Source organism: Bos grunniens, chromosome 5 (genome assembly GCF_055505025.1).
Source record: "Bos grunniens cultivar Pamir isolate PY7600 chromosome 5, Bosgru_T2T1.0, whole genome shotgun sequence".
NCBI lineage: Eukaryota > Metazoa > Chordata > Mammalia > Artiodactyla > Bovidae > Bos > Bos grunniens.
The window spans coordinates 94,507,074-94,579,162 of NC_141169.1; the positions used below are offsets into that span (position 1 = coordinate 94,507,074).

The 72,089-nt window shown below is 40.3% G+C and overlaps 1 protein-coding gene across 1 annotated transcript; it reads right to left on the reverse strand.

The window, feature by feature from the left end:
* Positions 1-17,648: 17,648 nt before the first annotated feature.
* On the reverse strand, positions 17,649-41,050 carry MGST1 (microsomal glutathione S-transferase 1). Its single transcript, XM_086404075.1, has 4 exons — positions 40,953-41,050; positions 32,930-33,070; positions 30,023-30,117; positions 17,649-18,259 (listed from the first exon to the last, which is right to left on the reverse strand). Exons 2-4 carry the CDS (start codon positions 33,053-33,055, stop codon positions 18,013-18,015), a joined length of 468 nt encoding a protein of 155 aa, XP_086260201.1. The 5' UTR covers positions 33,056-33,070; positions 40,953-41,050; the 3' UTR covers positions 17,649-18,012.
* Positions 41,051-72,089: the final 31,039 nt, after the last annotated feature.

Consider the following 72,089-nt stretch of genomic DNA (forward strand, 5'->3'; position numbering starts at 1 on the left):
ATATACTTTTTAAACTTTATGCTTTGTCTTTGTCTTTTCGTTGGTTTATAATCACACACACTTTCTTATGTCCTGGAGATTATTCCATAGTAACACTAAATTTTTCTCATTCATTTTATGCCTGCATAATAATCCGTTGTGTGCATACATTATAGTTTATTCAACCATTCCTTATTGGTATTTGAATTATTTGCAGTACTTCGCCATTACAAATGGTGCTTCAGTGACTAGGTTTGTTCACAAGTACGCTTTTAAGTATTTTTTTGTTGTAAAAAAATGTTTATTATGCTTTTGCTATTTTGTTTATCTTTAATGAGAATACTAGATCTCGTAAATATTTAAACCTTATATTTTATTTGCAGATGATATTTAATTGAGTAGTTTTAATATTAGTTACAGTGCTGTGATATGGGTATGTGAAATCAGTTAATACCTCAATTTTTTAGAAATGAAAATGTTGATTCTAAACCCAATCAATTTGAATTATTTGCAGTACTTTGCTATTACAAATGGTACTTCAATGAACAGGCTTGTTCACAAGTACTTTTTAAAATATTTATTTACTGATAGATGATTTTTGGCTGCACTGGGCCTTCGTTTCTGTGCATGGGCTTTCTGTAGTTGTGGGGCTTGGGGTCGACGCTTTAGTTGTTGTGAGCGGGTTTCTCGTTGTGGGGGCTTCTCTTGCTGCGGAGCACAGGCTCTGGAGCGCACAGGCTTCCCCAGTGAGCGGGTTTCTCGTTGTGGGGGCTTCTCTTGCTGCGGAGCACAGGCTCTGGAGCGCACAGGCTTCCCCACTTATGGCTCATGGGCTCAGTGGTTGTGGTGCACGGGCTTATTTGTCCCTCGACATGTGGAATCTTCCCAGATCAGGGACTGAACCCATATGCCCTGCACTGACAGGCAGATTCTTAACCCCTGGACCCCAGAGAAGTCCCATAAGTACTTTTATATTTTTGATCTATGTATCTTTGGAATAGACTCCTAAAAATGGAAATCTGTGTAATTTTTCTCACTCATATTTTGAAACATACTTTAAAATGTTAACTCAGAATTCTAAACATAATGGTCGTTGGTTTTGATAAAGAGTTTGGGGTAATTTTTTAATTAGAAAATTTCACATTTGTGTGGCAGAGCAGACATGCTTTTCCTAGAGGAGCAGTATACTATTTCTCCATGAAATAGTGATAAATTTAAATCCATCAAAGATACTAGGAGCAATTCTAAAAGCAATAACTGTGACTATGTTATATGTATGCAATATAAAATCACTACCATGAGCATAAATGTCCCAGGAAAAAACAAAGATGTTAAATTAGACCTCATCAACTGTTTCTGAGTTTTCTGTTCAGTTTCATTTGGCCATAGCTTATTCTGCTCTGTTAGTGTAAATTCCTTGGCATTGGGTATGAAATGATGAAACATTAATGATTTTAACTACCATTTTTGAGAAGTGAGTGATGTAATGGAGTTACATTGGAAGCGTCATAATTTCTATATATCTGTGTGCATTATGCTAAGTCACTTCAGTCATGTCTGACTCTTTGCAGTCCTATAGACTGTAGCCCACCAGGCTCCTCTGTCCACAGGGATTCTCTAGGCCAGAATACTGGAATGGGTTGCCAGGCCCTCCTCTTCTATTTATCTATTCCAAGCAAAAGTAGACTCTTCCAGCCAAAGGGGCTTTAAAACTTCAATATCCATCAGAGTAACATCAAGAACACTGATCTCAGAAGACAAATACCATATGATATCACCTACATGTTATCACTCATTCCACTTATGTGACATCTAAATTACAACACAAAGGAATATATCTACTAAACAAAAACAGACTTACAGACATAGAGAACAAATTTGTGGTTGCCAAGGGGGAGGGGGGAAGGGAGGGAAGGACTGAGAGTGTGGGATTAACAGATACAAACTATTATGAAAAGGATGTAGAGACAACAAGGTCCTACTGTATAGCACAGGGAACTATATTCAGTATCCTGTGATAAACCATAATGGAAAAGACTATGAAAAGGAATATAAATAACTGAAGTCAACCCATTCCAGTATGCTTGTCTGGAAAATTCTATGGACAGAGGATCCTGGCAGGCTACAGTCCGTGAAGTTGCAAAAATTTGGACAAGACTGAGAGACAGAGCACAACATAACTGAGTCACTTTGCTGTACAGATGAAGTCAAGCACAACCTTGTCTATTACTTCAACAGAATTTTTTTAAAAAGGCTCTTACCTCAGAGAGAAAATTCCACTACCAAGGATAGCACATACAGACTCAAAACATGCTGGTAATAGCTGTTTTTTGGTTGTTGTTTTGTTTTTGGTGTTTAATTTTTATTTTATATTAGAGAATAGTTTATTTACAATGTTGTGTTAGTTTCAGGTGTACAGCAAAGTGATTCAGTTCTACATGTACATATATCCATTCTTCTTTAGATGGAAAAGAATTTATCCCTGGACATCACCAGATGGTCAACACCGAAATCAGATTGATTATATTCTTTGCAGCCAAAGATGGAGAAGCTCTATACAGTCAGCAAAAACAAGACTGGGAGCTGGCTGTGGCTCAGATCATGAACTCCTTATTGCCAAATTCAGACTGAAATTGAAGAAAGTAGGGAAAACCACTAGACCATTCAGTTCATTTCAGTCACTCAGTCATGTCCGATTCCTTGCACCCTATGAATTGCAGCACGCCAGGCCTCCCTGTCCATCACCAACTCCCAGAGTTCACTCAAGCTCATGTCCATCGAGTCAGTGATGCAATCCAGCCATCTCATCCTCTGTCGTCCCCTTCTCCTCTTGCCCCCAATCCCTCCCAGCATCAGTCTTTTCCAATGAGTCAACACTTCGAATGAGGTAGCCAAAGTATTGGAATTTCAACTTTAGCATCATTCCTTCCACAGAACACTCAGGACTGATCTCCTTTAGAATGGACTGCTTGGATCTCCTTACAGTCCAAGGGACTCTCAAGAGTCTTCTCCAACACCACAGTTCAAAAGCATCAATTCTTCGGCGCTCAGCTTTCTTCACAGTCCAACTCTCACATCCATACATGACCACTGGAAAAACCATAGCCTTGACTAGATGAACCTTTGTTGGCAAAGTAATATCTCTGCTTATTAATATGCTATCTAGGTTGGTCAAAACTTTCCTTCCAAGGAGTAAACGTCTTTTAATTTCATGGCTACAATCACTATTTGCAGTGATTTTGGAGCTCAGAAAAATAAAGTCTGACACTGTTTCCCCATCTATTTCCCATGAAGTGATGGGACCAGATGCCATGATCTTAGTTTTCTGAATGTTGAGCTTTAAGCCAACTTTTTTCACTCTCTTCTTTCACTTTCATCAAGAGGATTTTTAGTTCCTCTTCACTTTCTGCCATAAGGGTGGTGTCATCTGCATATCTGAGCTTATTGATATTTCTCCTGGAAATCTTGATTCCAGCTTGTACTTCTTCCAGAACAGTGTTTCTCATGATGTACTCTGCATAAAAGTTAGATAAGCAGGGTGACAATATACAGCCTTGACGTACTCCTTTTCCTATTTGGAACCAGTCTGTTGTTCCATGTCCAATTCTAACTGTTGATTCCTGACATGCATACAGGTTTCTCAAGGGGTAGGTCAGGTTGTCTGGTATTCCCATCTCTTTCAGAATTTTCCACAGTTTATTGTGATCCACACAGTCAAAGGCTTTGGCATAGTCAATACAGCAGAAATAGATGTTTTTCTGGAATTCTCTTCCTTTTTCCATGATGCAGCAGATGTTGGCAATTTGATCTCTGGTTCCTCTGCCTTTTCTAAAACCAGCTTGAACATCTGGAAGGTCACGGTTCACGTATTGCTGAAGCCTCGCTTGGAGAATTTTGAGCATTACTTTACTAGCGTGTGAGATGAGTGCAATTGTGCAGTAGTTTGAGCATTCTTTGGCATTGCCTTTCTTTGGGATTGGAATGAAAACTGACGTTTTCCAGTCTTGTGGCCACTGCTGAGTTTTCCAGATTTGCTGGCATATTGAATGCAGCACTTTCACAGCATCATCTTTCAGGATTTGAAATAGCTCAACTGGAATTCCATCACCTCCACTAGCTTTGTTCATAGTGATGCTTCCTAAGGCCCACTTGACTTCACATTCCAGGATGTCTGGCTCTAGGTGAGTGATCACACCATCATGATTATCTGGGTCATAAAGATCTTTTTTGTACAGTTCTTCTGTGTATTCTTGCCACCTCTTCTTAATATCTTCTGCTTCTCTTAGGTCCATACCATTTCTATCCTTTATTGAGCCCATCTTTGCATGACCATTCAGGTATGACCTAAATCAAATCCCTTATCACTATACAGTGGAAGTGACAAATAGATTTAAGGGACTAGATCTGATAGTGTGCCTGATTTACTATGGATGGAGGTTCGTGACATTGTACTGGAGACAGGAATCAAGACCATCCCCAAGAAAAAGAAATGCAAAATAGCAAAATGGCTGTCTGAGGAGGCCTTACAAATAGCTGTGAAAAGAATGGGAAGCTAAAAGCAAAGGAGAAAAGGAAAGATATTCCTATCTGAATGCAGAGTTCTGAAGAATAGCAAGGAGAGATAAGAAAGCCTTTGTCAGTGATCAATGCAAAAAAATAGAGGAAAGCAATAGAATGGGAAAGACTAGAGATCTCTTCAGGAAAATTAGAGATACCAAGGGAGCATTTCATGCAAAGATGGGCTCAATAAAGGAGAGAAATGGTAGGGACCTAACAGAAGCAGAAGCTATTAAGAAGAGGTGGCAAGAATACACAGAAGAGCTGTACAAAAAAGATCTTCACTACCCAGATAATCACAATGGTGTGATCACTCACCTAGAGCCAGACATCCTGGAATGTGAAGTCAAGTGGGCCTTAGGAAGCATCACTATGAACAAAGCTAGTGGAGGTGATGGAATTCCAGTTGAGCTATTTCAAATCCTGAAAGATGATGCTGTGAAAGTGCTGCACTCAATATGCCAGCAAATCTGGAAAACTCAGCAGTGGCCACAGGACTGGAAAAGGTCAGTTTTCATTCCAATCCCAAAGAAAGGCAATGCCAAAGAATGCTCAAACTACTGCACAATTGCACTCATCTCACATGCTAGTAAAGTAATGCTTAAAATTCTCCAAGTGAGGCTTCAGCAATATGTGAAGCATGACCTTCCAGATGGTCATGCTGGTTTTAGAAAAGGCAGAGGAACCAGCAATCAAATTACCAACATCTGCTGGATCATGGAAAAAGGAAGAGAGTTCTAGAAAAACATCTATTTCTGCTTTATTGACTATGCCAAAGCTTTTGACTGTGTGGATCACAATAAACTGTGGAAAATTCTGAAAGAGATGGGAATACCAGACCACCTGATCTGCCTCTTGAGAAATCTGTATGCAGGTCAGGAAGCAACAGTTAGAATTGGACATGGAACAACAGACTGGTTCCAAATAGGAAAAGGAGTACGTCAAGGCTGTATATTGTCACCTGCTTATTTAACTTATATGCAGAGTACATCATGAGAAACACTGGGCTGGAGGAAGCACAAGCTGGAATCAAGATTTCTGGGGGAAATATCAATAAGCTCAGATATGCAGATGACACCACCCTTATGGCAGAAAGTGAAGAACTAAAGAGCCGCTTGATGAAAGTGAAAGAGGAGAGTGAAAAAGTTGGCTTAAAGCTCAACATTCAGAAAATGAAGATCATGGCATCTGGTCCAATCACTTCATGGGAAATAGATGGGGAAACAGTGGAAACAGTGTCAGACTTTATTTTTCTGAGCTCCAAAATCACTGCAAATGATGATTGCAGCCATGAAATTAAAAGACTCCTGGGAAGGAAAGTTATGACCAACCTAGACAGCATATAAAAAAGCAGAGACATTACTTTACCAACAAAGGTCCGTCTAGTCAAGGCTATGGTTTTTCCAGTGATCATTTGTGGATGTGAGAGGTGGACTATAAAGAAACTGAGCACCAAAGAATTGATGCTTTTGAACTGTGGTGTTGGATAAGACTCTTGAGAGTCCCTTGGACTGCAAGGAGATCCAACCAGTCCATCCTAAAGGAGATCAGCCCTGGGTGTTCACTGGAAGGACTGATGTTGAAGCTGAAACTCCAGTATTTTGGCCACTGATACGAAGAGCTGACTCATTGGAAAAGACTCTGATGCTGGGAAAGATTGAGGGCAGGAGGAGAAGCGGACGACAGAGGATGAAATGGTTAAATAGCATCATCAACTCAATGGACGTGGGTTTGGGTGGACTCCGGGAGTTGATGGACAGAGAGGCCTGGTGTGCTGCATTTCATGGGGTCACAATTTATCCCTTCCCCTACCTTTCCCCTTTGGCAACCACAAGGTTGTTTTCAAAGTAGATGAATCTGTTTCTGTTTTATAAATAAGTTCATTTGTATCATTTTTTAGATACCACATGTAAGTGATATCAGATGATATCTGCTTTTTCTCTGATATACTTCACTTAGTATGATAATCTCTAGGTCTATCCATGTTGCTACAAATGGCATTATTTCATTCTTTTTTGTTACTGAGTAATATTCCTTTATATGTATGTATCACATCTTCCTTATTCATTTCTCTGTTGGTGGACATTTAGGTTGCTTCTATATCTTGGCTATTGTAAATAGTGCTGCAATGAAAACTGGAGTACATGTATCTTTTCAAATTGTGGTTTTCTTCAGATATATGCCCAGGAGTGAGATTGCTGGATCATATATTTTCAATTTTCTAAAGAACTGTTCTCCACAGTGACTGTACACTTTTCATTTCCACCAATGATGTGGGAGGTTTCTGTTTCCCCATACCTTCTGCAGCATTTATCATTTGTAGACTTTTTGGTGATGGCCATTCCAACTGGTGTGAGATGATACCTCATTGTAGTTTTGATTTGCATGTCTCTAATAATTAGCAATGTTGTGCATCTTTTCATGTGCTTTTTGGTAATCTATATGTCTTCTTTTCATACTATTCATGGGGTTCTCGGTCCCATCACTTCATGGGAAATAGATGGGGAAACAGTGGAAACAGGGTCAGACTTTATTTTTCTGGGCTCCAAAATCACTACAGATGGTGACTCCAGCCATGAAATTAAAAGACGCTTACTCCTGGGATGGAAAGTTATGACCAACCTAGATAGCATATTCAAAAGCAGAGACATTACTTTGCCAACAAAGGTTCATCTAGTCAAGGCTATGGTTTTTCCTGTGGTCATGTATGGATGTGAGAGTTGGACTGTGAAGAAGGCTGAGTGCTGAAGAATTGATGCTTTTGAACTGTGGTGTTGGAGAAGACTCTTGGGAGTCCCTTGGACTGCAAGGAGATCCAACCAGTCCATTCTGAAGGAGATCAGCCCTGGGATTTCTTTGGAAGGAATGATGCTAAAGCTGAAACTCTAGTACTTTGGCCACCTCATGTGAAGAGTTGACTCATTGGAAAAGACTCTGATGCTGGGAGGGATTGGGGGCAGGAGGAGAAGGGGACGACAGAGGATGAGATGGCTGGATGGCATCACTGACTCAATGGAGGTGAGTCTGAGTGAACTCCGGGAGTTGGTGATGGACAGGGAGGCCTGGCGTGCTGTGATTCATGGGGTTGCAAAGAGTTGGACACAACTGAATGACTGATCTGATCTGATCTGATGGGGTTTTCAAGGCAAGAATATAGGAGTGGTTTGCCATTCCCTATTCACTGGAAGGACTGATGCTGAAGCTGAAGCTCCAATACTTTGGTCACTTGATGCAAACAGCTGACTCACTGGAAATGACCCTGATGCTGGGAAAGATCGAGGGTGGAGGAGAAGGGGATGACAGAGGATGAGATGTGTGGATAGCATCCCTGATTCAGTGGACATGAGTTTGAACAAACTCCAGGAGATACTGAAGGACAGGGAAGACTGGTGTGCTGTAGTCCATGGGGTTGCAAAGAGTTAGATAACAACTTAGCGACTGAACAACAACAACAAATGTCTTCTTTGAAGAAATGTCTATTTAGATCTGCCCATCAGAGAAGGCAATGGCACCCCACTCCAGTACTCTTACCTGGAGAATCCCAGGGATAGGGGAGCCTGCCTGGCTTCCATCTATGGGATCGCACAGAGTCAGACATGACTGAAGCAACTTAGCAGCAGCATTTTTTGATTGGTTTGATTTTAGTATTGAGCTATATGAGATGTTCTTTTATTTTGGAGATTAATCCCTTGTCAGTCACTTCATTTATACATATTTTCTGCTGTTCTGTGGGTTGTCTTTTTGTTTGTTTGTTTTTTAATAGATTAAAGACCTAAATGTAAGACCAGATACTATAAAACTCTTAGAAGGAAATGTAGGCAGAACACTCTTTGACATAAATCACAGCAGTATCTTTTTGGATCCACCTCCTAGAGTAATGAAGATTAAAAGAAAAATAAACAAGTGGGACTGAAACTTAAAAGCTTTGGACAGCAAAGGAAACCATATACCAAATGAAAAGCTTTGTTTTCACAGAGGTCAATTAACAATATCTCAATCCTTTAACAAATGAGAAAACAATTGCTTATAAGATTACCAAATACTCCAGCATGTACCATACCATATAAGACATAATAATTTGAACAAAGATAGATAATAATTTAAATATAAAATAATGCTGAAATAAAGTTTTTAAGTTGTTTTGATTAAATTCAGTTATTTAGTGAAAGAGAACTAGAAAAATTCCTGTATCCATTCATATTCTTTGTATTCAATTGTATAGATCAGGCATTGAGAAACTTTTTCTGTAAAAGGCCAGATAGTAAATACTAGACTTTCTGAGCTAAAAGGCAAAATCAATCATGCTATGTAGGAACTTAGGAACTTATATAACAAATAAGAAAATAAATTTCCACATCTTTTATTCAAAAAATAAAAATGAAGTTAAAAAAATAATGATAAAGAACAACTTTGTTTTTGTAATTCAGATTTACTAGTGAGAAGGAAATTTTATTCAGAGGATAACATTTTGCCAAAGTGGAATTCAAGGTTAATGTTCCCTATCATCAGATTTATTGCAAATGTTCATTAGGAAAAAAAAAAAATTAGCTCAGAAGCCAAAAAAAACAAGTAGAAGACCAGATTGGGCCCACAGGCCCTAGTGGACTACCACTGGCATAGAAAATTCTTATGATAATATGGGTTCAATCAGTTCAACAAATCCTTTTGCTTTCTTTACAATCCCTAAATTAAAGACTTCCCACTAGAAGGCAAACTGTGTGTCTATTCACCGATGCATAGCAAATGCCTAGAACAGAACCTGGCACATAGGAGGCCCTCAGTATAGATTTCTTTCACAAAAAAAATTAAGTAATATACATAAAATATCTATTTTGCATATAAATATTTGGACTAAGTAGAAAGTAACTCTTAGAGTCAAGATTCTGGGAGCCTAGGGTGAAAAAGACCAAGGAACTCTACTTCACTTTCTTCTTGCATTCTATTTGTTTGTTCCACAGTCACTATTACTAGTGACTGACCTACTTAAGTGATAGCACATTCAATGTCTGAAGAAAACTTAATGGAAGGAAATCTTAAAGAAAGGATGTGTGTGTATGTGTGTTAGTCTCTCAGCATGTCCAACTCTTTGCGAGCCCAAAGACTGTAGCCCACCAGGCTCCTCTGTCCATGGGATTCTCAAGGCAAAAATATTGGAGTGGGTTGCCATTTCCTTCTCCAGGGGATCTTCCTGACCCAGAGATTGAAGCCAGGTCTCCCACATTGCAGTCAGATTCTTTACCATCTGAGCCAGCAGGGAAGCCCTAAAGTGGGGGTAACTCAGTGCATTTCTTTATTTCTGAAATTAACACACAACCCTTTGAATTTGGTAGCATCACAATCGTGATTCAGAGAAAATTAATTTAAAGATTATTATGCTAAGACACTAACCACAAAATGCTATTTAACACACAAATCTAGCTTTGACCCCATTAATAGAGGCTACAAGCTTCCTACCATAATTATTCCCACAACTTTCTATTCATATTTTATCAATGGAAAAGGAGGAGACCAACACATGCCTCGAGAACAAACAGAATTTCTAGGGTCAGAGACAGTTTTAATTATTTTTCTAACTTAATCCCTTGATTTTAAATGTGACAACATGGAGAGAGAAAGAGTAGGTGATTTGCCAGTGTCTCATGCAAATCAATGGGAAGCTATGATTAGAACCAGTTCTTGGTTCTCAACACTGTATTGTCATGAAAGATGAGTTATAAAGAAAAAGTAAATTACATTCCATCAGCTATCAAGTTATAGACATAGTTCAGACAAGGATTTAGTACAGCCCTTATTTTCATGATTAATTCAATCCATAGAAAGATAAAATACAATGATTCCAGTAAATACTAACACAAAAATTTGTGCCAGTAGTGTTGTCTGTGCTACACTCAATGCACTAATAATCAGAACTTGATTAATTTTGATGAAACACTTGGTTGGGAGCACGGTGCAGATGATAATTTCAAGAGAACAGACTGGGCAGCATTCGGGAACCAACTTGATTATAGAGGCGATAAGGCTATCCAAATATTTGTTCCTTGTCCCATATGTCCCCTCAAGGAGTACATTGCAAATGAGAGCAAGAAGGCCAAGTTCACATACCACATAGTTAGTTATAACTATTCCTATCACACCAAGTATATAACAGGTTATAACCACTAATATGATAAAATTAGGATGCATTAGAATGAATGCTGTTTAATCACATAGTTTTGTAGAGTTAATATGTTTTACATGTGTCTGACTTGAACCCCTCATAATAATATCCTAAAGTGGGCAGGTGTGGTAGATTGGTTGCATAAATAGACTAAATTCCTCATCTCTTCAGGCATCCAGGTCCCTGGGCCACACGATGTTGCTATTCTTCTAATAGACTGAGTCTGTGTCCTAGCACTTTAATTCTGCAGTCACACATATGACTTTCTTTGGCCAATAGCATTTTAGCTAATCTGATATTTGCAGAATCTTGAAAAGGTGTTTACACATTTCCATTTTATTTTTTACTCTGCCATGGCCATTATGGCACATCTAGGCTAGCCTACAAGAGCAAGAGTCAGCACACTTTTTCTGTAAAAGACCAGATAAGTAAATCTTTTTGGTTTTGTTGGCCACATGGCCTCTAGTGTCACTATTCAACTACTCAAAGCTGCCATTGTGGCCTAAAAGTAGCTACAAAAAAATATGGAAATGAATGAGCACAATTGCATTCCAATGAACACATTTATGGAAATATTTATAATAATGTTTGTTATTTATAGAAACAACCCATGGACTGGATTTGGCCAATGAGCCATAGTTTGCTGACCCCCACACTAGAAGATGAGATACATACAGTAGAGTTCAGTAACCCTAGTTGAGATCATTTAGAATCAGCCAAGCTCCAGCCAATACCTCTCTCCAGCCAGGTAAACGAGAGAGTCAGACACATGGCCAGGAAAACTACTCAGCCAACTTGTAGCTCACAGAAGACACATGAGCAAACTCGGCCAACGTCAGTCGAACCCTGCAAAATCATTTGCAAAGCCCCTGAGTCATGGATGATTTGCTTTGCAGAATTATTATGGCCAAAGATTATTAATACCATAGGTAAAGGCTTAATTATGCCATTTTAGAATTAAAGATGGGATTTAAGGAAGTTAAATACTTGGTCATTATCTCAGGCAGCCAGAAAGTGTCAGAGTCAAGATTCAAATATAAGTGCTTTCAAATCCAATGTTCTATTCACTATATAAAACTGCTTCAATTCTTTACTTTTCTCTTTATTTTAGATGGTTTTGTTTATATAGCGATGCAGATATAGATGGGCTTTCCCTGGTGTCTCAGTGGCAAAGAATCTGCCTGCCAATACAGGAGACGTAGGAGACACCGGTTTGATCCCTGGGTTGGGAAGATCCCCTGGAGGAGGAAATAGCAACCCACTCCAGTATTCTTGCCTGGAAAATTCCATAGACAAAGGAGCCTGGCAGGCTACAATCCATGGGGTTGCAAAAGAGTCAGACACAACTGAGTGACTAAACAAAAGCAACAAATAGATATAGATATGTAATGTGAGTGAAACTCGCTCAGCCGTGTCCGACACTTTGCGACCCCATGAATTGCAGCCCGCCACGCTCCTCTGTCCATGGAATTCTCCAGGCAAGAATATTGGAGTCGGTTGCCATTTCTTTCTCCACAGATATGTATAATTTAGGGTAAAAGATGAAGGATTTTAGACAGCTCTGACTCCACTAACTCCCCTTTTAGCTATAAAAAATCATGTCACCCAGGCTTAACATTTAGACAATTTTCTTTAAATTGCTAACGCAGATCTCTTCATGATGTACCCTAGTCTATTTCATCCTGGTTCTTATTTTCCGGAACTCCAGTAAGGAGGAAATAACTTAGATGGCTCCTCTTGCACGCAGCTCCTACCTCTCCATTTTACTGCTTCCGTTTTATGCAGGGCTGTCAGGGCTTTCTGAATTAAATGTGACTTAGGGCCTGCGCTTGCTGACTGAGGAGGCTCATAGGTCCTATAGCTCATCCACAATCTTGTACTTGAGCTGTCAAGCATGAGAGATTGGTGCCAAATTCAAGCCAACATAGCCCCTTCCCAGTAGTCTGCCTTTGACAACCCCTCCTTGTCAAATCCAACAGTTTACATAGGATGTATGGTGAATAAAGTGCTCTGAAAGATACGAATGTAGAGGTGGTGCTTCCACTGATCGCGGGAACACCTATCAGCTTCCCACAGGGCTGACATTTCAGGCTGGCAGGGGGGAGATGATCATAGGATTTTTGTGCTGCTGTTTCTAAATGGATTGTAGAGACTTTCAAGGCAAATTGCCTACTTCTCACCAACTGCCTCCAAGAAGACTCAGTGTGAAGCAACTTTGCAACTCAAAAAAAAAAAAAAATTGGGGGGCAGGGGCGGGGGTAGTTATAAAGGAGAAGCCTCAGGTGAATGGTTTCTAGAACTTAGGTTATCCTGGATTCCCTAGGCTTGACATGAAAGTTGAATGCTTTGGGCACCAGAATTGCTATTCCCTTCTTCTCAATGTCTAGAGAAATATCTGGCCTTGGAATCACTGAATGTTACACCGAGCTGTTAGCAGTGCTTAGGTGTTGCTTGCAGGAATGTGCCATCACTCAGTTGTGTCCAACTCTTTGTACAGCCCACCAGACTCCTCTGTCCATGGGATTTCTCAGGCAAGAATACTAGAGTGGACTGCCATTTCCTACTTCAAGGGTTCTTCCCAACCCAAAAACTGAACCCACATTTCCTTCACTGGCAGGCAGACTCTTTGCCACTGAACCACCTATGTGTTTCTTGAGGTTCCCCTAAAAAATAGGAATCAGAAGTTGTACATTTGACCTTTGATGATTAACCACTTAGGCCAGCACAGCATAGATAAGGGCAGTTGCTCACTTTCAGGTCAAGAAGACCCAAGAGGTAGACTCTGACTTTTAGTGTGGTGCAAAGAGAACTATTTCACTCGGAAGAAGGATTAGACAGCCAAGGAAACAGACAAAAAGAAGAATGCAAAGATAAGTGTTGACTGTACTTAAGTGCCCACAATGGTGAGGAATTTGTGTCTTTAGACTTGGTCTTTCAATCCCACTCACAAGACTGGCTCAGGTGTGGAGATGAATGTGTGGTACTGTAGCCAATGGACTGTGAATATTTTTAGTACCACTCATGACATCATCTTTATGAAATGGATCTATGTATGAGAAGATCCATTTGAAATGGATGTATCAGATTGCCTAATCTTATGCCATTGAATATTTGACTCATCCAACTTTGGTCTAAATCCATACTCACCAGACCACACAAACCTTTTTTTTTTTTTTTTTTGCCACATAAGCCTACTTACAATATGCAGAGCACTGGGTCATGGAGTAACTTTGGTACCTTTGGCAGTGCTCCCCCAGAAAAATTCAACAGGTTATTTCTGATCATAATTTAGTTTCCAAAGCAGCTTAACCACAATGCCAGAATGGACTAATCCCTGAGTTTCAGACCACTTGATCATGAGGAAGTTACAAGACTGAGTTTCTATGAATTCTTTGCTTTTATGACTTACACTCAAGTTTCATTTATGAGCCTACCTCTCAGGGCCTAGTCACATTGATACCCTGATAGAGTAATGAGTTTTCAAAACAGAGGGACTCACCCACTTGGCATTGATTAGATAAGGTTTGCTCAGTCTTTTGAAACCAGAGAGCCCTTTAATATGTATAAAATTCTGATGTCCCACAACCTGCTTTCAACACGTCCAAACCAAAGAAGAACGTCATAGAGGTAGATGTCCCCACCTGCTAAGAAGATTCTACTCTATATACTACATGAAATAACCATAGGGAATATGTCCTAAATAACATAGATTATATATATCTTGTGTGTGTAGATGCTAGCTGTAGAGATTCTGATAAAACCTGCCCCATCCTCCAGCCCCATTTGAGAGTCACTCACCCTCTCCCTTAAAACTCCCATCACTATAAGAATTACAGATAAATACCTTCTGATTTCTGCAGAAAGATCTTCACTTACTTATTGCAGAGTTTGTTTAGGGTCTGTAACAAGACACCAAGGTGTGAGTGAAGGGATTGGTGAAATTTGAAAAAGTAACTTGTTACCTAATTACTAAGTATATCCATAATGGTTAATTTAATACTGGTGATGGTGGTGGTATAATATTAACTGTGTGTGTCTGTGTGGAGTCCAAGAATGGGGTATGTGAATACAGATGTGTATGTCCATGTACATGAATCAAAATATATATACAAAGATAAAGAAACACAATTGTGGCTTTCAAAGAGTTCTAATTAAGTGGTAGAAATGTGAGCATGTTCATCACATCCCTCACAGGTTAACAGTGTTAATACAGCTGTGCAATCTCTTCTCCACCTCTGTCCCATCACAAGGCAAAGCCATTTATGGCACAGACTCCACCAACCCCCCCCCCCCCACAGAGCCCAGTGTGTTGTATGATCAGGTGGGGATTCTTTGGTGCAGGGATCACTGAACCAGTAAATATTCTTACCTTTCATCCACTCTCTCCCATTATAAGTTTCACTAATAAATTCTCCAACACCTACAGCTTCTCTTCTGAGTGAATATACAGTTAGAAACCACTTTAAATTCAGACTTGGTAATGGAAGTTAGTAATCTCTAGACATTTTCATTTCTTCTTAGGCATGTTCTGGACATATACATAGTTCTTATATCTCTCCGAATATGTAACTTAAATGTCCTTTCTTTTCCTGATAGTCATTAAGTAATGGCTATAAAGTATTAGCAGCTGAGTGCGTACCCATTATAATAACCACAGCGCATTTTGATGCTACTCTGAGAAGCAATACCAGGGAAGCAGAAAATTTATTAAAACAATTATAGAAGTGATGATGGTTAAACAAGTAACTCACATAGAACTCAGCTAACTGAATCTTTGTGCTTGATAGATTACCCAAAAATTTACATATGGAGGACACTTTATTGTTTAGAATATCCTTTCTTCATATTTTTCATGTACATAGATCATTTCATCTTAAAAACTCTCAAAAGTATAAGGGAACTATATATTGGACAGGGTAATAGGTTACCCAGATCCAGAGGGCTGGGTGTGTGCATGTGTGTGTGTTTATGCAGGTGGAGATAATCCTTAAATTTTGAACTTTTCACTTCTGAGTTCATGGTCTTTCCCATTATTTACAGCACAAAGCTTTCCTGATATGCAAAGCTGCTTTTAACATTAGGAAAAGAAGTAAAATGAAACTTGTACCGAACGCTCATGGTCAATTGTCCAAAGCATTTTATGAACTTAAGAGCTGCTCAAATTATGAAACTTATAATATAACACAGTAACTTTTCTTTTGTGTGGTAAACCTAAATGAACAATTATGAGAGCCACTATAAGCACTATTTAAGAAATATGTATTTAGAATTAAGGTCAATCAAGAGATATAAAAACTAATAATATAAATGTCAAGTATAATAAAAATATTTTAAATGCTCATCATTTATTAAAAAGGTTTAAGTACACATAATTCCATTTAAGATGAAAAAATCTAAATGTGTATAGATGTATACAGTGTTTTATAGGCTTGTAAACATTCATGTTTTATGATTATATATTTTTATACGGAAACAAAACTGAGCATTTTTGATGCTAAATCCATTGGGTAAAAGTTTATAGGAAGACAGGATTTGCACAGTCTCAATTTATCACCTAAATATGATTATAAAGTTAAAAAGATAGCTTTACAATGGATAAATCTGGTCAATACTACCTAACTAAATTGATCACCACTAATGGGACAAACTGACATATGTCTATTAATGTACTGTAATCTGAAGAACACATTACCAAAAATGTTTAATCTGAATCCAAGAATGAGAAAATAATAGACAAAATCAAATCAGATTAAGGATCACTCTGTAAAACCAGCCTCAAACTCATCAAAAATGCTAGTGTCATAAAAGACAAAAAAAAGAAAAAAAAAAAGAAAAAGAACTCATCCATTTTATTGAAAAGTAAATAGAAATGATAACAAAAAGCAGTGTAAGGTCCTTGTCTGATTCCTAGATCAAAAATAAAACTTATAAAGGACATGATTGGGAAAATTAGGGAAACTTTAAATATGAACTATGTATGTTAAATATATATGTTAAAATGGGCTTCCCTGGTGGCTCAGTCGATAAACAATCTGCATGCAATGTGGGAGACCTGGGTTCGATCCCTGGGTTGGGAAGATCCCCTGGAGAAGGGAACGGCTATCCACTCTAGTATTCTCGCCTAGAGAATTTCATGGACTATATAGTCCACGGGGTCACAGAGTCAGACACGACTGAGCAACTTTCACTACTCACCATATATGTTAAATAATACTATTGTATTAGAGTTATATTTCTTTTTTAAATTGGAGTTTAATTGCTTTAAAGTGTCTCATTAGTTTCTGCTGTTCAGAGTGAATCAGCTATATGTATACATAAATATCCCCTTCCTCTTGGACCTCCCTCCCACCCCCATCCCATCCATCTAGGTCATCACAGAGCACCAAGTGAGATCTCTATTTCTTCCCTGCAAATGGGTTCATCTATACCATCTTAGTTAAATTTCTTTGGTGTGATGATATGGTTATTTGGAGACTGTTTTGTACATAGAAGATACATATTAAAGTATTTAGAGTGAAGTGTCTTACAAGCAGCTCACTTTCAAAATGGTTGGATGGCATCACTGACTCAGTGGACAGGAGTCTGAGCAAACTCCCAGAGATAGTGAAAGACAGGAAAGCCTGATGTGCTACAGTCCATGGGGCCAAAAAGAGTCAGACACGACTTAGCAATTGAACTCAATGGACAGGAATTTGAGCAAACTCCCAGAGATAGTGAAGGACAGGGAAGCCTGGTGTGCTACAGTCCATGGGGCCAAAGAGAGTCAGACATGACTTAGCAATTGAACAACTTTCAAATTGTTCAGAAAAAACATTGAATGATGGAACTAAAGCAAATATGGCGAAACGTTAACAAGTGGTAAATCTAGGTGAAACATATATAAAAGTTCATGGTACTACTTTTCTGTAGCTTGAAACTTTTGTAAATATTTTGAGAAAAATAAAACTAAATGAAATTATCCTCTGAATTCTTTATTTCATATACCCATTTCATCAACACTGAAATACAGGTTTAACATACCTGTACTTACTCTTTTTAAAGATTTAAAATATGATATGTTGAACAAATGTTACAAATTATAATCAAAATTTATGACAAAGTACTTTATGAATAAGACAAAGGAATTAAAAATTATGTTAAATGTCCTGTGTAAATACAAAATAAGAATAAAGGCTATTGGTGGCATTAATATGCAGATTGGGTTTTCTCTATCTTAATTTCTCTGCTTCCCTCCCGCTTAAAATCATAAAAGGATTCATTATAAATTGGAAGTACAGAATTTTTAGAAAATCATTGGATAATGGGTTGTATGATTCTCTTTACAGGTACAGTTTACTCTTCAGCAATCTGTAAGCCATTGAAAGTGTAACTCCATAGCCAATGAAAAAAGCCAAAGCGCGATTTGGCTGGGGAAGGGGTGTCAAATATGCAATCGTGTGGTAGATTCGTGCTCCGACAAAGAGTCTGAAGTGCAGGATGGCTGTAGAGAGGTCTGGACCACTCAAGGAATACAGAAGGCCAATACCAAGAAATGGCACGATGTTTTCAAGGTCATTCAAGTGGGCTCTGTGGAAAAAAAAGATGACTTGTAAAACCCTAATTTCAAAATCAGCAGAAATATATTCACTTTCCCCTCTCTTCTGAAACTAAATAGAAGTGTTAATGGATCTTCAACATGCAAAGTAAGATTCATTTTATTTCTCTCAAATTCCCTTGCTTCCCTATCCACTTGGCTGTTATTTAGAATGACTCATTATTTTGTTTCTTTTATTTTCAGTGTATCTCAATATATAAGAAAGAAGGCTTTTTGCACTTCCAAGAATATCAAAAGTGCGTCTACATAATAAAACTCCCATCATTTTTATACATATAAAATATTTTTTTCTTCTGAGGTCTGTACAACAGCAATTCAAGATTCCTCTTATAAAAATTCTTCTTCCCAAAAGCAGAAAATCCTTTGGGTTAGTATCATTCTTAAGACTCCCCTCACTTGTGCTAGGATGCAAAATGGTCACTGATACCACCCTTGCCCATTCACCCAAGCCACTAGGTTACCAGAAATCAATTTACCGATCTTAATATCAAGAATTCCATTTTCTCCACATACAGATTACAGAATACATAACTAGCCTTTCAAACATGGGGAAAATGGCAGCCAACCTATCCTAAAATTACAAAAGGAATTAGTTAGTAGTGATGGGGCAAAATATACACAAATAGACAATAATAAAGGGAAAGTCATGCATCCTAGATCTGAATTTCATACCACAGCTAGAAAACAGAAAGCATGGCTTAGACGCAACTTTTTCTCCAATTCATGGCACCTCTGGCTACGATCGTGAACACAAGACACGTCAATTACTGACAGGATTTTTTTTTAATATAAAGTGTGTATTTATAAAAAATATATATATTTATAAATATATTTATAAAGTACTTAATTCTCAAATCTGGTAACCCTGTTCTAGTTTCCACAGTTAAAAACTTCTTAAGAATCTAGACTATAAATTGAGATTTTGATAGAACTTGTAAGCTATTGATCAGATCAGATCAGTCGCTCAGTCATGTCCGACTCTTTGCAACCCCATGAATCGCAGCACGCCAGGCCTCCCTGTCCATCACCAACTCCCGGAGTTCACTGAGACTCACATCCATCGAGTCAGTGATGCCATCCAGCCATCTCATCCTCTGTCGTCCCCTTCTCCTCCTGCCCCCAATCCCTCCCAGCATCAGAGTCTTTTTCAATGAGTCAACTCTTCACATGAGGTGGCCAAAGTACTGGAGTTTCAGCTTTAGCATCAGTCCTTCCAAAGAAATCCCAGGGCTGATCTCCTTCAGAATGGACTGGTTGGATCTCCTTGCAGTCCAAGGGACTCTCAAGAGTCTTCTCCAACACCACAGTTCAAAAGCATCAATTCTTCGGCGCTAAGCCTTCTTTCACAGTCCAACTCTCACATCCATACATGACCACAGGAAAAACCATAGCCTTGACTAGATGAACCTTTGTTGGCAAAGTAATGTCTCTGCTTTTCAATATGCTATCTAGGTTGGTCATAATTTTCCTTCCAAGGAGTAAACGTCTTTTAATTTCATGGCTGGAGTCACCATCTGTAGTGATTTTGGAGTCCAGAAAAATAAAATCTGACTCTGTTCCCACTGTTTCCCCATCTATTTCCCATGAAGTGGTGGGACCGGATGCCATGATCTTCGTTTTCTGAATGTTGAGCTTTAAGCCAACTTTTTCACTCTCCACTTTCACCTTCATCAAGAGGCTTTTGAGTTCCTCTTCACTCTCTGCCATAAGGGTGGTGTCATCTGCATATCTAAATTTATTGATATTCCTCCCGGCAACCTTGATTCCAGTTTGTGTTTCTTCCAGTCCAGCGTTTCTCATGATGTACTCTGCATATAAGTTAAATAAACAGGGTGACAATATACAGCCTTGATGAACTCCTTTTCCTATTTGGAACCAGTCTGTTGTTCCCCGTCCAGTTCTAACTGTTGCTTCCTGACCTGCATACAAATTTCTCAAGAGGCAGATCAGGATTGCGACAGCAACCATGTCTGGTCGTGGGAAGGGTGGAAAAAAAAAAAAAAAAGAGGCAGATCAGGTGGTCTGGTATTCCCATCTCTTTCAGAATTTTCCACAGTTTATTGTGATCCACACAGTCAAAGGCTTTGGCATAGTCAATAAAGCAGAAATAGATGTTTTTCTGGAACTCTCTTGCTTTTTCTATGATCCAGCGGATGTTGGCAATTTGATCTCTGGTTCCTCTGCCTTTTCTAAAACCAGCTTGAACATCTGGAAGTTCACGGTTCACATATTGCTGAAGCCTGGCTTGGAGAATTTTGAGCATTACTTTACTAGCGTGTGAGATGAGTGCAATCGTGCGGTAGTTTGAGCATTCTTTGGCATTGCCTTTCTTTGGGATTGGAATGAAACCTGACCTTTTCCAGTCCTGTGGCCACTGCTGAGTTTTCCAAATTTGCTGGCATATTGAGTGCAGCACTTTCACAGCATCATTTTTCAGGATTTGGAATATCCCATAGGCGGCCGGGAGGAGAAACCCACGCCCGAGGCCAGGGGCAGCGAAGAGAGGAGTTACCCCGCGTCCAAGGTCAAGAGCGGCCGCCGGGAGGAGATACCCCACGCCTCAAGCCCGAGGCCAGGGGTGACGGGCGGGAGGAGCTACCCAACGCCCCTAAGCCCGAGGCCAAGGGCCACGGCAGGGAGGAGCAACCGCACGACAGAGGCCAGGGGCGGTGGCCGGGAGGACCAACCCCACGTCCAAGGAGCCGTGGATGCGCGGGCGCAGGAGGGCCTTGAGGAGCTATCCCACATTGAAGGTCAGGAAGGGCAGCGGTGAGGAGATAGTCCAAGGTAAGGAGCAATGGCTGCGCTTTGCTGGAGCAGCCGTGAAGAGATACCCCACGCCCAAGGTAAGAAAAACCCAAGCTATTGATACATATTTCAAAATGAAAGATAGAGACCTGGGTTCAATCCCTGGGTTGGGAAGATCCCCTGGAGAAGGGAAAGCCTACCCATTCTAGTATTCTGGCCTGGAGAATTCCATAGACTATGCAGTGCATGGGGTGGCAAAGAGTCCATTGACTGGACTGAAATTCGACTGAGCGAATTTCACTTTTTTCGATTCATGGGGTTGCAAAGAGTCGGACAGGACTGAGCGACTGATCTGATCTGATCTGAAAGATCACCATTATCATCTCCTTTCCTTTCTCTTGTAGATTATCTCTAAGTTCTCCTGACAAACAGAATAACAACATAAAGGCATGCAGAAGGTAACAGTAACTTAGATACATAACAATTTTGAAAGATTTAAATAAACAACCACATGTTCCTAAATAAAGCCAAGACAGAAAGGGTATGAGTATTCTTGTTCCCTCTGTTTTATGGAACAACCCAAGGGTTACTGAAAGCGAGGTGGGCAAGAAAGGGCAGAAACACTGTTTTCTACTAAAGATGAGCTCACATCACCAATTACACCAAGGGTATTTGTTTGGATCCTTTGAATTCTCCTGCTGGACCACAGATATTTCTTCACCTCCCATCTAGGCCATGTTACTTTTCTCCTTTACCACATTCTAAAAGGACAGACATTTTTAAAGTTGAGAAAGAACCTATAATGATGAGACCATGTAGAAATCTGTTTGCGCTCAGTTGGTCAGTTGTGTCCAACTCTTTGTGACCCCACGGACTGCAGCCTGTCCATGGATCCTCTGTCCATGGGATTCTCCAGGCAAGAATGCAGGAGTGGGTTGCCATTTCCTCCTCCAAGGGATCTTCCTGACCCAGGGATCGAACCTGTGTCTCTTATGTCTCCTGCACTGGCAGGCAGATTCTTTACCACTGCACTGCCTGGGAAGCCCCAAGTCTATATTAAGCAATTGACAAATAGAATACAGTGTGAAAACAGAGAAGAAAGTCAAGGAAAATTAGGGGTAAATAGCTCCAGTGGTGGGGCTTTGGGGAAGGAAATTCAAGGGCAGGGGTTCCTTGGAACTTACTGGCCTCTCCATTTTTTCTGGCCTCCCTCTATTTTTTTCATTCAGTTCTTTTTCCTTGTCCTCAACCCTCAAAATGGTCTCACAGTATTCCTCACTGTTCTAGTAAGGCCAGTTTTCAATGGAGCCTCACACTGTGTTAATTTATGCCATCTTATATGCTCTTCTTTTTTAATTTTATTTTTTAACTTTTTATTTTATATCGGAGTATAGCCGATTTACAATGTTGTGATAGTTTCAGGTGGACAGCAAAGAGACTCAGCCATACATATACATGTATTCATTCTCCCCCAAACTCCCCTCCCATCCAGGCTGCCACATAATATTGAGCAGAGTTCCCTGTGCTCTACAGCAGGTCCTTGCTGGTTATCCTTTCTAAATATAACAGTGTGTACCTGTCGATCACTCTTCCTTTTAGACCCCACCGCAGACACACCCTCTCCCGGTGAGCATCTGCTGTAGTTCAGTATCACCTTCCCACTGTAACCCTTTCTCTACTCAAACAACAGAAAGCATCCTAAAGGGGAAGCTTCCTTCATTTCAGTGTCATTCCTAGATGGCTACCAAAATCTAGTAGCAGATGGACATCCACCTTTATGAGCACTTCCTACCAGGGTCTGTTACTTCCTCTCCATCATCCCATGTTCCCATGTCCTTTCTCTTTTGGGCAGATGCCCCTTGGTGCAAGCTTGTTCTGGACTGACCTTAACTCCAGCCCTGCTCTGTGCTCAAGATGCTTCAGTCAGATCAGAACCACTCGGATCTCAGCATCGCCCTGACCTAAACCAGAGTTGCTATACATCATTGAGAACTGTCAGGGGGTGGCCAACCACAAGAGGAGCTTCACACCAGACCAGCTGACTCCTTTCTCTTACCCAAAGCTCTTTATGCTCAGCGTGTAGCAGTGTGTTCAAGTTCCTGCAAAGAAATTTTTCCAAACTCCCACGTCCTCTCATTTCCTTTTTTCCTTCCAAATCCTAACATTCTTCAACTTCTTCCCTTATGAAATATTCCCAAAGACCCTAGGAAGTTATATTTGTATCCTGCTACTTAACATCTAATGAGAGATAGCTTTATATCATTCTTTAAGTACCACATGCACGTTAGTCTGCTTTTCAGTGGAAAAGTTATAGACCCCTCAAGGGCAGGGAGTCAGTCTTAAAGCCATTTTACAGCATTCCAATAAAAGGAGTGACAGTGAGACACACAGTAATCCCTCAATAAATGCTTCATTCATGCATTGGAGCCAGAAAGGAATCATCTAGCTTTAAGTTTTATCCCATCCTCCACTTCCTTCAAGAATTCCCAGTGAGTGTCAACTGGACCCCACTGAAAAGTCTCAATAAAGAGGTATTCTCTATTGAGAGACAGAAGTAGGGGCTGAGAAGGGAGAGTGGAAGGCATCTAAAATCCCCAAATTAAACTTCACTGAAGGTAGCTTATTCGAAACATCTCTTCCTAAGTACTAAAACCCTTTTTTTTTCTCTTTTAAATGTTTCACCTTATTTCTTCAGCTGCCCTGGTTTTTATCTTGTTGTAAGGAATGTACATGGGACTTCCCAGGTAGCTCAGTGGTAAAGAATTCACCTGTCAATGCAGGAGATGCAAAAGACGTGGGTTTGATCCCTCAGTCAGGAAGATCCCCTGGAGTAGGAAATGGCAACCCACTCCAGTATTCTTGCCTGGAAAAATCCATGGACAGAGGACCCTGACAGGCTGCAGCCCAAGGGGCTGCAAAGAGTTGGACATGACAGAGCGACTAAGTGTGCGTGTGTGTGCACGCATGCACACGCATGCACACACACACACATGGGCAATGTATATAGTCTTGAATTCTTTCTAGAACAATATGGGATAGGATTAAATAAATGCATAATGTAAAAGGCTTTCTAAACATTATTGATTTCCATATGCCCAAAATATAAATAACTTACTTTAGGCTACTTATCTTGACATTTCAACACATATTACTTTATATTTTTAATTAAGGGTCCCATATGTATAGTGTATATTTTCTCAATATTGCATGCCTAAAAGCATAACTTTCATGCCCTTTGTAGCCAAATTCAGTCCCTGTCACCAAAATATGCTAATAGAAACAACTTGATAATTACAAATAGAAGTAATGAAAAAGAAAAATTCTAGGTTAAAAATGGAGAGGGGAGATTGTGGGAACTTTTATTCTGAAAAGTATCTCCAAAAGTGATTTAGTAAATCACTTTGTTAACAGAACTGATCTGATCTCAAAAAATACACCTGGAAACTAGAAGCTTCTCTTTCCTGGAGATTCTTTCTTGCCACATTGAAAAGCCAGTGTCTGATCACCAGGGGGCGCTGTACACACAGTCCCTGCACCTCCTCAAGGGCACTCACTCCTTTCACAACTAAGGGCAATTGTTGTCACTAAATTTTATTTGTTGTTCACAATCTGATGAGAAGGTCAGCTTAGATAATGGCTTTCTCCTCTAGAAATACCATCCCATGGGCAAGAGAGACAGAAGTAGGGGCTGAGAAGGGAAAATGGAAGGCATCTAAAATCCCCAAATACTATTTCTTTAGCTAAGCTTTCATGGGCATACTGTGGTCCATGGAGTCACAAAGTCAGACACATCGGACTTAGCCACCAAACTTAGCCACCGAACAATCTGAACAACAACACGAGTGTAAAGAGAGAAGTTCAGGAGCCCCCTGTGCCACCATCTTGACTGACCTCCCCACTGAAGAATTTCCTCTACTGAGATTCTATTGCCAATCCATCTTTCTAACACGAGAAACACTGAAGTTATGTGCCATCTTCATTTAGTGTTTTCTACTGCACACCTACACTGTGGTGTAATTCTAGACACATTTCACAGGATAAGCAAAATTATATAAAATTAAAGAAGCAGTGAGGAGTTTTCACAGCCATACTTAAACATTTAGATATTTAGTTTTCTGATGAATAGTTAAGATAGGAAACACCATGAATATATTTGACTACACTTCTAAAATTTGGTGAGTATAAATAGATAATGAAATGGAGACTGAAAAAAAAATTTACTTCTCTAATTCAGGTATCAGCTGCAGCATCTAATCCCTTTAGAATCAAGATCATATTTGCCTTTTCACTTTTGATTTTCTGGAAAGTCTGAAGCCCCTCCAAAGATTTCTGCAGATTCCCTTATGGTATATAGTCTCAAGATTAACTTAGTCTTCAATCCTGCACTTGTGCACATCTTCATATTCTTCTTTTGATATAAACTTGGCTCTTTCCTCAACTTTCTCAATAAATCAGTTAGAAAATGTGGATTAAGATTTGTTGTTGTTGTTTAGTCATTAAGTCACTTGCATGCATTAAAAGCTAAGTTGTTATCAACTTAAAATAGACTATTACTAATATAAAACAAGATGTTTTACATAAGACTCAGGGTAACCACCAAGTAAAAACTCATAGTAGATACACAAAAGATAAAAGGAAAGCAATCAAAGCTTACCCTTAGAGAAAAATCACCAAATCACAATGAAAGAGAAAGGAACAAAGGAATTCCAAAACAACGAAGAAAAAAATTAACAAAATGGCAATAAGTACAAGAAGTGAAGTGAAAGTGTTAGTCACTCAGTCATGTCTGACTCTTGGTGACCCCATGGACTGTAGCCCGCCAGGCCCCTCTGTCCTGGGAATTCTGCAGGCAAGAACACTGGAGTGGGTAGCCATTGTCTTCTCCAGGGGACCTTCCCAATTTAGGGATCAAACTCAGGACCCCTGCATTGCATTCAGATTCTTTACCATCTGGGCCACCAGGAAAGCATCAGAAATTACTTTAAATCAAAATGGGCTAACTTCTCCAATCAAATAAGAATGAGTGAACAGACAAAAATAAGACAAGACCTAACAATATGCTGCCTATGAAGAGTTAAAGTCATACATAGACACAAGGTGAAGGAGTAGAAAAAGATATTCCATGCAAAAGGAAGCCAAAAGAAAGCTGAAAAATCTATACTTATATCAAAACAAACTGTAACAAGAGACAAAAAAGTTCATTATATAATGATAAAGGGGATCAAGGCATTAAGAGGACATAACATTGGTAAATATATACGCACCCAACATAGGAAACTTTAATATATAAAGCAAACAGTAACGGATCTGAAGGAGAAATAACAATACCATAATTATAGAGGACTTCAATATCTCATTTTCAACAATGGATAGATCATCTAGAAAGATCACTTAGCTCAGATGGACCTAAAAGACATTTATAGAACTTTACATCCAACAGCAACAGAATATACATTCTTCCCAGGCACACATAGAACATTCTCCAATATAGATCATATCTTAAGCCAAAAAGCAAGTCTTAATAAATTTAAGAAGTGCAAAATCAAGCATTTATTCCAACCACAACAATATGAAACTAGAAATCAATTACAAAAAGAAAACTGGAAAATTCACAAACAAGTCAAAGAAAAAAGAGAAATCAATACTATCTTGAGACAGATAAAGATAGAAACAGAACATACCAAACTCATGAGGACTCAGCAAAGGAAATCTAAGAATGAAGTTTATAGTGATAAACGCCCACATTTAAGAAAAAAATCTCAAATGAACAACCTAACCTGACGTATCAAGAAACTAAAAAAAGAAAAGCAAACTAAGCCCAAAATTAGTAAAGGAAAGAAATAACAAAGATCAGAATAGACATAAAGGAAATAGAAACTAAAAATACAATAGAAAAAATCAATGAAACGAAGAGCTGATTTTTTGGAAGGATAAAATAGACTAACTTTATTGCTGTTGCTGTTTAGTCACTAAGCTGTACCCGACCCTTTGAGTCCCCATGGACTGTAGCCCAGCAGGCTCCTCTGTCCATGGGATCTCCAAGGGAAGAATACTGGAGTGGGTTGCCATTTCCTTCTCCAGGGGATCTTCCCGACCCAGGGATTGAACCTGTCTTCTGCTTGGCAACTGGATTCTTTTCCACTAAGTCACCTGGGGAAGACAAACTTTAAAATAGCATCAAAAAGAATAAAATGCTTAGGAATAAACTTAACCAAAGAGGGGAAGAGCTATATACTAAAAACCATAACATACTGATGAAAGAAATATAAATAAATGGAAAGATATTCTCTCCTCATGGACTGGAAAAATTGTTAACACTGTTAAAATGTCCACACAACCCAGAGTAATCTACAGATTCAATGTACTCCCTCTCAAAATCCCAAAGGCATTTTTTGAGAATTTTTTTTTTAAAGTCTGCAAATTTGTGTGAAACCACAAATGACCCTGAATATCCAAGCAATCTTGAGCAATAAAAACAAAGCTGGAGACTTCACACTTCCCGATTTCAAACTACATTACAAAGCTATAGACAACAAGTCAGTATTTTTTTGGCATAAAAGCAGACTCACAGATCAATGGAACAGAATAGAGAACCCAAAAATAAACTCAGGCATGTATACTCAATTTTTTACACAGAAGCCAAGAATACACAGCAGGAAAGGGCAGCCTCTGCAGTAAATTGTGTCAGGAAAACTAGATTTCCACATGCAAAAGAAACTGAACCCTATCTTATACCATACACAAAAATCAACTCAAAATGAATTAAAGACTTGAACATAAGACCTGAAACCATAAAATTTCTAGAGGGAATATAAAGGTGGTAAGCTCTTTGACACTGGTCTTGGCAATGATATCTTTGAATTTGACACCAAAAGCAAAAAAAAAATAAACAAGTGGGACTACATCAAATCAAAAAGCTCCTGCTCAGCAAAAGAAGCCATCAACAAAATTGAAAGGCAAGTTATGTAATGGGAAAAAATATTTGCAAACCTCATATCTGATAAGCAGTTAATATTAAAAATATATAAGGAACTCACAATTTCATAGCCCCAAACTAATAGATAAATAAAATAATCCAATTAAAAAAGGGAGACCCAAATAGGCATTTTTCCAAAGAAGACATCCAAATGGCCAAGAGGTACATGAAAAGGTACTCACCATCACTAATCAGCTGGGTAAATGCAAATCAAAACTAAAATGAGTTATCACATTACACCTATTAAGATGGCTACTGTGAAAAAGGCAAGAGGTAGCAAATACTTGCCAGAATATGGAGAAAAGAGAACTCTTCTACATTGCTGCCAGGAATGTAAACCAGTACAGCCACTATGGAGAACAGTTTGGAAGGTCCTCCCTGCTGACTTAGATGTTAAAAGAATCTGCCTGCAATGCGAGAGACTTGTATTCGATCCCTGGGTTGGGAAGATACCTGGAGGAGAGCATGGCAGCCCACTCCAGTATTCTTGACTGGAGAATCCTCATAGACAGAGGTGCCTCATGGGCTACAGTCCATGGGGTCACAAAGAGTTAGACACAACTGAGCAACTAAGCACAGCACAGCATAGCACAGAACTTACCTACCATTATCCCAAAAAGATCAGAATATTATTCGGTCTTAAAAAAAAAAAAAAAGGAAATCTTGTCATTTGGATGAACCTGGAGGACATTATGGTGAATGAAATCACTAAGACAGAGAAAGACAAATATTGTATGGTATCATTTATAAATGGAATCTACCAAAAGGAAAAAAGGCTGAACTCATAAGAACAGAAAGTAGTCGTTTCCAGGGGATAGGGGTTGGGGGAAATCTGGAGAGGTTGAGAAAATAGCACTAAGTGTCAGTTATAAGATGAACAAGGTCTGAGGATCTAAAGGATAACACACTGACTACAGCAGATAACACTGTTATTGTGTAACTGTGTAACTGAAAGCTGGGGCTTCCCAGGCGCCACTGTGGTAAAGAAACGGCCTGCCAATGCAGGAGATGCGAGAGATGCGAGTGCAATACCTGGGTCGGGAAGATCCCATGGAGTAGGAAATGGCAACCCTCTCCAGTATTCTTGACTGGAAAATTCCATGGACAGAGGAGGCTGGCGGGTTAAGAGTCCAGGGGTCCACAAAAGAGTCAGACATTACTGAGCAACTGAGCACATAGCACATATAACTGAAAGTTGCTATGAGAGCAGAATTTAAATGTTCTCACCAAAAGAGAGGGGAGGAGAGATGAAATCTGAGAGGTGATGGAAGTGTTAATTAATGAAATTCATTAATTAATGTCAACTAATTCAATGGAAAGACTCCTTAGAAATATATATGTGTATCAAATGACATTGTACACTGCAAATTGTACACTTACAATTTTGTCAATTAAGCTTCAGTAAAGATGAAAGAAAAAGTTTGTAATTTACATCACTTTATGACAAGGATTAAGAAATATACCTTCAGAACTAGAATTGAATGTGCTTTTAAAATAAGTTTATTAGTGGTATCACTAGGAAGCTGGGTAGATGGTATCTTGGCTTTTTGCTTTTCATTGTTCACTGAATTCTCTGTACATTAAATATAATATCTACAAAGGAGGGAGAGAGATGATAGGGAGAGATTTCCCAAGTTCATACTTTCCATTTTATACAAAAATACCTAGTTCTTCAAACTTTTACCCAAGCTGACAGTCTCACCTCTGGAGAAAGAGGACAAAAACTGCAAGAATCTACCGTCCTCATTTCACCTCCTACCTGTCATTACTTTTGATAAATCCCTACACAGAACAAAGTCATTACCCCTAACAAAGTGCACAGAAAAGCTAAATTGGAAATACATGCAATCACAGTGATAGTTGGAAACTTCTAGATTGCTAATTTTCTATAATTATACACAGTAGGTAAAATGATTGACTTTTCTTTTTCTTCAAGACCCCAACATCCTCACTTGACTCTGAGACCAACATCCTGTGATCAAATGAGTCATTTCAGGAGACACTGGTTTACCTTCGAACACGTTCCACCCTGTCATCTGTCCGAAGATACTTCTTGGCATTTTCTCCTTTGCCGAAGCCCGCGCAGTCTTCTGGGTTGGCAAAAACCTATTCCAAATACCAAGAAAAAAACAAACCTATTTCAAATACCAAATAACATGGGGCGGGGGGGGTACTCTACCTGATATTCATATTTTATCAGAAGAAATACAGGCATCCAAGTTGGTCATTGTGAAAAAAAAAATTTGGGAGCTATAGATCAAACCCAGTGTTAGGAGAAAGAATGTGGATTCTCATGTAGCTTAGTGGTAAAGAATCTGCCTGCCAACATAAGAGACACAGAAAATGCAGGTTTGATCCCTGGGTCCGGAAGATCCCCTGGAGGAGGAAATGGCAACCCACTCCAGTATTCTTGCCTGGGAAATCCCATGAACAGAGGAGCCTGGCAGGCTACAGTCCATAAGGTAGCAGAAAGTTGGACACAACTGAGCACATACACACAGGAGAAAGCATCTCTCTTAAAACCTGAATTTTTAATAACAGTGTAAAAAATTTTTAAAGAGAAGCATAAATAAGAACTTAAATAAAAACCAATAAATAAAAACAGTGAAAAGGCAGCAAAACCAGAAAAAAGTATAATTCTGAGTCCTCATTAAAATAATAAAAAGTTATTATTGTGGTGAACTGGCACTTAATAGTAATGTTGATGCACTTTTCCTGAAGAACATTATTTCCAACTGATTGGCTCATATGAAAGTCATTAGTTTATTTGCCAAAGATACCAGAGAACAGGCATGCAGCATAAAAGAGTGGGGAGAGGTAAAGTGTTTTGTACTTTGTTAGGATATGTGTGCCTCTTTTTCCTCTGAATTAACTAAAACTTTAGGTTGAACAATCCAGTGAAATATAAGAAGCTGAATTGCATTCCGATAAACACCAAGCACATGTTCCAGGGCATATTTGTACATAGTCCTTCCTGTCATTATTATGCTCTTTGAAATGATTTCCCTATTCCCTGAAACTTGAAACATGCATTTAAAAATACTTATGTTCCACTATTTAATGATTTATAATAAAGAAAAACATGAACTATAAAATTAGCCTTAATTTAAGCTGAGAAACTTCATAAATATTATAGTATTTTTCTTAATACGACATGAGCATTTATTTCAGATAAAGATGTTGAGGAGAACTGATCAGCTCTTGAGGGCAGATCTGTCTGTCTGGTTCTGAAATAAATGCATGGCACATACTGGATGTTCAATAAAGAGATTTTGAGTAAGTAAATAATGTATTACAACGGAAAGTGCTTGAAATAGGAGTTTAAACCAATCTGAATTTGAATCTCAGCCTCAGCCTTGGTTGGTGTGTAATCTTGGGAAAACCACTGAACCACTCTGATTTTGATTTCCTCATCCATAAAATGGGAAGAGTAATGCTCATCTCACAGGATAACGCTAACAATTATGTAAAATGCTTCCATGACCTGGCACACAGAGTGTCACGGTGCCTAGCATAGATCACTGGCACTTCACAAATTCGAATTCCCTTCCCCTTTTCTTCTAAGACAAGCAACATTTCTGCTGTCCTTGACATCACAGTTTTCTAGAGGATAGTGAGGATCTGGTGGTTGCTCGTTTAGTCTCTCAGCTGTGTCTGACTCTTTTGAGACCACCATGGACCATAGTCCACCAGGCTCCTCTGTCCATGGGATTTCCCAGGCAAGAATACTGGAGTGGGTTGCCATTTCCTGCTCCAGGGGACTTCCTGACTCAGGGATCAAATCCTCATTTCTTATGTCTGCTGCACTGGCAGGTGGATTCTTTACCACTGAGTTAAGACCCGGTAGTAGCAGCCACTTTATAGCCAAGAGGTTTACCCGTGTGGATATGTGCCCCATTAAAATGCAAACATCATTGGGAAGGAATGATACCTCAAGACAGTAATAAGGAAATACCTTAGGGAGGACTATGACTTCTAAATAAAGTAAGGCTCTGGAGGACAGAAACTCAGGACCGGGACCAAGAGAGAGAAATGATGTTTTCCAGAAAGAAGCTGGTGAACGGGCACAGGAGTCACACCAGTAAAAACCATCTAACTTTGTAGCTTTGCTTTACCCATGTCACTGTTGTCACAAAACCAACTTGCATACAGGTTGCGTGCTCAGTCACTCAGTCGTGTCTGACTTTTTCGCGACCCCATGGACTGCAGCCTGCCAGGTTCCTCTGTCCATGGGATTCTGTAGGCTAGAATACTGGAGTGGGTTGCTATTTTCTCCTCCAGGGATCTGCCTAGACCAGGGGCTGAATCCATGTCTCTTGCATCTCCTGCACTGCAGGCAGATTCTTTTCTACTGAGCCATCAGGGAAGCTCTACCCCTCTATATGGGTTATGTGTTTCAAAACTTTCTACCACCTTCCCCAAGCCTCCATTAAAAAAAAAATTGTTATAATGCTGGGTAGAAATACTATTCACTTAAGAAATCATAACAACACAGAATTCAAATGCCTTGTCCCAATCATAGAGACTCTCTTGATAACAATAAGAACTTAATTCTGTGCCCTAAGGCATATCCCTGATCTGTAATAGAGCTGAAAACATCAATTCACTGTCTAGAAAGTGACTATTTTCTAAGCTCTAGTTAGCAAAATTAACTTCAATATCACAAAGTTTCCTTGAAAAATCTGATACTTCAGAAATCTCATATGCTAACTGAACAATAAAAACAAACAACCATTTACTGATTTCTGGGAGAAACTACCTATTCTGTAAATATATCAGAACCACTTGAACTAAATGACTGCATATTCATTTACAGTATTAAACAATATGCCACTGGGTTTCACAAAAAAAAAAAAAAAAAATAAGAAAATTGCTTTCCAGAATCCCAACTGTTAAAATACTGCCTCCCGTGTCTTACCTTTCTTGTCAGTCTATAGAATGCAGTTGCAGTGCTCATAAACATCATTTTTGAAAGCACAATTGTCGTGTAGGAGGCAAAGGCCATGAATACTTCATTCTCCATTAGCTGCGAAAGGTTGGCCATTTTTTTGATTTTGGTCTGGAATGTTAAAAAGATTTTAGATAAGATAGGAAAAAACAGACATAAATACCCCCAAATAACTTGATGGTCACTTGGTGTCCTTATACTACAGTATTAACCACATTGTTCTTGAAAATATTTTGAGTTATTTGAAGAAAAAATAATCATTTAGATTTTTTTTAATGAATAGTATCATGTTTTTTTTTTTAGTTCTTTTTTTTTCCATTTTAATCATTTATTTAAGTTACTCTTTTTATGTAAGTCAAGAAATACAAATAGTCTTTGCTCTTATCCATGGTGTTCTTTTTTTTTAATTTGTTTTTATTAGAGTATAGCTGCTTTACTCTTGCCTGGAAAATCCCATGGACAGAGGAGCCTGGTAGGCTACAGTCCATGGGGTTGCTAAGAGTTGGACTCGACTGAGCGACTTCACTTTCACTTTTCACTTTCATGCATTGGAGAAGGAAATGGCAAGCCACTCTGGTGTTCTGGCTTGGAGAATCCCAGGGACAGGGGAGCCTGGTGGGCTGCCATCTGTGGGGTCACACAGAGTCGGACACAACTGAAGCGATTTAGCAGCAGCAGCAGCAGCTGCTGCTTTACAATGTCGTATTAATTTCTGCTGCTGCTGCTGCTAAAGCGCTTCAGTCGTGTCCAACTCTGTGCGACCCCATAGAGGGCAGCCCACCAGGCTCCCCCGTCCCTGGGATTCTCCAGGCAAGAGTACTGGAGTGGGTTTCCATTGCCTTCTCCGGTATTAATTTCTAGTGTACAGCAAAGTGAATCAGCTATACCTATTCATACAGCCACTCTTTTTTTGGATTCCCTTCCCATTTAGGTCACAACTAAGCACTAAGTAGAGTTCCCTGTGCTGTAGAGTAGGCTCTCATTCATTAGTCATCTATTTTATACATAGTATCAATAGTGTATATATGTCAGTCCTAATCTCCCAATTCATCTCACCCCCTCCCTGGTTTTTTCTGGTTCTATATTATTAAGCTTGAACATATCAAACAAGTACTGTGTGAAAATGAAAATATAGGGGTTATCACAAGCAAATATACACAGGTTAACTTCACTAAAGCTAGAATAAAATTATATTTTGCATCAAGATGAGCCACAAATTGGACACAAACCAGAATCCATGAATCTCTTTCAAAACATCAGACTATGTACATAGTAGTACCATTAATGTTTGAGTAGAAATGCCTAAGTTCTCATACATGCCCTTCTTTATAAATCCAGTTCACAACCTTTTGTCATTTCAGTGGTAATCAAGATCTCAGACTCCAGGATTTGAATTCCAGTCACATCATTTGGTTATTGTCTTTGCTTTAGAGATTTAGCCTCTGTGAACTGGATTTGTTCATTGGTAAGATAGGAATAGTTGTTGTTCAGCAGTTACTAACTCGTGTCCAACTCTGCAACCCCACGGACTGCAGCACGCCAGGCTTCCCTGTCCTTCACCATCTCTGGGAGTTTGCTCAAACTCAGGTACATTGCATCGGTGATGCTATCCAACCATCTCATCCTCTGTCCCCGCCATTTTCCTCCTGCCCTCAGTCTTTCCCAGCATCAGGGTCTTTTCCAATGAGTTGGCATCTCCCAACTTAGTGGGTTATTGTCAAGATTTAAGTGAGATAACATGTGGAACATACCTAGCACAGTGCCAGGTCCATGAAAACCCTCAATAAAGCTTATTATCTCCTTATCATGATCATCACGATCACCATGACCAGGGTCCTCATTCACACCAACACAAGTGAAGAGGGTGAAACAGGATAATGGAAACATAAAATAAAAGGCTTGCAAATGTGGGGGGAGAAATAAGCATTTATGATACTTTCATAGAAGGGACAAGGGGAGGAGGATTAGCTTTACAAAACTCTTCAAGTCACTTCATATTCTATATTTACTCGCATCGAAAAGCTGTCAAGAGTAAATGGAATGTAACTCCCTGAATCTAGAGTTGGAAGAGTAACTGGGGAAGTGCTCAGGAGGAGGAAGAAGGGGTGCACAGATGATACTCAAATCCAAGTGGGTAAGAATTTCGGAAAAAGCTCAAAGTCTGCACTATCTGACATTCTTTTTAACCTCCTCTGTTCTATTATCAGCCCCACTACTACACCTTCTCTTTCTTCCACATAAACACACATCTTTTATCATGAGGGCATATGTGCATGCATGCTAAGTCGCTTCAGTCATGTCCAGTTCTCTGCAACCCTATGGACTGTAGCCCGCCAGGCTCCACTGTTCATGGGATTCTCCAGGCAAGAATACTGGAGTGGGTTGTTGTGCCCTTCTCCAGGGGATCTTCCCGACCCAGGGATCAAACCCGCGTCTCTTACATCTCCTGCGTTGGCAGGTGGGTTCTTTGCTACTAGTGCCACCTGGGAAGCCCATCTTTTCTCATACCCAAGCTTAAACACCATTTTACTGGCTTAGCATGGAGTGTTGCCTCTTGCAGACATATCTGTTCCTGCCTTTAAAACTCAACCCCTGCATGCAACCTATTTAGAGAAATTATTCTAATCATTTTATCCATCTACCAAAAATCTATAAACCTATATATCTTTCCAGACTCTGCTACTGGTCATCCAGTTGTCTGTATGTTACTGTTGAATGTGACAAGTCTATATATATGTCTATATATATATAATACATATATATTTAATTTTATAAGACTTGGCTATATTATACCATGTACTTTATGTGCGTTACCTTACATAATTTCTATAAGACTATAATCCTCATGAGTATATCTATTCTACAGATGAAAAAAATGGAAATTAGAGATATTGAGTAGCCACACTGGGAGAAGAACCCAAGTCTCTGATCTCACATCTCATAAACCAACCACACTGTGCTGTCTCCTTCAAGAGACTGCAAACTGCTTAATTCTGATTCAGCTAACATTGAGTGAATGCCTATCCTGCCCCTACCCTACACCTGCCCCAGTGCCAGCACCCATTCTACCAGTTATCTTCCTTCTTCTTCCAATTATACTACAAGGTAAGTATTAGTCCCATTTTGGAAATAAAAACCCAAAGCTTCCTAAGCAATCTCTAGTTTGAAAGGTAGGCTAAAAATAGCCTCCTTGGGTTCAGGCAAATAGAAATGTACAGTTAACCCTTGAACAACACAGATCTGAATCATGTGGATCTACTTATATTTGGATTTTTTTCGATACTAAATACCAGAGTGGTACACAATCAGTAGTTGGTTGAATCTGCAGATGCAGAGCCATGGATATAGAGGAACTGTGTATAAGGAGGGGGTGACTATAAGTTATACGTGGATTCTCACCTACCCATAGGATAGGTCCCCAACCCCCATGATGTTCAAGGATCAGCTGCATTTAGCTTAAACACTCACACACACACACACACAGTAGCAAATTAATCCACCTCCACAGGTCAGTAGTCTTGAAAGCAAGTATGATAGATTCTGCCAGCTAAAGACTGTCACTTGCCATCTGATTCTATGAGAATCTTTATCATGCCCTGAAAGGAGTTCAGAGTTTATCTGAAAGAAGTCACCCTGTGTTCTAGGAAAACTGGCAAAACTGGCTTTCAGATAGTTAGACATTTTCCAGGAGAAACTTTTATGAGCCAGATTTATTGTATCTTCTCATACCTAGAAAAGCACTAAAATCATTAATGGAGACATCTATTCCTCATAACCAGCAGCAACCTTCTACCAAGATCTGGGTTTGACTGCACATACCCCCTTTACCAAATCATTTATATACTGACTTCTCCATATACCTCTTTAGAGAAGTTCCTCAGCTTTAGAGAAGCTAGCTGAGGGGCTGTCTCCTGGACTACAGTCCTCAGTAAGCCTCAACAAAAACTGAACTCATAGCTCTCACATTATGTTTTTTTCAGTCCACATTTCTCAGTGCAAGATAATATTATACTTTTAGTAACATTTTTAAAGATTTTTTTTTTTTTTTTTTTTTGCTGTGGATTTTCTTCCCAACTGTTGCTGGACAAAGAACCAGTTGTTAAAACACTGGTTCTGTTTTATGGGGCCTTTTTTTTTTTTTTTGGCCACCAAGGCACGTGAGATCTTAGTGCCCCACCCCCGACAGGGATCAAACCCACACCCGCCTACATGGCAAAGTCTCAACCTCTAGACTGCCAGGAAGCCTTCACCCCTTGCTTTTTGCAACATTTAATGTATCTACTATTGTTCTAGTATGGGGGTGGGGAGGAGTCACCAATAAACTGCATTCTTCTTCACAGTACTGCTACTGCTAAATCACTTCAGTCGTGTCCGACTCTGTGCGACCCCATAGACGGCAGCCCACCAGGCTCCCTCGTCCCTGGGATTCTCCAGGCAAGAACATTGGAGTGGGTCGCCATTTCCTTCTCCAATGCGTGAAAGTGAAAAGTGAAAGTGAAGTCGCTCAGTAGTGTCCGACCCTCAGCGACCCCATGGACTGCAGCCTTCCAGGCTCCTCCGTCCATGGGATTTCCGAGGCAAGAGTACTGGAGTGGGGTGCCATTGCCTTCTCCGACTTCACAGTGCACTTGGAGTAATTAGCTTAATAAGGAATCCCTAAATCCTATGTCTCTGGACAGACACAGCAGGGAGGTTAATTTAAAAAAAAAAACAAACAAACAAGAAAAGTTTATCAAGTAGGAGGTGCTACCATCCAACCCTAGTTTTAAAAGTCAACGGGTTTTGGTAGGTCTTCACCAATGTTCTCAGAATGAAATGCATTTAGCAGTGAAAGAAAAGTTGAGAAGATGGTTTTCTCTCAGTAAACATGGGTATTGAAAGAGGAAAGAAAATGTGGAAGACTTTCAGACTGTTGCTGGGAAAAGAACACAAAATCCTGAGCAGTTGGGGACAAAGGTCAACGGCAGGATTTTTTTTTTTTTTTTTTTTTCCCTCTAAATGTGAACAATGCACAAAGTGTACTTCACAGAGAGAATTTCTCAATCCCCAAGAATGTGGCTTAGCTCCTCCAGTCTGTGGTTTTGGGAGATGGCCAATACTGAGCTCCTGACACTGCACTCTGTGGGCCCACAAATCGCCTCTGAGGATGGACGTGATCCACTCCCAGCACATCTGAGGGTGGGGTAAGCAGAGCTAAAGGTAAGACATTAAGAAATAGGAGTAATTTATAGCATAAAATTAGGTGGTGCTAATCTAGACTTTTTTTTTCAAGGTTTATTTGTTGATAGCTGCCTTGAACTTGCACCATGCCATTGCACTGCACTCCAAAAAGAAGTTACTAGAAACTTTGTTCATGAAAGATCATCAAGAGAGGAGAGCGGTAGAGCAGTGATAATAATAATTCAGAAGTTAAAGTGTTCAGTGGTTTGAGTGGTCAAGGAATGCAGTAGAAATTTTCTAAGAAAAGTAAGCAGAGCAAAACATGAAACTTGGTGATGAGTTACAGAAATTGTTCCAGTGATAAATTCTATTTGGACAGTGTGTTGTCCCTTTCATTGGTTGGCATAATAGAGAATATATGTACCTATCTCACCAGAGAAGGGGACTCAGTCACCTAATGTGGAGGGGGTGCCTTTACAAAGGACAAAGACAGGCTCCAGAACTAGATGTAGTGGATCCAGTTCTGTCATTTACCAGCTGTGATTAACGAATCTTCCCTGCAACATGAGGTTAATAAAACCTCCTACCTCACAAAACTCTTGGGAGGATTAAGTGAATAGAGCATAAAGTGGGGAGTCTGGGAAAGAGTGGATGTGTGCCTATGAGTGGCTGGGTCCCTTCCCTGTTTGCCTGGAACTGTCACAGCATTGTTAATTGGCTATGCCGCGGTACAAAATAAAAAGTTTGAAATAAAAAAATGAAAAAAGAAAGGCAGTGGGATCTGGTAAGTGCTAGGTAAGTATTTGGTGAATAAATAAGCCCTTACCTTGGCACTGTTCTAAGCACTGAGGATACAATTTCAGAGTTTTCAAAGGCCATAGCATTATCTCTCTTGAGAACTTGGAGAAATTCAAGTAGTCAGAGCAAATATTCATCTCTACCTTGAACATATAACGAAACTGAGACCCAGAGAGGTAGAATTAGTAATCTGACCCAAATTCACAGTGGAGGGCCCAAGACTGGAACCCAGTTTTCTCTAATATTGGACCTGTAGGCTATCCCCCATCAAGGAGAATTCTGGACTACCCTGGTCTTCTGGGGAATTCTTTCTGTCAAATCCCCTTCCTGTTTTATCCCCCTCACTCTCCCCCTAGAATCCCACCCCCACCCCTTATTGTCTATCACAGTTTAGTGACAGATACTATTAACTGAGAAATAGCCCGCTTCTCTTTATAGACTCTTGGCCAAAAAGAGCAAAGTTCTCTTATTTATGGCGGCCTTTCTCCATCAATATTGTGCAACACATAGAAAATGTGAGCACACATTCCCATGGTCAGGACTCTGCGATTTCAGACCTTCTTAAAGCAACAGAACACTGCCCGTGAGATAAAGAGAAAAGACAGTTCAGTGGTCTCCTTGCTGTTTGTGAGTTCTAGAATTTATGGAAAAGACTGAGTGACTGCAGACATGGCCCCCTATGCTTCAGGGCCCAGGTGTTCGGGGTGAGGGTGGGGGGAATGCTGCTGGGCTGTGGGGGGAGGGGGACTATGCTCAGGAAACTATGCTGACCTCCTTTTCTAGTCTCAGCATTAAAGAAACTCCACTCTCAAACCCTCAGAAAAACCGCCCCTGCCACAGAAAGTAATATGCAAATTTGGACTGATTTGCTATTTTTCAAAGATGGCCAACACACACACACACACAGGCCTCTTACTTTGGAAACTTCAGAAGACAGCAAAACTCAATACCAGCCTAATTCCCCAAGAACTCAAAAGGTGTGTCTTCTTTGGTATTCACAGCAGGCTAGGGCTCTGAGAACACTGGGCTGGCCTGGTTTAAAGTCTGTTAGCTGGGGGTCTGGACAAGTTTCCAAAGGCTATTCAATAATGTTTGATGACAGCCCACTTGGCACTTTCTTAGAGAGTAAACAGCAGAGGGAAAAGGAGAAAATAAAAAGTGGTGTCAGGACTACCAAAAGGGCTTGTGACTATTTCAAAGAACGCCGCAGCAGGGAGATAGAATCTGTAGGCACCCTGGCCCCCACCGCCCAAGTGCAGCAATGGCAGTCACAGATGAGGCCTTAACTCCCAGGGAAGGGCTCCTCTCTCCTCTACTCCTTCCACATGGCTTCCACCTCCAGACTGGGCTCCCCTCACCCACCCCCACAGTTGAGAACCTTCCCAAGGGGTTTGATCCTTAGCTTTCCAGTCAACTGACTGCTGCTGCTGCTGCTGCCAAGTTGCTTCAGTCATGTCTGACTCTGTGGTATCTAATTCATCTAATAGGATCTGATTCAGGTCATGCTGCACTTTGTTCATTATTACTATTATTTTTACCTTGCTGATGTTTCTCTGGCCTGTCAAAGTGAACCAAGAAAAGCAAGTTCTATCTTTCAGGCGATGCAAAGGCCAGTTTGTCCTGGATCTCAGAAGTTCTGCAGGATTTTACCCCCTTAGGATGAACAGAAGTTTCTTAAACTGCAGCCATTCCTCGATTGTTGTTACATGAGCTCACGTTTTACTCCCCCAAAGCTCAACTGGCGCCCTTTCCAAGTGGATGCTCCCTTGGCTTGAGAATTCAAAGTAGGTAAATCATCACTTAAACACAAAAAGAATTATTCTCTCAAGTTTTAATCCTGGAGTTTGACAGTTTATCTACGGGGTTGGGGGGTAAAGGAACGAAACTCCCTTTTAAAAGTAGTGGATTGAAAAGCAAACTTTTAGCAGTTACTCTGTGCAAACAAGTTTCAGGTCGGCAGAGATACCCCAAGCCTGCACCTGCCACCCCGGCCCCCTTCCCGGCGCCACCCTCTCTCTTCTCACCCTCTACTTACACACCACTCCCGAGCAGGTGCTGTGAATCTGAGCAGGAGAAAGACCACGAGCCGGTCCCAGAAGCGCGTCGCGCGGGAGCTGTGGGACTTTTCACTGCGCGGGGCTGGCGGGACACAGAGGCCACGCCCGCTCTGGTTAATTTCCTCTGCTTTTGGCTCCGGGTCGCTGAAAGCACTCGGGTCGACCTCGCCCAAACTCCTCCCCTAAGTCGCCTGATTTTTCTCTCTCGGAGTAACCGCCGCCCATCGGTTGCGCTTTCGGAACTCTTTCTTTTCCCCGCGGGCGGAAGCTCTCAACTCCAAAGGCCACTTGCTCGCTGCAGCGCCTGGGGACCTTTCAAGTTTATGCAGTTGCAATTTTTAAAGGTTTCAGTGTTGAAACCACTGAAAGCTTTAGAGAAGGTTTAAATCTAGGGGGCGGGGCAAGGAAGGAACCTGATTAGAAGTCGCTGATACTTCTGTTGAACTTTGCTTTCCCTGCTTCGAAAGGCTGGCACTGACAACGATGTAACCTTTGGTGTAGATTACCTAAAAGTCTTCCAAATCAGTGATCCTGGACAATTTGCTTCCCCACTCTGAACAGAAAGGGTTCAGAGGAAGAAATTAAACTGGGTCAGCTCTTACACAATCAGCTTAGTATAGCTTTTGTAAAGACTTAAGGGGAGTGTTTAAGAAAGGTGTAGTTATTCCAATACCAGTATCTAGGCTGCAAGAAGATCAAATCAGTCAATCCTAAAGCAGATCACAGTCCTGAATATTCATTGGAAGGACTGATGCTAAAGCTGAAGCTCTAATACTTTGGCCACCTGATGTAAAGAGCCCACTCATTGGAAAAGACCCTGATGCTGGGAAAGATTGAGGGCAAGAGTAGAAGGGGACAACATAGGGTGAGAAGGCTAGATGGCATGACTGACTCAAAGGACATGAGTTTGAGCTAACTCCAGGAGAGAGTGGAGGACAGAGGAGCCTGGCGTGCTGCAGTCCATGGGGTTGCAAAAAGTCTGACACAACTTAGCAACTGCATGACAACAACATCTCAAGCCTCCTTGTCCCACAACAGTATTTATGGATGTAACTTCAGTCAACTACAAATTGGCACTTGCCATTGGCACTTAATAAACTGTGGAAAATTCTGAAAGAGATGGGAATACCAGACCACCTGACCTGCCTCTTGAGAAATCTGTATGCAGGTCAGGAAGCAACAGTTAGAACTGGACATGGAACAACAGACTGGTTCCAAATAGGAAAAGGAGTACGTCAAGGCTGTATATTGTCACCCTGTTTATTTAACTTATATGCAGAGTACATCATGAGAAACGCTGGACTGGAAGAAACACAAGCTGGAATCAAGATTGCCAGGAGAAATATCAATAACCTCAGATATGCAGATGACACCACCCTTATGGCAGAAAGTGAAGAGGAACTCAAAAGCCTCTTGATGAAGGTGAAAGTGGAGAGTGAAAAAGTTGGCTTAAAGCTCAACATTCAGAAAATGAAGATCATGGCATCCGGTCCCATCACTTCATGGGAAATAGATGGGAAAACAGTGGAAACAGTGTCAGACTTTATTTTTGGGGGCTCCAAAATCACTACAGATGGTGACTCCAGCCATGAAATTAAAAGACGCTTACTCCTTGGAAGGAAAGTTATGACCAACCTAGACAGCATATTCAAAAGCAGAGACGTTACTTTGCCAATAAAGGTTCGTCTAGTCAAGGCTATGGTTTTTCCAGTGGTCACGTATGGATGTGAGAGTTGGACTGTCAAGAAGGCTGAGCGCCAAAGAATTGATGCTTTTGAACTGTGATGTTGGAGAAGACTCTTGAGAGTCCCTTGGACTGCAAGAAGATCCAACCAGTCCATTCTGAAGGAGATCAGCCCTGGGATTTCTTTGGAAGGAATGATGCTAAAGCTGAAACTCCAGTACTTTGGCCACCTCATGTGAAGAGTTGACTCATTGGAAAAGACTCTGATGCTGGGAGGGATTGGGGGCAAGAGGAGAAGGGGACGACAGAGGATGAGATGGCTGGATGGCATCACTGACTCGATGGACGTGAGTCTGAGTGAACTCTGGGAGTTGGCGATGGACAGGAAGGCCTGGCGTGCTGCGATTCATGGGGTTGCAAAGAGTCGGACACGACTGAGCGACTGATCTGATCTGATCTGATCTGAATTGGCACTTATCCTCTATCTCTATAAGAATTAAATATGTTCTACTGCAGCTGCTGATTTTCAACCCCTGCCAAGAAGAGTTCAGAGTGGAGCAGAAATGAGGCACTCTGGCTGAATGTGGGGACAGGTCAAGGTAGGGCAGGAAGTACTGGGAGAACAGGTCTTCAGATGTATTTTCAGGAGGTGATTTTAGGAGCCCAATTCTTGTATCTTCTCATATCTAGAAAAACACGAAAATCCTTCATGGTGACATCTGCTCCTTGTGACTAAGGAAATTTCTGCAAAAAAAAAAAATATGTGATTGATTGCATGTACTCCCGCTTCACCAAATCACGTGTATATTGACCTTTTCCCCTGCTTCTTTACAACAGTTTCTTAGAGCTATCTGAGGTGATGTTTTCCCAGGCTGCAGTCCTCATTTTTCCCCAGATAAAACATAACTCACAACTCTCACATTCTGCATTTTTTTTTAAAGTCAGCACTTCCATGGCTTTATTGAAACATGTTTAAGGATTTATGTTTTCCATCTATGTTACTTCTCATGTGCTCCTACCTCTTACACATTTACCACCTGCTGTGTGTAGCGTACTTCCTTTTTTTGACATCATTTTACCTCTTTTTGGCTTTAAAAGGTGCCTCCAGGACTAGCTGTCTAAGATTTGATGGACAAATCCATATTCTATCAAAAAAGGAAGTAAGATTTACCAGTTTGCTCTAGGAAGCAGAAATTAATCACAGGCCCGGGAACACTTTCTACAGAAGCATATCAGGAGAAGAATCAGAAAGTCTAGCATGAGCAGACATGAGTGCTTCACTTGCATTGTCTGAGTCTTTTGAAAACTACATATATTTATTCTATCTCGGTCAAGTACACTGAAACTTGGCTGTGACACTCACTGGAATAAGAATTTGAGATAATTCTGAATTCTTGTCAGGGGATTTTAATACTACAAGTATTTAGAAGACTCTTTTCATTTATTATGAGGTAAAATGGCTTTAATCTTATGGATAACATTACAGAAAAAGGTACAGAGAGCTATTATTTAAATAATTCGATATGCAGAATTCCAGTTGAGCAGTTCTAACAAGTTTTTGAAATGATCACCAGACTCATCTGGTGCTCTAATTATAAAATGAATTCAAACTATTAATCAATCAGTGAATAAGTACTGAGTTCCTGTTATCAATAAATCATGTACAATTATTGCCTATCTGTTATATATATGACATTGTCTATAATAGTCAGCTACTTACTGTAAAGAATTTAATAGATAGTTATGAAGTGAATACAGGGCACTTGGTTTGATGCTAAGATTTGAAACTAAGATGTGTGTATTAGTTGCTCAGTCATGTCCAACTCTTTGTGAGCCCATGGACCATAGCCTGCCAGATTCCTTTGTCCATGGAATTCTCCAGGCAAGAATACTGGAGTGGGTAGCCATTCTGTTCTCCAGGGCATCTTCCTGACCCAAGCATCAAACTTGGATCTCCTGCATTACAGGAAGATTCTTTACCATCTGAGCTACCAGGGAAGGCCCATGAAACTAAGATAAATGACATCAAATAATTGTGCTCCAGGAGTTTGCAATCGAGTAAAAACAGTAGCCAAAAGTAAGAAGCTGCTACTAAACCAAAGGAAGAGGAATTTCAACTTAAAAATGAGAATGAGAATTGGGGCATGATCTAGGGTAGTAATAGCTTCCCTTGTGGCTCAGCTCATAAAGAATCCGCCTACAATGCAGGAGATCTGGGTTCCATCCCTGGGTTGGGAAGATCCCCTGGAAAAGGAAAAGACTACCCACTCCAGTATTCTGGCCTGGAGAATTCCATGGACTGTATAGTTCATGGTGTCACAAAGAGTTGGACACGACTGAACGACTTTCACTCACTCACTCACTAGGGTAGTAATAGGAAAAAGGTTATGAAAGAATTTACACTTCTACTCATCTCTGTTGCATGCCCTTAGATGAGTGAGGAAGAGAAAGAGTTATTTTTCAGCTTGTTTTAGTTTAGGTAAAGGGAAGGGTTCAAACTCTGAACCCTTCTGCTCACCACCATTTTAAGCCTATAATGAGATCTTTCAGGGAAACTCAATCCAAGGTTCAGGACAAGTAATTCCACAGTAAATATTAAAACAGTTTAAAAGGTCACTGATGTGGGGTGGGGAGAGCAAAGGTCATTCAGCAAAGAGTAGCTGCTACAACAAAGAAAAGGGATATCAAATCAGAACAATCTGGAAGAATAAAGCATTAGAAATCTAATAGTTCTTGCCTTGAAAAAAAAAAAAACACAGACAAATGAAAAATGTCAGAAGGTATTGCTATCACTGCTAGACTAGGTTTCGCATAAGTGGGAAGGAATCAGGTGCCCATCACTCTTTTTGATTCTCTTGGAACTTTGTTTATTCTCTAATCCATGCAGTACCTGCCTCTGCAAATCTGAAACTAAGGATATAGACCGTTCTTAGATATTTCAGTAAACATACGTGAGAACATGTCTTAAGATCATGTGAAGCAAAAAGTGAAAGAAAAACAATCAGCATTCTAATCTTACAAAGATTATTGTGGAATTATTATACACTTTTTAAAGGTATTGTGTTGTTGTTGTTTAATCACTAAGTCATGTCCAACTCTTTTAAGACCCCATGAACTGTAGCCCACCAGACTCCTCTGTCCCTGGCATTTCCCAGGAAGGAATACTGGAGTGAGTTGCCATTTCCTTTTACAGGGGCTCTTCCCTACCCAGGGATGGAACCCACATCTCCTGCATTGGCAGGCATGTTCTCTACCACTGAGCCACCAGGAAAGCCCCTTTTAAAGGTACACTAGATTGTTCACCTCTCCTGGCAACCCAATAAGAGAGTTTTTATTTTTCCTGTTTTACAGTCACTGAGGTCCAGAGGAGTTTGAAAATTGTGTTAACTTTTAAAATAAAATCTGAACCTAATATCTGCTGGAGTTAAAAGTAGCCACAAAAACAGAAGTAAAAAATGATAAAACTCATGAAGGTAATTAAGAGAATATGGTAAAGGTTTAGGATAAACAAGTGGGTCAGAAGAGCAGAAAGGAATCTAGAAATAGAATCACACTTAGTTGGTCAGTTGACTTTCAGGACATTGTGCACTGTGCCAAGTTCTTCAGTCGAGTCTGACTCTTTGTGATCCTATGGACTGTAGCTCTCCAGGCTCCTCTGTCCGTGGGATTCTCCAGGCAAGAATACTGAAGTGGGTTGTCATGTCCTCCTCCAGGGGATCTGCCCAACCCAAGAATGGAACCCACGTCTCTTGAGACTCCTGCATTGGCAGGTGGGTTCTTTACTACTAGTGTTAGATTTTCAGCAAAGCAATGCAATAGAAAAAGGAAAGTTTTCAATAAATGGAGCTGGAACAACGGGATAGCCATATGGAAAAAAAGGAACTTCAACCCCAGCTCACACCATACATATAAAAATAATTCAAGATGGATCATAGACTTAAAAGCTAATACTATACTATAAAACTTCTAGAATAAGACATAGGAAAATATCTTCATGACGTAGGAGTTGACAAAGATTTCTTAGGCTAGACACAAAAAGCATTATTTGTAAGAGAAAAAAATTGATACACTGGAGTTCATCAAAATTAAGAATTCTGCTCATCAAATGATATCATTAAGGAAATGAATAGGGGACTTACCTGGCGATCCAGTGGTTAAGACTTCACCGTCCAATGTAGGGGACTTGAATTTGATCCCTGGTCAGGGAGCTAAGATCCCACATGACTTGCAGCCAAAAAAGCAAAACATAAAACAGAAGCAGTATTGAAACAAATTCAATAAAGACCTAAAAAAAAAAAATGAGTAGACAAGCCACAGTCTGGGAGAAAATAGTCTCAATACATTTATCTAACAAAGAACATGTATGCAAAATATGTAAAGACTATCTCTAGCAGTAATTAGGAGATAAAATATATAATTAAAAACAGAGAAATTGCAAAAGTTTTGGACAGACACTTCACAAAAGAAGATATATGAATGGTTAAGAAACGTATGCAACAGTGCCCAATGGCATTAGTCTTAAGAGATATGCAGTCAAACCACAGTGAGATATTTCTTCCCAAATATTAGAATGGCAACAGTTAAAGAGACAGATAACATACTGATGAGGGTGTGAAGCTACTGGGATTCTCACATGTTGCCTGTGAGTGTAAAAATGGGGTATCCACACTAGGAAAACCATCTTGTAGGTTCCTATAAACAAAAACATAGGCTTAGGCTATGGTCCTAATCCAGGTGGGAGACCTGGGATTGATCCCTGGGTCAGGAAGATCCCCTGGAGAAGGAAATGGCAGCCCACTCCAGTATTCTTGCCTGGAGAACTCCATGGACAGAGGAGCCTGGCAGGCTACAGTCCATGGGGTCCAAAGACTTGGACATTACTGAGCAACTAACATGCACACACATGTATAGGATTGAATTTTGTGACTGGAGTTGTTGGGATTCTTTCTTTGGACCTATAGTAGGACCTAATGCAATATTTCCACTCTAAGGTATCACTCAAGAGAAATGAGAACATTTAGACACAAAAGGGATTGCTTGAGAATGTCTTCACTGTTTTATTTGTAATTGCCCCAAACTGGAAAAACCTAAATGCCCATCAGCAGAAGAATGGGAAAACAAATTGTGTTATGTGTGGATAAAAACTCTGTGCTAAGTCACTTTAGTCATGTCCGACTCTTTGCGACCCTATGGACTGTAGCCTGCCAGGCTCCTCTGTCCATGGGATTATCCAGGCAAGAATACTGGAGTGGACTACCATTTCCTTCTCCAGGGGATCTTCCCAACCCAGGCCTCCCACATTGCAGGCAGATTCTTACTGTCTGAGTCACCAGGGCCAACCCAAAATTTGCTAGTTCAACATTCCATATGTGTGTTAGTAATCATATACATACTTAGGTTAATTAAATCAAGCCCTTCAGGGTAGATAATATGTTGGATATAGATATTAAAATAAAACAAAAACCTGAATTCACAGAAGCAAACCTGAAAATAGTCTCAAGTTTAGAGACCAAGCAATGGGTACCACTTGCTATGTCCATAATTGCTTTTATCTCTTTGACATCATAGAAGTTCTGTGATAACAATTACCAGGACATGCTAATAAAAGTTACTGTCATTTCTTATCATGGAGGCCCTTTTAAAAATATTAGAAGCTTCCATTGTGTTGAGAAAAGGCACTTGGCAAATCTTGTAGAAGCTTTTTTTCCTTCTGCCAAGCCCATTTAAAATTCTTCTTTTTCTCAGTTTTGATTTAGTAACTTTAGATCTCTGCATTATGTTGTGTTTTGCACAGAGCTATTGACTTCAGCTAAGGAACCGTGAACAGTAATTATTTTGCATGAATGAGCGCTGGTACACCATTGTCAGACAGGCACTTTACAGTACCACTGGTTTCAAAATTTAGGACAGAACTGTCAAACAAGCAAATGCCTACACCAAAGACTTCTATTTTCAAGCTACAAGCATGAGTTCTATGATGTGCAATAATAGAGTGAATCTTTGCGTTCTCGTGAAAGCTCCTGATTTGACAGTCCTGGAAACGACAGCCTGTTCCTTTCTAGAACAGATAGATCAATGGTAGCAAGAGTACAAATTTTCAAGCAGGGCTGAGGAATGGCATGAGTGCAAGAAAAGGGAGACTTCAGCACTGAGATTATTCAATGTTATTAAGAAGTATTAGTTTTATGGTGAGCAGAGAACAAATTATCCTGAATTGAGAATATCTGATTTGGTTCGCTTCAGTGGACATCTTTCTAATCATTCCAGGAAAACTTTTATGGACTTATCAATGTAAACCCACTAAAACTTTTTATCCTCGAAAATAATATGCATAATTCAAATATTTCTTGACATTTTACAAACCCCAGGAATGTAGTAAAGAATCTGCCTGCAATGCAGGAGACCTGGGTTCAATCCATGGGTTTAGAAGATCCCCTGGAGAAGGGAATAGCAACCCATTCCAGTATTCTTACTTGGAGAATCCCATGGACAGAGGAGCCTGAGGGCTGCAGTCCATGGGGTTGCAAAGAGTCAGACATGACTGAGAGACTTGTCACTTTCAAGAATTAAGCTTGTGACAGTAAATATTCATAGACTAGGGCATACATTTTATATAAATTAACGTATTTTGAGTTGGGCTATACAGAAGGCTGAGAGCTGAAGAATTGATGGTTTTGAACTGTGGTGTTGGAGAAGATTCTTCAGAGTCTCTTGGACTGCAAGGAGATAAACCCAGTCAATCCTAAAGGAAATCAGTCCTGATTATTCATTGGAAAGACTGATGCTGAGGCTGAAGCTCCAGTACTTTGGACACCTGATGAAAACAGCTGACTTGTTAGAAAAGATCCTGATGCTGGGAAAGATTGAGGGCAGGAGGAGAAGGGGATGACAGAGGGTGAGATGGTTGGATGGCATCACTGACTCAATGGTCTTGAGTTTGAGTAAGCTCCAGGAGATGGTGAAGCATAGGGAAACCTGGCATGCTGCAGTCTATGGGGTCACAAAGAGTTGGAAACAACTGAGCGACTAAACAACAACAACCACCCTTTCAGTACAGCTAGGTATGACTGATAGGAGCATAAGGCCAAACAATTTCCTGTCATAAATTTAATTTTCATCACTTTACATTTTTATAACACCTCATTTTTTTTCCTAGTGTCTTTCCTTCTACTGATAACTTGATTCTTCTTTTTCCTTTTTTTAATTAAAAAAATTTAATTGGAGATTAGTTGCTTTACAATATTGTGTTACTTTTTGCCATACATCAACAGGAATTCACTATAGATATCCATTTATCCCCTCCCTGTTGAACTTCCCTCCCACCTCCCACCCCACCCTACCCCTCTGGGCTGTCACAGATCTCTGGGTTTGAGCTCCCAGCATCATACAGCAAATTCTCACTGGCTGTCTGTTTTACATATGGTAATGTGGATGTCTCAATGCTACTCTTTCAATTTGTCCCTCCCTCTGCTCCTCCCACTCTGTCCACAAGTCTGTTCTCTATGTCTGTGTCTCCATTGCTGCCCTGCAAACACGTTCATCAGTACCATCTTCCTTGATTCCATATATATGCATTAATATATGATACTTGTGTTTCTCTTTCTGACTTACTTCCCTCCGTGTAGTAGGTTCTAGGTTCATCGACCTCATTAGAACTGACTCAAATGTGTTCCTTTTTATGGCTGAGTAATACTGATCTGCCTCTTGAGAAATTTGTATGTAGGTCAGAAAGCAACAGTTAGACTGGTTCCAAATAGGAAAAGGAGTACGTCAAGGCTGTATGTTGTCACCCTGTTTATTTAACTTATATGCAGAGTACATCATGAGAAATGCTGGACTGGAAGAAACACAAACTGGAATCAAGATTGCCAGGAGAGATATCAATAACCTCAGATATGCAGATGACACCACCCTTAGGGCAGAAAGTGAAGAGGAACTCAAAAGCCTCTTGATGAAGGTGAAAGTGGAGAGTGAAAAAGTTGGCTTAAAGCTCAACATTCAGAAAACAAAGATCATGGCATCTGGTCCCATCACTTCATGGAAAATAGTTGGGGAAACAGTGTCAGACTTTATTTTTTGGGGCTCCAAAATCACTGCAGATGGTGACTGCTGCCATGAAATTAAAAGACGCTTACTCCGGGGAAACAGTGTCAGACTTTATTTTTTGGGGCTCCAAAATCGCTGCAGATGGTGACTGCAGCCATGAAATTAAAAGACGCTTACTCCTTGGAAGGAAAGTTATGACCAACCTAGACAGCATATTCAAAAGCAGAGATATTACTTTGCCAACAAAGGTTCGTCTAGTCAAGGCTATGGTTTTTCCTGTGGTCATGTATGGATGTGAGAGTTGGACTGTGAAGAAGGCTGAGCGCCAAAGAATTGATGCTTTTGAACTGGGGTGTTGGAGAAGACTCTTGAGAGTCCCTTGGACTGCAAGGAAATCCAACCAGTCCATTCTGAAGGAGATCAGCCCTGGGATTTCTTTGGAAGGAATGATGCTAAAGCTGAAACTCCAGTACTTTGGCCACCTCATGTGAAGAGTTGACTCATTGGAAAAGACTCTGATGCTGGGAGGGACTGGGGGCAGGAGGAGAAGGGGACGACAGAGGATGAGATGGCTGGATGGCATCACTGACTCGATGGACTTGAGTCTGAGTGAACTCCGGGAGTTGGTGATGGACAGGGAGGCCTGGCATGCTGCGATTCATGGGGTCACAAAGAGTCGGACACGACTGATCGACTGAACTGAACTGAATATTCCATTGTATGGTAATTTGATTCTTAAAAGAACACTTTAGAAAAAGTATTATCTTCCTTACCTATATTAGGAAACTGAAGAACAGATATAAATGACCTTGAAATGAAATATATCAATTAGAAAGTAAAGGGGAAAGCGGGGACAAAACTTACTAAGATGTCACACAGATTCCTCTGTCTTACTATTTTACATATAAGTATTTAATTTAATATTAAAATACTTGAAATATTTCCCTTTTATTGGCCCAGATGAGTATTCAGTCTCTCCAAAATGAATTCATACTTGCATATTTAGTATTGCTGATTTATTAAACTAGAATTTTATTAGGTTAAAAAATAGGTTAAAAAGCCTTTCCACTGACCAGATTAGTCAAATCTTCTTTACAAAGTACTCCTTTCCTAGGTGGAAAAGCAAATGGGAAATAATAAATTGTCCAGAACAAAAAGATACCTCACCTAGCCTATAAGCAGAACTTGGAGAATTATCTTAGGTTCCCTTCAGGGGACACCTTTCCAGCGGCCACAGAAGTAACAGAATTTTTAAACTGGATTCTCCAATTTTAGCCTCTTTCCCCACCAATATGGCCTACCCAGCATTGCTACAGCACCAATTAAGCCACTCTTCTAGAAACTTGCAGTAGAATTTAAGCAACAATGATTTCAACTGATCTGTCTTGCCATTCTCATCAGTGGGATGAATCGGAGGGCAGAAAAGGTAAAGTACTTGGGACATGGGATGGTCTTATTATCTGGTTCAGTCAACTCCTGGGACATTAAAACCTTGACGCTGATAGTGAGGTCAACTGGACATGCAACCAGTTATAATAGTACCCAAAAGAGTGCTTATGTGTAACTCAAAATTCTTCCTGTTGAAAGAGTATGAAAGATCTGTTGAAAACTACTAAACAGACATTCAGAAAACAGACAATACATGTTAGTACACATATAAAATTGTGAAATTCAAAGTAGAGAAAGTTTGCAACTTTACAATTTTCTGGCACCTTCCAAAGAAGTTGGCAAACAATAAAGTAATATGAAAAAAATTTTAGGTAATTTTTTAAAAACTTAGAAAAAAAAAAAGACAAGTTTTAAATAGCTCTGTATAAGATAGAAGACAGAGAAGGATAGAGGGTTACTCGAGCAGATACCTGACAAACCAGGGCCAGTAGATCAACAGGAGCAGCTAAGGGAAGTATTGAGAAAGAGATGAAGTGGCTGGTGAAAAAGAGGAACTTCAGAGGGAGGAGAGATATAGCTAAAGAGGATTTTCATGAGGATTTCAAGCATAGTATGTAATATAACCCTCCTCTTCTTTTCCCATTAGTCTTCAATAAAGAATCCAACTCTCTAAAGACTTAGGGAGTTGGTTTTTCTTTAAGGACTCATGAGAGGTGCTGAGCTGGGCTCTACTAAGCAGGTTCAGAATGTAAATACCCTTGAAGCATAGCTATGTCTTAGTCAAACAACTAATACACAATGAACTCTCAGCAGGCTCTGATCCCAGTGTCAGTTCTTCCTTGGAAAGAAACTGGCAGTCACCGGATTCAATGGTTCAGTAACCAGCAATAACTTGATTCAGATTGAATTTTCCGCCTACATGTTCTACTGTTTTGTCCAGCAAAACCTATGCAGCATCAGTCTTTACTTGGGTGAAGTATCAGTCTTTACTTGGTTACTTGCTCATAGCACAGTATATATATATGAAAGTCTGTATGTGACATCTGTGGAAATTGCTGACTGACTACAGACAAGGATGATCTTCATGTTGCCGTCTCTGTAAGATCAATGATGTTCTATTCTGGTACTCACATGGCTTAAGAAAGATAGGGATGGAGTTTATACCCCCTATTATGATAAAAAATAGTTGCTTCTTACTTCACATGGTATCTGAAAATAGATTGCTCTACACTGACATTCAATTCAGTTCAGTTCAGTTGCTCAGTCATGTCCCCAACCCCATGGGCTGGCTGCAGCATGCCAGGCTTCCCTGTCCATCACCAACTCCCAGAGTTTGCTCAAACTCATGTCCATTGAGTTGGTGATGCCATCCAACCATCTCATCCTCTGTCATCTCCTTCTCCTCCCACCTTCAATCTTTCCCAGCATCAGGGTCTTTTCAAATGAGTCGGCTCTTCACATCAAGTGGCCAGAGTATTGGAGTTTCAGCTTCAACACCAGTACTTCCAAAGAATATTCAGGACTGATTTCCTTTCGGATGGACTAGTTGAATCTCCTTGCAGTCCAAGGGACTCTCAAGAGTCTTCTCCAATACCACAGTTCAAAAGCATCAATTCTTCGGCACTCAGCTTTCTTTATAGTCCAACTCTCACATCTGTACATGACTACTGGAAAAACCATAGCCTTAACTAGATGGACCTTTATTGACAAAGTAATGTCTCTGCTTTTTAATATGCTGTCTAGGTTGGTCATAACTTTTCTTCCAAGGAGTAAGTGTCTTTTAATTTCATGATTGCAGTTACCATCAGCAGTGATGTTGGAGCCCAAAAAAATAAAGTCTGACACTGTTTCCACTATTTCACCATCTATTTCCCATGAGTAATGGGACCAGATGCCATGATCCTAGTTTTCTGAATGTGGAGCTTTAAGCCAGCTTTTTCACTCTCTTCTTTCACTTTCATCAAGAGGCTCTGTAATTCTTCATCATTTTCTGCCATAGGGTGGTGTCATCTGCATATCTGAGGTTATTAATACTTCTCCCGGCAATCTTGATTCCAGCTTGTACTTCATCTAATCCAGCATTTCTCATGATGTACTCCATATAAGTTAAATAAGCAGGATGACAATATACAGCCTTGACATACTCCTTTCCCAATTTGGAACCAGTCTGTTGTTCCATGTCCAGTTCTAACTGTTACCTCCTGACCTCCATACAGGTTTCTCAGGAGGCAGGTCAGGTGGTCTGATATTCCCATCTCTTTCAGAATTTTCCAGTTTATTGTGATTCACAATCAAAGGCTTTGGCATAGTCAATAAAGCAGAAGTAGATGTTTTTCTACTCTCTTGCTTTTTCAGTGATCCAGAGGATGCTAGCAATTTGATCGCTGGTTCCTCTGCCTTTTCTAAATTCAGCTTGAATATCTGGAAGTTCACAGTTCACATATTGTTGAAGCCTGGCTTGGAGAATTTTGGGCATTACTTTACTAGCATGTGAGATGAGTACAATTGTGCGATAGTTTGAGCATTCTTTGGCATTGCCTTTCTTTGGGATTGGAATGAAAACTGACCTTTTCCAGTCCTGTGGCCACTGCTGAGTTTTCCAAATTTGCTGGCATATTGAGTGCAGCACTTTCACAGCATCATCTTTTAGGATATGAAATAGCTCTACTGGAATTCCATCACCTCCACTAGCTTTGTTCGTAGTGATGCTTCCTAATGCCCACTTGACTTCACAAACAGGATGTCTGGCTCTAGGTGAGTGATCACACCATCATGATTATCTGGGTTGTGAAGATCTTTTTTGTATAGTTCTGTGTATTCTTGCCACCTCTTCTTAATATCTTCTGCTTCTGTTAAGTCCATACCATTTCTGTCCTTTATTGTGCCTATCTTTGCATGAAATGTTCCCTTGGTATCTCTAATTTTCTTGAAGAGATCTCTAGTCTTTCCCATTCTGTTGTTTTCCTCTATTTCTTTGCACTGATCACTGAGAAAGGCTTTCTTACCTCTCCTTGCTGTTCTTTGGAACTCTGCATCAAATGGGTATATCTTTCCTTTTCTTCTTTGCTTTTTGCTTCTCTTCTTTTCACAGCTATTTGTAAGGCCTCCTCAGACAGCCATTTTGCCTTTTTGCATTTCTTTTTCTTGGGGATAGTCTTGATCCCTGTCTCCTGTACAATGTCACAAACCTCCATCCATAGTTCATCAGGCACTCTGTCAGATCTAGTCCCTTAAATCTATTTCTCACTTCCACTATATAATCATTAAGGATTTGATTTAGGTCATACCTGAATGATATAGTGGTTTTCTCTACTTTGTTCAATTTAAGTCTGAATTTGGCAATAAAGGGTACATGATCTGAGCCACAGTCAGCTCCTGGTCTTATTTTTGCTGACAGTATAGAACTTTTCCATCTTTGGCTTCAAAGATATAATCAGTCTGATTTCAGTGCTGACCATCTGGTGATGTCCATGTGCAGAGTCTTCTCTTGTGTTGTTGGAAGAGAGTGTTTGCTATGACCAGTGGCCAAACTCTTGGCAAAACTCCATTACCCTTTGCCCTACTTCATTCTGTACTCCAAGGCCAAATTTGCCTGGTGTTTCTTGATTTCCCACTTTTGCATTCCAGCTGAAACTCCAGTACTTTGGCCACCTCATTCAAAGAGTTGACTCATTGGAAAAGACTCTGATGCTGGAAGGGATTGGGGGCAGGAGGAGAAGGGGATGACAGAGGATGAGATGGCTGGATGGCATCGCTGACTCGATGGACGTGAGTCTGAGTGAACTCCGGGAGTTGGTGATGGACAGGGAGGCCTGGCGTGCTGTGATTCATGGGGTCGCAAAGAGTTGGACATGACTGAGTGACTAATCTGATCTGATAGTGAAAAGGACATCTTTTCTGGGTGTTAGTTCTAGAAGGTCTTGTAAGTCTTCATAGAACCATTCTACTTCAGCTTCTTCAGCATTACTAGTTGGGGCATAGACTTGGATAACCATGATATTGAATGGTGCGTGGTGCTGGAGCGGTGAGAAGAGATACCTCACGTCCAAGGTCAGGAGGGGCAACTGCGCTTTGCTGGAGCAGCTGTGAAGAGGTACCCCGCATTGACATTGATAGGGCCCTTTGTGTCAACTCTGAATCTTCTATCCTATGTCAGCAATGGCTTAAGAAAGCCAGAATATGTTAATAGTTTATGGGACCAGTATACAAATTGTTTCTCATTGAGATATAGTTGATGTGCAATATTATATATGTTTCAGGTGTACAACATAAAGATCCACAATTTTAAAGGTTATATTGCATTTATAGTTATTATAAAATATTAACTCTATTCCTTGTGTTGTCTGTATATCCTTATAGATTATTTATTTTATACATAGTAGTTTCTACTTCTTAATGCCCTGTCCCTCTTATGCCCCTCCCCTCTTCCCACTCACCACTGGTAACCACTAGTTAGTTCTCTGAGTCTGTTTCTTTCTTGTTATATTCACTAGTTTGTCTTGTTTGTTAAGTTCCACATACCATATAGTATTTGTCTTTGTCTGATGTATTTCACTTAGCATAATACCCTCTGAGTCCATCCATGTAGTTGCAAATGGCAAAACTTCATTATTTTTTATGGCTGAGTAATATTCCATTGTGTATATTGTATGCATATGTTGTATATATACAATACATATATTGTATATATATTGTACATCTTTATCCATTCATCTGTTAATAGACACTTAGGTTGCTTCCATATGTTGGCAATTATAAATAATGCTGCTATTTTAGCTACAGCGATATAATTTGGAGATATTGAAGGTTCAGTTCCAGACTTCCACTATCAACTGAATATCACAATAAAGCAAGTCACAGGAATATTTTGGTTTCTCAGTGCATATAAAAGTTATATTTGGATTATATGCAGTCTCTTCAATGTGCAATAGCATTATGTCTAGAAAAAATAATGTACACACCTCAAGTAAAAAGCACTTTATTGCTAAAAATTCTAACCATCATATGAGCCTTCAATGAATTGTAATCTTTTTGCTGGTGGAGGCTTTAAAATTTTGTGAGAATTATCAAATTGTGACACAAAGACATGAAATGAGTAAATGCTGATGGAAAATTGAGCTGATAGACTTGCTCAGTGCAGGGTTGCCACAAACCTTTAATTTGTAAAAAGTGCAGTATCTGTGAAACACAAGAAGACAAGGCCTGCCTGTGTGTGAAATGCCAAGCCAGGAACAGAAAGCAGAGACTAGAGAGATAGCCTAGATGGATTTCTCACTCTGGAACTGATCAATCAACACATGTTCCCCTCATTTCCATTTCGATAACCTCTCCTCTTATCTGATAATATCTCCTCTCTCACATCAGTCTATCTAAAACCCATTGGACTTCTTTTCCCTTAATTCTGAAACTTCTACCCAGTTAAACGTGATCTCAGGGACTTCCCTGGTGATCCAGTAGGTAAGACTCCACGCTTCCAATGCAGGGGGCATGGGTTCAACTCCTGGATAAGGAGGAAGTTCTGCATGCCTTATGTTGCAGCCAAAAAATAAAAATATTGCTTTTGTTTAAAGTGATCTCATTTCTGCTGAGTTTAAAAAAAAAAAGGTTTATTATTTTTATTTTTTGGTTATAGTGGGTCTTCACTGCAGCACTTGGGCTTTCTCTAGGTTTAGCGAGTGGGGGTTACTCTTCATTGCAGTGTGCAGGCTTCTCATTGCAATGGCTTCTCTTGTTGCAGAGCACAGGCTCTAGGGCACCTGGGTTTCAGGTGTAACTCATGGTCTCAGCAGTTATGGCTTAAGGGCTCTAAAGTGTGGTTATAGCTTAAGGGCTCAGTAGTTGTGATGCTTAGGCTCAGTTGCTCCTCAACATGGAGGACCTTTGCTCTCTAGTCTTCCCAGATCAGGGATCAAACCTGTGTCCCCTGCGTTGCAAGGCAGATTCTTAACCACTGGACTACCAGAGAAGCCTTCTGCTTAACTTTTGTAGCAGATTGTATTTATTTCTTTTATAGCATGTTTACATGGTCTTGTAATCTGGTTACTTTTGTAATATTTTAACACTGCTGCTAAGTCACTTCAGTTATGTTTGACTCTGTGCGACCCCAGAGACGGCAGCCCACCAGGCTTCCCCATCCCTGGGATTCTCCAGGCAAGAACACTGGAGTGGTTTGCCATTTCCTTCTCCAATGCATGAAAGTGAAAAGTGAAAGTGAAGTCTCTCAGTCATACCACACTATTCCTACTCACCTTAAAAGGTACAGAATATAAATAAAGGGCCTTAAGTTTGTTGAAAAACCTTGTGGTGTGGGCATGCACACACACAAACACAAAAAAGACAGGAAGAAAATAAAGGAAATGGTGATGATTATTTTCTCCAGCTTAACGGCATCCATATGCCTTCCACCTTCTTCCTTATACTTCTCTTTACTGTTAAAAAAAAGTGTATTATATGTAATACATCAGAACGTGTACTACTTTTTAATGTAAAATACGATTGTAAATATATTTGATCAGAAATCCAAATATCTGATTTCTTCCTTTGCCAAAGGTACTTTAGGCCCTTTTCTTCACAAGACACTCTCAACTGATATCAATAAAACACAAATCACTTATCATCTAGGGCTATTTGGTGGAAGGATAAATAATTCTAGCTTATAGCATAAAATCAGACTCTAGTAGCATCTGTTCAAGTAGTTTTCAAACTTTTTTTTTTCAGTAGAGTTCTATTTTCAAACGAACTCTTACACAGAACCTTAATATTTAAAATAATTTTCAGCAAGGTGCAGGATTCTCAGATGGTCTAAAATCTTTAGTGATTGGAGCAAATATGAACCCTGAATCACCGCCTTAGAACCTTGTGTTCCTTTGGCTCAACCCTCTCATTTTACCAGAGAGGAAACTGAGTCACAGAGAGGTTATAATGCCTGTTCAAGATCACTCAGCTGGAAAATAGAACCTACATTTTCTAAGGCTAAGTTTCCAGCTCTTATGTTGTGCAGTCATGATACTTGTTTGGGATTATTTTATTTTATTTGGGGGGGGAGGGCGGATTATTTTAGAGCATTCTATTTGTCTGACCTAATTCCAGATTAAGACCTATATCAAATTTAAATCAGAGAGTCTTTACCCTGTGCTTACGCCCCTAATCTCAATGCCTAAAGTCTTGGTTTCATTTCATACTCCAAGTAAAGCTTCCTTGCCCAAAATTTCTGTCACTCTGGCTATTTCCTGACTTCTGGGCTTGTTCTCAATGCCTGATTTGTTGATTTGTTATCATGTGTTCATCACTACGTTGCTCCTCCTTTGAGAGACTGATGATACATTTGAACCTGAAGGTACTGACATCTTTTTTGTCTAATATGGTCTGATTTTGCAATTGAAAGCATTCCAGTCTCCATGTGCCTATCTCTAAGTTAAGGTTAAGCAATACATCTAGATCTTTCCTTGTTCTGTTTTCTTTCTTGCCCGACCTATAGGGCAAATCCTTGAGTGCATTCTAATTTGGTCTTCTAAGAATAAATTGGAGTGGTTCATCTCTCTTTTTCTTTCATGGACACGAGCCTACAAAGTAATCATACAAGACATGACTAAGTGCTCAGATGAGTAGAAAAGGCAATATACCAACCTTGATGGTTTTAGAAAAAGATCAATCTGAGTGAAAACAAACAGGAAAATGCTCTTGAAGAGGACAGCACTTTTTGGTACCATCAGATAGACAGTTAGCAGGGAGACAATGTGAGCAAAAGAAAAGTCTGAAATACAGTGAGGTTGACCAGGATTGAGAAAAAAGGGAAAATGTTTGTACAAGGGACTTGTGAAAGATTATTTTTGCTGGAGCTTAAGATGAATTATTTTCTAGAGTACATTAAAGTAATTTTAGTCACCAAGCCTTCAAAAAATTCTGGTTTTATTTTATTGATGTGTGGCCACATCCTTCTCTTTATTTGTTGTCATTAAGCGAGTTTTAGGTGAAACCATGAAGCAGGCAGAAAAGGTCAGCCTGGCTTTTCCTTGAACCTAGAAATACACAAAAATGCCTGCAGTGTTTTCTTGGACCTGTCTGATAGCTGCCACAGTCTTTTTGATGGTGTGTGTGTGTGGAGGCGGGGGTGGGTGGTATGTTCAGTCATTCAGTCATGTCCAACACTTTGGGACCCCATGGACTATTGCCCTCCAGGCTCCTCTTTCCATGGAATTTTCCAGCAAGAATACTGGAGTGGAGTGCCATTTCCTCCTCCAAGGGATCTTCCCAACACAGGGATTGAACTTGCGTCTCTTACATCTCCTGGCAGATTCTTTACCTCTACACCATCTGGGAAGCCCAATAAATCATGGTAGCTGCCTATAACCTGAAGTTGATCTCAAAACCTTTGGGATCATTCCATGCCAAACTTCTCTATATATATTTGTTAGAACTTTTTATGTTGCAAGTATCAGAATGCTCAACTCAAATTCAATTAGAAAAGATTCATCAAGTCTCATAATTGGATAGTCCACAGGTATATCTAGCTTCCACAATGCTTGGATCAAGTTTCATAAGATAAAATTGGGATGTCTCTCTGCCACTCTGCTCTGCTTCCTTGGTGTTGGCTGCACTCCAGGCAACCTCTTCCCTCATATTTGCAAGAGAGTCCTGTCTCTGGAAACACATTAAATCACAGAGATAAGCTTTCTTGGCTCTAATTGGTTTTAATCAGGTCAAGAATCCATCTCAGAAATAGTGTAGATGAAATACACTGAATGGCTTACACTGATGAGGTGGTTAGATCAACTTGGAAGATATTTTTGAATGAGTTTAATTTGTAAATTGATGAACACTGAATAAACATATTGTCCTCCATAATATGGGTGGGCTGCATCCAATCAGTTGAAGACCTAAATAGAACAAAAAAAGTTGGCCTCCCAGAGCAAGAAGGACTTTTCAGCCAATTGCTTTTGGTCTTCGTCTGCAGCATTGGTCTCCCAGGTCTTCAAGCTACCAGCCCACACTGAAGATTACTGACTTCTCAGCTTATATCATCACACGAACCAGGTTTTTTATAATAACTCTATCATCTATCTATCTGTCTACTTATCTACCCTTTTCTGTCTTAGAAAACTCTGACTAATACAATCACTGAGTTGCTCATAATAAGACAATGAAGAAACATCCACTAATATTTTGCAATTTTCTACAACCTTTGGTCTCATTTCTGAGACCCAGAGACTGGCTTTGAATCTCAGTTCAGCTTTTTATTAGATATACAATCAATAAAGCTACCTGACTTCTCTGTTCCTCATTTCCGTCTTCTCCATTCCCTATTTAAAGGCAATAGCTCCTACCTCGTAGTGTTGTGGTGGTGATTACAAAAATAAATATTTGTAAAATGACTTAGGGCCAAAACATAGAAAGTATACTACTGTGTTGTTATTATCATCATCATCTCCTCCCATCTCTTCTTCTTCCTCACCATTTATTGGGTTTCCAGTTTTTCTACATTGCATTGCCCAGGGCTTTCAACTGAGCATTCTTGGCCTAGTTTTTTCAGTTGCTTCTGCCCCTTCAATCATAATTTACTCATGCCAAGAAGATTTTCATCAATGTATTCTTTCTATAATTTACAAAGCTGAATGGACAGCCTGGAATCGTAGATTTTGAAAGCTGGTGGAGATCATTGAGTCCTGTAGTTTACAAAGTAGGGTGCATACGATCTTGATATCTTGATTCAGTCCTGAGGGGAAAATACAAAGATTTATATTTTTAATGTAAAATTAAGAAAGCCATAAGCTCATTAATTAATGAATGGATTCACAATACTATACGTGTGGCTTACTGTAAATACATATTCATCAATAAATGCTCCAAGATTTTTTATTAATTAATAAGATAGTATAATCAAAAAAGTTGAGAGACCGGTGATCTTAGCTATTCCTGTTACTTCACCGAGGAGGCTGCTGCTGCTGCTAAGTCGCTTCAGTCGTGTCCGACTCTATTCGACCCCATAGATGACAGCCCACCAGGCTCCCCCATCCCTGGGATTCTCCAGGCAAGAACACTGGAGTGAGTTGCCATTTCCTTCTCCAATGCATGAAAATAAAAAGTGAAAGTGAAGTCGCTCAGTCCTGTCTGACTCTTAGCGACCCCCTGGACTGCAGCCCACCAGGCTCCTCTGTCCCTGGGATTTTCCAGGCAAGAGTACTGGAGTGGGGTGCCATTGCCTTCTCCGACCGAGGAGGCAAGTGACCCCAAAGAAAGGAATGACTTACCCAAGATCTCAACTGTGAGTAGAAAACTCTGGTAATCAGTGGAAGAGTATGAAATGCCCCGAGCTAAATTATTTAACCCCACTGGGTCTCAGTTTCCTCATCTTTAAAGGCGAAATTAAGAACCTTAAAAAGAAAATTGTAGTGAGTTTTAAATTAAATGAGAGAATATTTAAAGAGGGTAGTACAGTGTTTATGCCAATTTTTGGCCTAAACACCTAAAAACACCTAAACACCTAAGAACGGTGTGGACTGTTTTTAAAGTCTTTGTGGAATTTGTTACAATATTGCTTCTGTTTTATGTTTTTTGGTGTTTTGGCCCCAATATATGTGGGACCCTAGCTCCCTGACCAGGGGTCAAATCTGTACCCCCTGCATTGGAAGATGAAGTCCTAACCACTGGACTGCCAGGAAAGTCCCAGCTTGGTCCCATTTAAGGGCTGATTAATGTTCCTTCTCTTCCTTTAGTGTCTGTGTGTGGGTGTTAACCACTCAGTCCTGTCTGACTTTTTGTGACTCCAGGGAATGTAGCCCACCACTGGTTGCCTCCAGTGGTTCCCTTCTCCAGGGTTTAGTGTCTAAGGAGGTCTTTCTGTTAAACAATAGCCTTTCAAAAAGTGGAATAAATAGCTCTGCATTATTTAGGGCTAAGTAAAAACTGTCACTGGAGAAGGCAATGGCAACCCACTTCAGTACACTTGCCTGGAAAATCCCATGGACAGAGGAGCCTGGTGGGCTGCAGTCCATGGGATCGCTAAGAGTCGGACACGACTGAGTGACTTCACTTTGGCTGTTCACTTTCATGCACTGGAGAAGGAAATGGCAACACACTCCAGTGTTCTTGCCTTGAGAATCCCAGGGATGGGGGACCCTGGTGGGCTGCCGTCTATGGGATTGCACAGAGTTGGACACAACTGAAGCGACTTCGCAGCAGCAGCAAAAAATGTCACTAAGTAAAATTTTTCCAATTCAAAATATTCTTAGAGGATGGAAAGACTATAATAATAATAATAAACCCAAGTACCACAGTATCCTGGTGGCTCAGGGATGCAGGGGGAAGGGATTCCTTTGCTACCCTCCATATCAACCCTCACGGGTCAACACTAGTTGATACCAGGATTCTCTGTTGAGGAGTTAGGATCAGTACTCTGTTTGGAAAGGGAAACCAAGGACTTGTCTTAAAGTTGGTATATATAGAAACATACTGATTACTTAATGAATATTCATTTGGGATCATATTTTTAGGGGGTCGTTCTATTTTAATAGGGTTGTTCTATTGCTCACTCCAACCCCCCAGCCATCACTACACTGAGGCCACTTATTGTCACACATGCCTGTATTCTTAGCTTGGCAGTCCTTCCATTCCTTCTCAAAATCCTATGCAAATAAGAGTAAATCTCCTTCATATTCCTATGTGCTCTAAATAGCCACTATACTGTTCGAACTCTCCACTTTCAACTTAATAAGTCTTCCCATCCCTAAATCAAAACTAATTAGCTTTGTTTTTCAAATTGCTGACACTGGGGGTCTTCGCTATAACCAACCTGTGTGTGATTAGTGATATAACGGCTGGTGCTGAGCTTGGGCAAATATTTATAGAGTAATCATATTGGATAGGGTTGAATAACCTCTTGGATTAAGTGTGAGCTTCTGCCAGACGGTGCTGCAAAATTGTGCTAATTTAATGGTACAGTCCATTGTTCTGTCTGCTGATACAACCTCTATGACACTGATACAAATATAATCAGGGATATTAGGGCATAGTATGATTCCTTTATCGGCGCTCTTGGCAATAATGTGCCAGAAGAATCCAAATATCACTTTGCAAATATAAATTATGTGGTTGGTAAATGGAAGCTCATACAGAGAGACAATTAACTACAGACCTAGCACAGAGATGAGCTTAAGGTAAGTCATCACTGAATAAATACTTGTTATGTTATTAGTATATTCGATACCAGAGGAACAATTTTGCTTTTATTTACTTCCAGGAACAGTGAACAAATCCTAATGAGGCAAGCCGGTTTGAGTGTTAAAGGGGGATTTCTTCTATATCAAGCTGATTGATATGAACTCCAAGTTCTCACAAAGACGCAGCAAGTGAATCTGAAAATACACAGTCCATTCTTAATATGTAGTCCTTAACCTGCAGTCTGAAAGGAGACTCAGACCTTGGGAAGGAAGAGTTGAAGGCAGTAGTTTATAAAGGTCACGCAGTTAAGCAGTGACCAAACAGAGACTAGAAATCTCATCTTCACATACCCTGCCCCAGTGCTTTTCCAACCTGAGTATAAGGACCTAGTAAAACAATATACTGTAATATTGACGTCCAAACAACTTTAGGAAACTGGGTCATTTTCTTACTTATATTCCTTACTCATATTGTTATTTGGTTTTTAGCTTAACAAAGATTATATATTTGCTATACATAGGTAATAAGACATTGAGCTTTTTATTTGTGTAGATTAATTGCGATTGTACCATTTTAAAAATACAGCTTAGCTATCTGCCTTAGACACTCCAACCAGTTGGTTATATTTAGATGTGAGGAGGAGGCAGAGTAATTCTTAAAGAGTTCTATGTTTCTTACAACTGACTTGACTGACAGTCCTTAAGTGCTATTTCTTTCAAAGCAGATATGACTCACAGCCCTTAGGTAGAGTGTGCACAGGCTAGAAATATTGATCTGTTCACATCCCAGAAACATTAAGACACAATAAAAAGAATTCTTAACTTAATTCTGAATAATGCAATAGGAAAAACATAGGAAGAGTACACAATCGACAATGGTAATGGATCTGTAATGTTTCATAATGTCAAGGATTTAATTTAAACTCCAGAGAAAGAAACTGTCTTTCCAGCCTGAACTCACCCCCTTCAGCTTAACTGTGACAGTTCTGAGAATAGGAGGTATCTAAAGAAACTTATTTAAAGATATAAATAAATATGCATTATTTAAGTTCTGGAAGACCAGATACCCATCTTGGAAATCACTCTAAGTCAACAGTGTCAACATTTAGAAATGAGAGCAACCAAGAAGGAATTTGGTAACTCTTCGCTTTGGGGTTTGCTAATGTTCCCAATGGCTCCACATCAACACTGGCCAGAGGTAAATGGAGGAAGAGGTGGTTGCGAAAGGCAGCAGGAGAACCAGAAGTCCCACTTGGTAGCGCTTCCTCTCTGGTGCTTCTTGAACTACTCAGAAACCTGTTTTTCTATTTGCCCCCAGCCAGCCTTCTTGCTAAAATCATTTCTGATTCCCACAGAAGGCAGCAGAGAATAATCAATACTGCTGTGGGTTACAAAACATGAAGTTTTCTCAATTTGGGCTTCTCCCAGCCCCACAGAAGTGCCAACAGCTGGGTTCTTCCTTCCAGCAGTGGCTCAATGACAGGGTTGCAGACTGAACTGTGGTCACTACCTGAAGAGTAGTAGTTTCATTCTTTTTTTTAAAGTTAAACTCTCTACAAATAGCTCTGTTTCCATTTAATAAATGTGTATAATGCTTTCCTAGGGCAATAGAGATTGGCTTCCACAATTACATTATTTGGGGAACAAATGTCAATGGATGAGAGGAAAACGGTCTAAAGGCAGAGACAGCCGGTGAGTGTGGAAGGAAAAATACTGGCAGGTCTCTGAAGGACATCTCCTTGCCTGCTGAGTTCTCCTCTTTTCTCATTCCCTGCCCCCACCTCTGCAAATCACCGCCATCCTCTTTCACCCACTCCGTTCTCAGTCTCTCGCTGGAATTTGCAACACTGGGCTTCTCCATCATCACATAGATCAGAGTTATTGCTTGGATAATTGTCCACTTAGCCTTCCTCTGTAGGCTGCAATTTGACCCATAGGGCAAAATCAACCCAGTCCTTAGGCAGAGGACTAAGTGTTCATATTTAAGAAGCTTTATCACCACAATGGCAACGCACTCCAGTACTCTTGCCTGGAAAATCCCATGGACAGAGGAGCCTGGTAGACTGCAGTCCATGGGGTCGCTAGGAGTCGGACACGACTGAGCGACTTCACTTTCACTTTTCACTTTCATGCGTTGGAGACGGAAATGGCGACCCACTCCATTGTTCTTGCCTGGAGAATCCCAGGGACGGGGGAGCCTGGTGGGCTGCCGTCTCTGGGGTCGCACAGAGTCGGACACGACTGAAGCGACTTAGCAGCAGCAGCAGCATCACCACATTTCATCTTTTTTTTTTTTTTGCTATTCTTACCCTGTGCAGCCAAGTCTCCTCAAGGCTGGATTCTAGTTGCTGCGTCATCTTTACCACCTAGTCTTTCACCTAATTTGCACCATATCCCTGCAACTAGGCTCTTGGCATCCACTGCTGAGTATCTGAATACATGTCTCTTTAGATTCTTGATAGCTCTCTCTACAGGGTTGGAGTCTCAGTGGACCCTGTAACTATATGCTCTGTCTCTGCTTAAGGTGACACATGAGGTTCCCTCTAACCCTCATTCATATCTTAGCTGTTTTTCCATACTTGGAATCATTTCCCAATTTCAGATCCCCTTTCTGTACTCACATCCATGCCCTTCCAAGGCTAGATCAATAACTTGATTATAATCCTATTCTAGAGACTCTGGGAGTGTCTATGGATTCTTGGACCTGATCTTCTCTGGTCTGATTCAGTTCCACAATAATATATGTAATAAGTAATAAAAAGCATGAATGCTAATAGTAACTTTTACTTTTTGAATACCTACAGGATTCTAGGCACTGCAATTTTAAACATTATTTTAATATTCCCAACCATCTGAATTTATTGAGAGCTGCTAGCCTGCTGATAGGCATAAGGACATCGCCTTCCCAATTATGGAAATACTGTAATACTTTCTCATGGGTTAGTAAATACCCACGGCCTTAGTCTTCCAAGTGCTCCCCACCTGACTCCTCAACTCCCAGGCTCTCCTGCAATCAACTGCTCTCCCCGTGAATGGGAACTAAAAAGTTGATGCCTGGGGACTTCTCTGATGGTCCAGTGGTTAAGACTACATCTTCCAGTTCAGGGGGTGCGGTTTGATCCCTATTCAGGGAGCTATGATTCAACATACATCGTGGCCAAAAACCAAAACAGAAAACAGAAACAGTTGTAACAAATTCATTTCAGTTCAGTTCAGTCGCTCAGTGGTGTCTGACTCTTTGCGACTCCATGAATCCCAGCATGCCTGGCCTCCCTGTCCATCACCAACTCCCAGAGTTTACTCAAAGTCATGGCCATCGAGCTGGTGATGCCATCCAGCTATCTCATCCTCTGTCGTCCCCTTCTCCTCCTGCCCCCAATCCTTCCCAGCATTAGGGTCTTTTCCAATAAGTCAACTTTTCTCATTAGTGGCCAAAGTATTGGAGTTTCAGCTTCAACATCAGTCCTTCCAATGAACACCCAGGACTGATCTCCTTTAGGATGGACTGGTTGGATCTTCTTTATTGGACCCTTGGACTTGCAATAAAGTCCAAGTCTTGATTGAACAAATTCAATAAAGACTTAAAAAAAGAAATCAATGCCTGGCACAGAGCTCTGGATAGTATTGATTCTAATTGGTGGCTGCCATGCCACCAGGCTGTCAAATATTTTTAGTATCAGTCTCTATTAGTATTATCCTTAATCTACTGATTAGAAAAATGAGGATCAGAGAAGTTTACTTGCCAGGCCACATAATTAGGAAATGAGAAAGCAGAGACTCAAGTCCATGTCTACCTGTCTTCATAGACCATTTTCTTTCCCCTAGACCAACAGCTCATAGACACAGAGCAATGTTTCCCAAAATTATCTGATAGTAAAAGTAAGCCTTTGCCAAAATTATATATTCCTGGGCTCCTCCCTCTGTAGATTCTGATCCAAGTAGTTTCTGGTTAGAATCTACATTTTTCAAGAAGGTTATTCTTACAGTCAAAGAAGGCAATGGCAACCCACTCCAGTACTCTTGCTTGGAAAATCCCATGGATGGAGGAGTCTGGTAGGCTGCAGTCCATGGGGTCACTAAGAGTTGGACATGACTGAGTGGCTTCCCTTTCACTTTTCACTTTCATGCATTGGAGAAGGAAATGGCAACCTAGGTCTCCAGTGTTCTTGCCTGGAGAATCCCAGGGATGGGGAAGCCTGGTGGGCTGCCGTCTCTGGGGTCGCCCAGAGTCCGACACAACTGAAGCCACTTAGCAGCAGCAGCATCACTCTTAACCATTATTAGAGCTAACATTGCACTGCTGCTACAGCTAAGTCACTTCAGTCGTGTCCGACTCTGTGCGACCCCATAGACGGCAGCCCACCAGGCTCCACCATCCCTGGGATTCTCTAGGCAAGAACACTGGAGTGGGTTGTCATTTCCTTCTCCAACTCATGAAAGGGAAAAGTGAAAGTGAAGTCGCTCAGTTGTGTCCAACTCTTTGTGACCCATGGACTGCAGGCCACCAAGCTCCTCTGTCCATGGGATTTTCCAGGCAAGAGTACTGGAGTGGATGGCCGTTGCCTTCTCCAACATTGCACTAGAGCATTTTTTTCCAGAACACAATCTGAAACCAACTAGAATTTGATGATATCTGAGTGTCTTAAGTGAGCAAATAAAAACTTTAACACCACTGCTTCCCTGGTGACTCAGTGGTAAAGAACCTGCCTGCAGTGCAGGAGATTTGTGTTAGATCCCTGCAGAAGGAAATGGCAACCCTCCCTAGTATTCTTGCCTGGGAAATCCCATGAACAGAGAAGCCTGGCAGGCTACCATCCATGGGATCACAAGATTCAGATACAACTGAGTGACTAGACCACCAATCCTGAATCACAGAAAATGTTTTTGAACAGAACAGGGTATGTGTATCAGGAAGTGGGCTAGTCGCTGCTTGTTTTAAGTGAGGTGGTACAATCCACTGTATAGCAAGTGGAACTCTGCTCAGTGTTATGTGGCAGCCTGGATGGGAGGGGAGTTTGGGAGAGAATGGATACATGTATATGTATGCCTGAGTCCCTTTGGTGTTTGCCTGAAACTATCACAACATTGTTAATACTCCAATACAAAGCAAAAAGTTTAAAAACAAAGTAAAAATTTATTTAAAAGAAATAAAATTTTAAAAACAAAAACTCCCTAAATGTCATTGTTTTGCATCTCTGGAAACATCATTAGAGATAGTCTATAGTTAAGGAGGCCTGGAGTGCTGCGATTCATGGAGTCACAAAGAGTCGGACAGGACTGAGCGACTGAACTGAACTGATAGTTAGAATGAAGCAAGACTGCAGTTTACAGATAGGTCAAGTGAAAAAGACCTAGAAGGAGAGTTAAAACAAAAATGATTCCATGAAACCTGGAGAGGGAACACCAAGTTTACTAAGAAAAACATCCTGGTTCTAAAAGCTACCAATTTACCCCAATAGCATTTCAGAATCTGCTTTGCAGAACATCTACCTGTGAATAAAGAAGTTAGAGGAACTTAAATGCACGTGGTTGTCTGTGGGTGTCATTGGTGTCTCTCCCCTGTGTTTTGTCATTGATCTGCGGTCCTATTTTTTTCCAGTAATGCTTGACAATGTGGTTCATCACATAAAGCCTTTCGAGTAGTTTCTCTCTCCTGACATCTTCTATCCCATTTCTGCTGTTAGCAAATGCTCATCATGAAACGTAAAATGATGTCCCCCCCAAAAAAGGCAAGGATCACACATTAATTACACAAGGCAGGTTTAGGATGCAATTTTCTTTCTCAGGAAAAGGCTTAGAAAGAAACAGGAAGAAAAAGAGCAAAATAGACAAGCGATTGTCTCCAGCCTACTCTTCTAATGGGAACTGATTCATTAAATATTTCTGAGGATGGCAGAGTCATCTAACTCAATAGAACCTCTTAGAGGCTCTTCCCTGACAAGTAAATCATCGATGAGCGGGAGAAACCTACAGCGGAGCTGAAATTTACTACCACAGGACATGGCCCAAGCTGGGTTGGTTCTCTTCCAAGTGACAAATCCTGCCAAACGCTTAAACACCTGCCACAGTTATCAGTACACATACTCCCTTAGACAACTGAGAAAAAGCTCATCGGATAAACCAATAAGTAAAATAAAGTGCCAAATGCACGCTCAGCAGAGGCTGATAAAATTAAACATTTAAATAAATTTAACTGAATGCTTCCAAATGGCACACCTGACAATGAGGAGAACGCACATGGGCGGAAGCCATGGAGAGAAAAACTATATTGCGCCATTTTTCTATAATTCTAGAAAGCCAAACTTGTGTGTAACCGCACCCGCATCATCTACAAATAATGCGACGTTCCACCCTAGAGTGGAGAAAAAGAAAATAAAATAAAATACCAACAGCGAAGATCATCAAGCTTAGAATTACACGGTACAAGGGACTTGGAGTAAGCAATGCTGTCTTCCCTTATTTATTTGGGTGAAGAATAAAGCTTTTCTTCGTTGACTTGTTAGGGTTGATTTTTTTTTTTTTCCTCCAGTACTTAACACCTGTATGAAACTCCCTGACTTAAGAGGTCGGTCTTAGCTAATGAGGTGTGTCAACACAATTGGAAGCCCATTTCTAAATGAAAATTGCACTGTGCTGTGAGCACAATCCCTTCGGGTTGAAGAGAGCATTTATAAAGCAGCAGGGGTGGTAGCGGGGTCTTTCTCTGCAAGAAGGGGCTGGTGGAGTTACCGCAGCTGGGGGAGAGAGACGCTGAACGACAGCTATGGGCTAACGTGATAATTCTCCTCCAAATTAGTCGTATTTCTCCGGGTTACCTTGGTAGACAGTGAGCAAAGGCAGATATAATCCCTCTCCTAATTGTAAACCAGCACCAGCCTAATTATATTCCCATTTACCCCAGATACTCTAAAATCATAGGCTTTCTGTTTGCTAATTCCTCTTATTCATGGTTTTATGGCTCCAGAGGAGGCTTTGGGGAGAATGAATTGAAAAACAGTGCAGCCAGTTAGTTCCACATAGACATTAACTATGAAAAAGTAATGGAATGAAGGAGAAAAGGGGGGAGGGGAGGAAAAGCCTTATATTTAGTTTAGTTTGATTTCAATTAAGACTGGAGAAAGGCTGGAGGCCTTGCCACACAGTCCAGGGAGTCAAGGTCATAGTTCCAAGAGTACAATGTTACAGACATCCAGCCTGTGTTTCCTATCCCCTGAACAGAGCCCTTCTGTGATGAACTGCACTGCCTTTATTTTAGAATGTGTTTTATCTGTATCCCCAGTTTTTATCTAAGATCTATGTAATTATGAGTGTTTTTATGTCAACTGATTAACGTTAGCCTTGGGAGGGACCCACGCACCAAAACTCTCGGGATAATGCTGAAAATCAGACCATGTTGGAAGCCGACAAGTAAGATAAATAGTGAGGGTCACAGTGGTAAACAAATTCATTCAAGTCTTTCAGTTAGTGTCACCCCCATGCTCCTTTTCCCAGTTCTCACCCCTTATGATGTCTGTGGGTGTAGTCTGTGTCAGGGGGATGATAATATTAGAATATTATATAACTGTATGCTGCGAGAAGGCTATTATGTGTGTGCTCACATGCATGTCTGTGTGTGTACTAGAGAGATCAAGATACATAATTCTTGATTGAAAACAAACTTTTTTAAATTGATTTATTTTTAATTGGAGGATAATTACTTTACAATGTTGTGTTGGTTTCTGCCATATGTCAGCATGAATCAGTCATAGGCATCCATAAGACCCCCCTCCTTGAACCTCCCTCTTACCAGGCCCCGGGCCCCATATCTCACGCCCCTGGGTCATAACACAGCACCAGATTGA

Excerpts from the sequence above, each read along its gene's own strand:
- MGST1 (XM_086404075.1), bottom strand. The coding sequence starts at position 33,055 with ATGGCCAACCTTTCGCAGCTAATGGAGAATGAAGTATTCATGGCCTTT. Across the intron at positions 30,118-32,929 it reads TCTATAGACTGACAAGAAAG|GTTTTTGCCAACCCAGAAGA; the intron begins GTAAGACACGGG and ends TATTTGGAATAG. Across the intron at positions 18,260-30,022 it reads AGGGTGGAACGTGTTCGAAG|AGCCCACTTGAATGACCTTG; the intron begins GTAAACCAGTGT and ends TTTTTTCCACAG.